Source organism: Lepisosteus platostomus, unplaced genomic scaffold (genome assembly GCF_059453375.1).
Source record: "Lepisosteus platostomus isolate fLepPlt1 unplaced genomic scaffold, fLepPlt1.hap1 Scaffold_112_H1, whole genome shotgun sequence".
In the NCBI taxonomy this organism is placed as follows: domain Eukaryota; kingdom Metazoa; phylum Chordata; class Actinopteri; order Semionotiformes; family Lepisosteidae; genus Lepisosteus; species Lepisosteus platostomus.
In genome coordinates, this window is record NW_028291493.1 from 1 (window position 1) to 58576 (window position 58576).

Consider the following 58576-nt stretch of genomic DNA (forward strand, 5'->3'; position numbering starts at 1 on the left):
CCCCATGTGGAGATAGATCCACAGCTGAAACTTTAGGTCAGTTCCTGTTACTCTGTCCGATTGAAAGAGCTGTATTAAAGGCACTCCCATCTCTGCAGGAAAGTTATTGCTGCTCTCAACACAATATACTGCAGCCAAATATAGCGATACTGTCACTGCCTGTGGGCCACGTGTTCCTGCTGGCAGTCTATTATGTCATGTTCATCCACACCCAGAAACATTACTTCATCGCTATTTTACTGTCCCCCATGTGGAGATGGATCCACAGCCGAAACTTTAGGTCAGTTCCTGTTACTCTGTCCGATTGAAAGAGCTGTATTAAAGGCACTCCCATCTCTGCAGGAAAGTTAATGCTGCTCTCAACACAATAGACTGCAGCCAAATATAGCGAAACTGTCACTGCCTGTGGGCCACGTGTTCCTGCTGTCAGTCTATAATGTCATGTTCATCCACACCCAGAAACATTACCGCTGTAGCACAAGAGTTATATAGGCGCAGTCCATAGAGCAAGAATCTCTTAATCACCACTTGATTCAGATTTTGATCTGAAATCATCAGCCGAACAAGAGTTTGTCTAAATCGAGGGAGATCTGCTCACAAGCAAGTATTAAACACTTCAGCATTTTCTGTTCGAATACCACACTTTGTCAAAACACTGCCGTTTCTTAAGCTAATAAGTAAGGGTTTTTGAGCACGCATTGTATTGTTAATGCTTATATTAAAAAAGCATAAATTCACATAGTGGAATTTGGACTGAACAAAGTAGTCCAGCCCTTTTACAACATTACATACCCACTGATTAAAGCTTTAAACTACAGTAGCAGGAGTAACAATAATGGCAACAACATGTTTGGAGCTCGGCATTTTATTTATTCTGCGGAAACGTATCGGAATGAAGTGCCCGAGATAAAAGAGTAATTGCGGCTTCAGATCGTTTTTTACAGAGCATTGCGTTGTTCTGTTCATGCTGACTACACGCATTACATTTGTCATTTACTGCAAGCGTTGCTTTTCCAGGTTTTTCTGAAATTCCTCGCATTTGAGCCAGCACTAAAATATTTCATTCCCGTCGCTGAATACATTGTGGAAACGGTATTTGGAACGGAATGCTGTCACTCATGAAACCTCTTTGTTATTCGGTTCTGAAGTTTGAAAATGAAAATAAAACGGGGGTCACTTCATAGGCTTGAAAGAAGTCCAAGCAGCATAAAAACCCGCGAATTCTCACAAAGGCTGCACCTATCTTCTGCTGCTGTTATAAATCAGCCTTAAACATTTGAATACATACCTTACTGCTGCTAATCACATTCACGTGTTTACGAAGCTCTTTTCTGTCCGTTATGTTTTTGCTAAGCAGTTTCTCCGTTTTCCTCGTACTGTGATTGTCAGCGAGCACAACAAGACTGAAACAGTGTAAAGGCAGGTAAAAAAGACAGGGTAAAACGCCTGATTCTCGGGAGTGGGATTTGAACCCGTGCCTCTATTTGGAGAGTGAAACACGAATCTGTGAATTTGCTGTTTTAAACCGCTCGACTATCCTGAAGAAATAGGTGCTGACTGCACCAGTCCCATCCGATTTTCCGTAATTTTAGGACGATTGATATGACTGGACTAACACAATTTGTGGCGTTTATTATGACATGGAAAACGGTACCGGAGCATTCGGGTCCGGACTACTAGACTCAGAAACAGTTTTTACCCCCGCAATATCAAACTATCAAACTCCCAGCCTCTCTCGCTCACTCCTCACCTCTCACCTATGATCTGAACCTCACAGTGCCTTCTTTCTTACCAAAAACCCAAACACACATTGAAAATCTACCTCTACCATACATGTCAAAAGCTCACTCCCCATCATTTCTATCCCTTTATTTCATTCTTTTGATGCGTGTTTTTGCACATAACCTGTTACCTTTTTGTTGTTTTGCACGCTGCCTGTTGTTTTTTGGACATCGGCTGTTGTCTCTGTCTTTCTTTTGTTATACAATTGTATTGTTGTTGTGTTTTTTTCTTTGTACTACTTATGTCCGAGAGCTAGCTAAATAGCATTTCGTTATACCATATACCTGTGTATGAGTATAATGACAATAAACTTGAACTTTAAACTTGAACTTGACATAGTCTTGCAGGCAGTATATTATTTCATCGTTTACTCGTTTAAAAAAAAAACACGGTCTTCTCGTTTCTAAGTCAGATTTTTTGTGCTTTCGAACGTTACTTCCAACCTGGACTGACAGCTCACCCGATCTGTTTGTGATCAGACCATGGAGTCGGGGGCTGTACCAAGCGCACGTTCCTTCCCAATGCTGAGGCGATCATTCGGAAGATGGGTGTGAAACAAGCTTTGTCGACTAAAAAACAATGCAGGATATGCAAGAATACTAATCGCTGGCGACAGTGATGTTCTCTTACTATTGAGATCCCTACATTGCGAGTTTTTTTAAGACTTTGAAACTAAAGGAAAGCGATGACAAGTGAAACTGGCACGGGTGGGGTTTGAACCCACGTTCTTCGGTTTACGAGACCAACGCCTTACCACTTGGCCACCGCGCCTTCAAGCAAGCATGGGAATAAGGTTGTCCAAATTATTTTTTTCTGAATCTGGTTTACATCGCCAAATGTAAACCGGAGGCAGCAACAACAATAAAAGGGATACTTGTCCTTAAACTCGGACGTGATGTTCTGCAGACATGTGCACAATGTCCTGTTTTCTTGCAGTGTAGACATTTTGCTGTTCACGCTCCGCATTCATCTGCTTTGTGCATTGTTAGTCCGCACCTGTAACATGTAATGTCAGCCGTCCCCTGTTCTTCTATTTCTCTAGCATGACTGCGTCCTGCTGCTCGGCTTTTGCTTGTAAAGTTTGAGCGAGCGCCCCGTTCAGTGTCACTTTGTCACTGTGGTCAGAAAGCATTCTTGATTCTGCTTGAGCTGCTTCATGAATTCTAGCGACTGTAAGAGCTCTTTTAAAGTCAGCCCTTCCTCCTGCAGCAATTTATAGTCTCTTATGTGCACATTTTTCCACAAGTTGATCTCTTAACATGTCAGTTTCCAATACTCCAAAGTCACAAGATTTAGCCAGTTCTCTTAGTGCAGTCACAAAAGCATCAACAGATTCGTCCTGAGACTAAGTTCTCTGCCTAAATTTATGCCGTTTCTCCGCGGTGTAAAGGAAGCGTCTAAAGCAGCTACAGTCTTTTTCTCCAGGGAGGTTGGCGAAAATCCGCTGCATGGGAGCCCCGATACAGTGCAGTAATGTAGCACGTCTCCCGGCATCCTGAGCTTCTGTAGATCCACCGGCTATTTAAAAAAAATATGTACGACTCCATCCATATCTTGTATTCCGTATACAAATCCGGGGCTCCGAGGTTCAGTAGAAGCGGTGGAAAAAGCTGGGCATAAGCAAAGCTTCTCGGCGCGGCTACCATATCTTCCACGGCGCAAGCTACACGAAAAGTCCGAAAATTCAGAAGTTCGTTTCTACCAGTAAGAGAACTAAAATCTGCACTGCACTCGCTTTGAGTCCGTCAAGCACTCATCTCTCGTCGCCTTCAATGTTGTGTATCTTAATAAAGAGACGTTTTTATATTATTTTAACTATTTTATTAACTACACAGATCACGCCCTTACACCATATATTCCTGCCTTCTACTCTCGCGTTCTGTTGTCTGGCGATGTCTACTCACTATACTACATTTAGCATGACTTCTTGTTGCAGTTGAGCTCAAAGCTGGAGATGATCTCCATATTCTACCGCACTATCTAGTCCGAAACGTAGTACACAGTACATACTTTTTTAAGTGAAGTCAGGTTGTTAAAAAATTAAACCAGCGCCCTGTCACAGAAACGTACACCCAGTCTCCCGCGCAACAAGCGGGGGTACTCAGCACTATACTAAAGAGGAGCGCTTGTCTGCAGCTGAGCGTCAGCTCTGTTTACTGTCAGCAGTCATTGCCTCATTTCCAAAGACTTTTTCACCTGCTCTCAGCTTTTAAAGACAGTCATAAACGCTCAAGAAGTAATTCATGTCAGTTGGAAGTCTGTTTCTGTTGTCTCAGCTCTTGATAAAGAAAAGCCGTGCGTAGGAGACTCCCTCTCTGAAGAAGTTTGCCGTCACCCTGCGAGGGAGAAGAGCCATCAATCACCGAGACAACCACTGAGACAGTTAACATTAAACACGTGAAATGCGAGATGTTGTGATTTTTTTCCCGCTTAAGGCTTCTATCGTTTCTACTCTAACGAGAAAGACCTCTTTATTAGAAGTGAGATTTTAACAAACGTCTCCAGGGTTAACTGCGACCTGAACGCAACGCCTAAGACCATAGCAGCGCTCAATAAAAATGATCAGAAACCGAAAGCGCTTCTTATCCGGATCAGTATATTCCGATACCACTGGTTCTACCGAAGAAATAAGAAAAGCCGAACTCAAAGCACTGTGTTGCCATTACGGGTACTCTGTCTGCAGCTGCTTTAAGATCTACTCACACCGTGTTGCCATTAAGGCTACCTAGTTAAAAAAAAACTTATCGTCACCTTTTTGAACGTGATTATTAGACACCCGTTAAATCTCCACCGAGGTTTCTTGAGAGATCGTTCAGCGAGCGAGTAATAAAAAACTACGTCGCTTCCAACCTCTGCTGTCACTGTAAACTCGGACGTGATGTTCTGCAGATGTGCAGTGTGCCTTTCCTCTTGTCGTATTCAAGAGTACTCACTGTGTGAGCTCCTCACTGCGTGTTCTGTACTCTACTGTGATTTAATTTAGATGATTACGTGGAGTAGAGTGACAAGATCTACTTGAACATTTTCGGTTTGTGAAATGAAACACTAAATACACTACTGTAAATACAAGTAATGGACATTTAAAATAACCACAGTACAGCTAGAAGAGTGAAAGATAAAAGACTATTTAGAATGACATTCCCAATAGACTTAAGAACTGCACAACCGCCCGAACAGGGACTTGAACCCTGGACCCTCAGATTAAAAGTCTGATGCTCTACCGACTGAGCTATCCGGGCTCTGAAAGAAAGTCGACACTGTCGGGATCCTCGAAAGTCACGTGTCTCTTGTTCCGAAGAGCAGTCATACCGGATCCGTCTGGAATGACCACTGACAGACTTTATCCAGAAGCGACGGCACTACTCCCAGTAGAATGAGTGAGAAATACAGCATGACATGGGTAGTTAAGGGGCTCCAACAATCCATCTTTCCTCACATTACTGATTTTTTTCAATAGCATTTTGACCTTTTTTCACATTCAGATTTTTTTTCACATTTAATAAAATCTTTTAATCAACAACATTAAAAAGAAAACAAATGGAACATTTTTTGGAACAATAATTAAAAAAAAACTTTCAATGCCTTGGTTGTATACGTGTGCACACCCTTTATAAAGGGAGTTGCAACAGTGCTGAAATGTAAAGACCATTTCTGTGGAGAAAACAGCATTTTTTCTGCCTTGATGTTAAGCTTAGGGAGCCTGTCTTTTAGAAATTCTATTTCTTAACACCTTGCACAGCCTCCCGGCAGACTAACGAATATTTTTGGGAGAAATTGGCTCACACACCAAAACACACTAACGTTTATTTACGTTAGAGTATGTGAATAACAGTTTAACCGAAAAAGTTTGTAATTGTGATTTTGTTAAAATTCAATAAATCGTCTATTATCAGTAAGTAATTATTAAGAAAGTGTTTTATTTCATAAACTATAAGACAATTTAGAGAGTTTATAGGTCATAAACGGTTGTGTACTTTCTCGAGTTGTGCCATGGATATTTTATACGATCAATACTTGTCATGCTCTTTTGCATTTTCATTAACAAACGGCAAAAGTTCAAAGTGTGTTTATGGCTGTGCTTCACATCTACACGACAGCACTTGTAACAGTACAGGACACGCAGTGAGGAGTTCGTGAAGCTTTCAGTTTAGTGCGGAGTTCAGAAGGAGGATTCGCTCGCTGAATCCTAGAGGTGTTTTCTGCAACAGCCACGGCAAGTGTGAAGTAATCTCTGGATTTCCTGAATTTGAACTAAATGATTAGTTCAAATAATTTAGGATTTAACAGAACTAAATGAGATACATTTTAAACAGCAGCGCAACTCTGCAGCACGTCGAGCGTGCCTGCATTTAGTTGTGTAAACCTGGCTCTCTCTGAACACAACCAAAGAGTTCTCACTCAACAGAAGATTGCGATGCGAGTACTGTAATATAAAGCACCTGGAGATGCCAGGGATTGAACCAGGGACCTCATACATGCGAAGCATGCGCTCTACCACTGAGCTACATCCCCGATGGAAACGGTAACGGAACAGACTTGTCCAGATGCTCACTGATCACAATCCACCACACGAAGAATGCCTGCAGTTTCCCACTTTCGCGTTTCCTCTACTACAGAGTAAATGCATTGGAATGAAGAAATAAGGAAGGAAAAATAATCGCATTGAAGCTTCAAGAGACTGGGCACAAATTAATCCATGATTTTTGTATCCAGTCACACGTGCGACGGTGGTTAATTCCCAGACGGGGGAGTGCTTTTTTTCTACCTCATTACTCGACTGTCTTTCAATTCTGTTTTATTTGAAAGCTTTTTGCATCTTTTAAGTGCTCTTGATTAAACTATGCATAGAAAAACAGCACTACTGATTATTTTCATGGACCGATGCACACTTGTTCTGTACAACTCGAGTGATAAAGCCCTGTCTGCAAATATTGTAGAAGAAAATAAAAGGGTGAAACAACGCCCCAACCACAGGAATGGTAACAAGCAGGATCGTGTTCTTATTTGATAAGTCCTTTTGAGATGTCTTGTCAATGCACACAGGCGTTAGAGCTGAATAATTTACTTTTAGTGGTGTTTTTAAACAAAGATGGAACATGTTATTTCTATACCAGGAAGAAAGGAGCAGACTTTAACTTTAAGAGGCAAAAACGACACCTTATCAAAGCTAATATTAATTAAAATGACATCACAACAAAAGAGTGGAGCCTTGAGTGAATAAGATTAGTTTTCATTGGACGTCTGTGTCTCCATAACTTTGTAGGTGAGAGAGAGGATTGTGACAATTTGCAGGTGCTTCTCGGAAGTGCGTTGGTGGTACAGGCGCCTTCCAAATAATTGAGTCGGGTTTGAATCCCAGCCAGTACAAACCCAAATCTTTTCAAGATAATTTGTGGTCCGCTAACACATCTTTTGAAACACTACAACAGGTAACACCCCGTGTGAAACATCATGAACATCTGTTAAAGCCTGAGTTTTACATACTCTAACGTAAATAAACGTTAGTGTCTTCCGGTGTGTGAGCCAATTTCTCCAAAAAAATATTCGTTAGTCTGCCGGGAGGCTGTGCAAGGTGTTAAGAAATAGAATTTCTAAAAGACAGGCTCCCTAAGCTTAACATCGAGGCAGAAAAAATGCTGTTTTCTCTACAGAAATGCTCTTTACATTTCAGCACTGTTGCAACTCCCTTTATAAAGGGTGTGCACACGTATACAACCAAGGCATTGAAATATTTTTTTTTAATTATTGTTCCAAAAAATGTTCCACTTGTTTTCTTTTTAATGTTGTTGATTAAAAGATTTTATTAAATGTGAAAAAAATCTGAATGTGAAAAAAGGTCAAAATGCTATTGAAAAAAATCAGTAATGTGAGGAAAGATGGATTGTGGGAGCCCCTTAACTACCCATGTCATGCTGTATTTCTCACTCATTCTACTGGGAGTAGTGCCGTCGCTTCTGGATAAAGTCTGTCAGTGGTCATTCCAGACGGGTCAGGTATGACTACTCGTCGGCACAAGAGACACATGACTTGCGAGGATCCCGACAGTGTCGGCGTTCTTCCAGAGCCCGGCTAGCTCATTCGGTGAAGCATCAGCCTTTTAATCTGAGGTCCCAGGGTTCAAGTCCCTGTTCGGGCGGCTGTGCCGTTTTTAATTCTATTGTGAATGTCATTCTAAATAGTCTTTTATCTTTCACTCTTCTAGCTGTACTGTGGTTATTTTAAATGTCCATTACTTGTATTTACAGTAGTGTATTTAGTGTTTCATTTCACAAACCGAAAATGTTCAAGTAGATCTTGTCACTCTACTCCACGTAATCATCTAAATTAAATCACAGTAGAGTACAGAACACGCAGTGAGGAGCTCACACAGTGAGACCTCTTGAATACGACAAGAGGAAAGGCACACTGCACATCATCACGTCCGAGTTTACAGTGACAGCAGAGGATGGAAGCGAAGTAGTTTTTTTATTACTCGCTCGCTGAACGATCTCTCAAGAAACCTCGGTTGAGATTTAATGGGTGTCTAATAATCACGTTCAAAAAGGTGACGATACGTTTTTTTAACTAGGTAGCCTTAATGGCAACACGGTGTGAGTAGATCTTAAAGCAGCAGCAGACAGAGTACCCGTAATGGCAACACAGTGCTTTGAGTTCGGCCTTTCTTATTTCTTCTGCAGAACCAGGGGTATCGGAATATACTGATCCGCATAAGAAGCGCTTTCGGGTTCTGATCATTTTTATTGAGCGCTGCTCTAAACTTTACATTTGCTCGGGCTAGTTTTCCCCATGAAAAAAAAAGCGTATCCCTAATTACATGATTTCACTTTTTTTTCTTATCAACGAGTAGAAAGAAATAAAATATATACTTCATTGTTAGTACCACAGGCAAGATGGCTGGTGGTCTTAGGTGTTGCGTTCAGGTCGCAGTTAACCCTGGAGACGTTTGTTAAAATCTCACTTCTAATAAAGAGGTCTTTCTCGTTAGAGTAGAAACGATAGAAGCCTTAAGCGGGAAAAAAATCACAACATCTCGCATTTCACGTGTTTAATGTTAACTGTCTCAGTGGTTGCCTCGGTGATTGATGGCTCTTCTCCCTCGCAGGGTGACGGCAAACTTCTTCAGAGAGGGAGTCTCCCACGCATGGCTTTTCTTTATCAAGAGCTGAGACTGTCTTTAAAAGCTGAGAGCAGGTGAAAAAGTCTTTTGAAATGAGGAAATGACTGCTGACAGTAAACAGAGCTGACGCTCAGCTGCAGACAAGCGCTCCTCGTTAGTATAGTGCTGAGTACCCCCGCTTGTTGCGCGGGAGACTGGGGTACGTTTCTGTGACAAGGCGCTGGTTTAAATTTTTTAACAACCTGACTTCACTTAAAAAGTGTGTACTGTGTACTACGTTTCGGACTAGTTAGTGCGGTAGAATATGGAGATCATCTCCAGCTTTGAGCTCAACTGCAACAAGAAGTCATGCTAAATGTAGTATAGTGAGTAGACATCGCGAGACAACAGATCGAGAGAGTAGAAGGCAGGTATATATGGTGTAAGGGCGTGATCTGTGTAGTTAATAAAATAGTTAAAATAATATAAAAACGTCTCTACATTTAGATACACAACATTTATGGCGACGAGAGATGAGTGGTTAACGGACTCAAAGCGAGCAGAACACTGCAGATTTTAGTTCTCTTGCTGGTAGAAACGAACTTCTGAATTTTCGGACTTTTCGTTTAGCTTGCCCATTGGAAGATATGGCAGCCGCGCCGAGAAGCTTTGCTTATGCCCGTCTTTTTCCACCGCTTCTACTGAACCTCGGAGCTCCGGATTTGTATACGGAATACAAGATATGGATGGAGTCGTACAGATGTTTTTTAAATAGCCGGTGGATCTACAGAAGCTCAGGATGCCGTGAGACGTGCTACATTACTGCACTGTATCGGGGCTTCCGTGCAGCGGATTTTTGCCCTGGAGAAAAAGACTGTAGCTGCCTTAGACGCTTCCTTTACACCGTGGCATAAAATTTAGGCAGAGAACTTAGTCTCAGGACGAATCTGTTGATGCTTTTGTGACTGCACCAAGAGAACTGGCTAAATCTTGTGACTTTGGAGTATTGGAAACTGACATGTTAAGAGATCAACTTGTGGAAAAATGTGCACATAAGAGACTATAAATTGCTGCAGGAGGAAGGGCTGACTTTAAAAAGAGCTCTTACAGTCGCTAGAATTCATGAAGCAGCTCAAGCAGAATCAAGAATGCTTTCTGACCACAGTGACAAAGTGACACTGAACGGGGCGCTCGCTCAAACTTTACAAACAAAAGCCGAGCAGCAGGACGCAGTCATGCTAGAGATATAGAAGAACAGGGGACGGCTGACATTACATGTTACAGGTGCGGACTTATAACGCACAAAGCAGATGAATGCGGAGCGTGAACAGCAAAATGTCTACACTGCAAGAAAACAGGACATTGTGCACATGTCTGCAGAACATCACGTCCGAGTTTAAGGACAAGTATCCCTTTTATTGTTGTTGCTGCCTCCGGTTTACATTTGGCGATGTAAACCAGATTCAGAAAAAAATAATTTGAACAACCTTATTCAAATGCTTACTTGAAGGCGCGGAGGCCAAGTGGTAAGGCGTCGGTCTCGTAAACCGAAGAGCGTGGGTTCAAGCCCCACCCGTGCCAGTTTCACTTGTCATCGCTTTCCTTTAGTTTCAAAGTCTTAAAAAAACTCGCAATGTAGGGATCTCAATAGTAAGAGAACATAACTGTCGCCAGTGATTAGTATTCTTGCATATCCTGCCTTGTTTTTTAGTCGACAAAGCTTGTTTCTCTTCACACCCATCTTCCGAATGATCGCCTTAGCATTGGGAAGGAACGTGCGCTTGGTACAGCCCCCGACTCCATGGTCTGATCACAAACAGATCGGGTGAGCTGTCAGTCCAAGTTGGAAGTAACGTTCGAAAGCACTAAAAATCTGACTTAGGAACGAGAAGACCGTGTTTTTTTAAACGAGTAAACGATAAAATAATATACTGCCTGCAAGACTATGTCAAGTTCAAGTCCAAGTTTATTGTCATTATACTCATACACAGGTATATGGTATAACGAAATGCTATTTAGCTAGCTCTCGGACATAAGTAGTACAAAGAAAAAAACACAACAACAATACAATTGTATAACAAAAGAAAGACAGAGACAACAGCCGATGTCCAAAAAACAACAGGCAGCGTGCAAAACAACAAAAAGGTAACAGGTTATGTGCAAAAATATGCATCAAAAGAATGAAATAAAGGGATAGAAATGATGGGGAGTGAGCTTTTGACATGTAAGGTAGAGGTAGATTTTCAATGTGTGTTTGGGTTTTTGGTAAGAAAGAAGGCACTGTGAGGTACAGATCATAGGTGAGAGGTGAGGAGAGAGTGAGAGAGGCTGGGAGTTTAATAGTTTGATAGTGCGGGGGTAAAAACTGTTTCTGAGTCTAGTAGTCCGGACCCGAATGCTCCGGTACCGTTTTCCATGTCATACTAAACGCCACAAATTGTGTTAGTCCAGTCGTATCAATCGTCCTAAAATTACGGAAAATCGGATGCGACTGCTGCAGTCAGCACCTATTTCTTCAGGATAGTCGAGCGGTTTAAAACAGCAAATTCACAGCTTCGTGTCTTTTAAGCTTTGTGTTTCACTCTCCAAATAGAGGCACGGGTTCAAATCCCACTCCCGACAATCAGGCGTTTTACCCTGTCTTTTTTACCTGCCTTTACACTGTTTCAGTCTTGTTGTGCTCGCTGACAATCACAGTACGAGGAAAACGGAGAAACTGCTTAGCAAGAACATAACGGACAGAAAAACAGGCACAACTAGGAGTATACGGCACAGTGCACGAAGTAAATTATTTTGGCAGTAATTAATGTATTATATTTACTATATTTATTATACACGTGTAAATTAATTACTGCCAAAATAATTTACTTCGTGCACTGTGCAGAGTGCCGTATACTCCTAGTTGCGGCACACACGATACATACAGTAAAAAGCCTCAGGCACTGTGTTAGATGTGTTTTCGACGTTATATATGCGTTTATTCATGTCGTCGATTTTACGGTTGCAATTCGACGTTGATTATACGTCGAGGCGACGTATATATACGTATAGACGTAATTTCGCCGTAAATATACGTATATTCGACGAATCAATGCCCACAGCTTGGCATACAAGGGTTTTGCTGAGGGGGTCTTGCCACCTGCCTGAAAAAAAACAGTAAAATGTTTGAGTGCCTATAAAGTTTCTATTTTTATTTTCTTGACAAAAGTTTATACCATTTCCTGGACACCCCGTCCCCCATCAGTGCGCGGTGCCCGGGGAAAAATCTGTAGGGGGGCGTCTGAAATTCTGAGGGGGGAGTGATATTTCGGTTGAAACGGAGCTGTACGGTGCAGCTACCCAAATGAAATCTCGCAGCTATGCCATTGATTAGTGCTTCATGATAGAAGATAACGACTAGCAATCTGGTATTTGCGATGAAGTTCAGTTTCACATTTTTCGTCACTCTCACGGTTTGTATTGCCTGGAGCGAAAAGTACCATAAGCGTTCATTTTTGCAGCTACATGGACGTTCTGAATCGTTAAGAAAAAAATGTTGTAAAACCAACAGAAAGCACAGACTGCTATAACTAGTCCTAGTTATATAACGATTTTAAGTATAATGATAAACTACTGCAAGGAATCGGTCCACCTGAGCAAACAGGATCGTAATGTTGACACTCAATAACGACACTGATATGTGAAGTTCCTGGACGGATAGCCCTCCTGCCCATCAAACAGACTGAGTGACTGTTCGTGTCATTTAGTGTTGTCTGACCATTGACAAAGTACAACTATTTTTTTAGGGCGCAAATTAAGTTAGGTAAATCTTTTTGCCCAAAACTGAAGGGGCGACATTCCCCCCTCCCCCCGTGATGCCAGGCCTGTCCCCATCCTATTCCATAATGTCATTATATATAATACCATACAACAGTGACCGATCCTTACTAACTGCATGCGTTAAAATTGCACATCAGCTCATAGCAGGGGGCACATAGCCGCGATGTATTATCAATGTTAAATTTCAACCATAATATCGACAACATTAATAAACGCATACGTTGAGAAAATATCGAACCCAGCATATTTTCCGGTTATATACCACAATGCATTGCTAGTATTCGTTGGTCACCATTTTGGACACGTTTTTCAAACGTAGAAGTATATCTGCAAATATCTCAGCAATCTTCTTTTGACGAGTATGAACAATAATAATACTATCTGAATACATACAGATCTTTCTTAATATTATTTTGATTAAAATATTACGTGAATAAGCAAAAAAATGGCACAGAAAATATTTTGAAAGGGGAAGATGACACAAAATCGTTTTGCCGTTTCTCTTATTCTTATTCTATGTTGTACTTTCAAACTTTGGGTAATTAGGACAGACTTTGTGGTGGCGGAGGGGAGTCCCCATTACCTGTAAAGCGCTTTGAGTAGAGTGTCCAGAAAAAGCGCTATATAAGTGTTAGCAATTATTATAATTATTATTATTATTATTATTACTTTATTGCTCAACTGCTATGATGCAAGCCAAATTTTATACATTTATTTCAGCTTTGAGCTTAGTAAACCGTTCATTTTTTAGATTATACTAAAGAAGATATTAATCATCATTTATTTGGGAAGTAATATTATATAATTTTCTCCTAGCTGCGGTGCTGAAGTCCCACCCTACATCAACAGAAAAAGAAATAAAGGAGCACGCAATGTGTTACTTGAAGAATGCATATGCAAGGCAGGGGGCCAGGAGATCTGGACACTGAAAATAATAGGTTTTTGGTTCTAACTGTTAGGACAATTAGACAGGGTTTGCAAATAGTGGACAAAAATCGTCTTAACTTCCATTGTAATATTTTTTTTCTTGGAAATATAGAAGTTGTACATTTTAAAATGTATATTTGAATCAAAATGTGGTTTTGAGTTAGTGTGTTAATGTAATTAGTTTTGTGTTTGTCATTACTATACTGTATATTGCCATGTTACCAGAATTTGTAGCTGAAGTTTAAGACTAGTTGTGTTTTTTATGATTATTGCCCATATGTTGATTGTTGATTGATTGTATACAATGTATAATTTGAAATACGTATGTTTCAGGTGTGAATGTGTATTTTCAGAATAAATTTCTAAACCTAATCATTGGCTTGGTTTACTTGTTTCTACACCTATAAAATCTATCTTTGATGTATAATAGACCTCTAATGTTATCCGTATAATAGACCTCTAACCATATACGTATAATAGACGTCTAAAGTTATCCGTATAATAGACCTCTAACCATATACGTATAATAGACGTCTAAAGTTATACGTATAATAGACCTCTAACCATATACGTATAATAGACGTCTAAAGTTATACGTATAATAGACCTCTAACCATATACGTATAATAGTCCTCTAAAGTTATCCGTATAATAGACCTCTAAAGTTATCCGGAACTCCAACCATATATGTATAATAGTCCTCTAAATTTATCCGTATAATAGAACTCCAACCATTTATGTATAATGAACGTCTAAACATAGACGTATAATTGACGTATAACTTTAGACGTATATTAGAATTTCATTCTAGACGAATTGTAGACCACATTTAGACGTCTAAGGTATACGTTTAATAGACGTATATTATACGTCTTTTGCCCACTGGGAATATTTTAGTGCTGGCTCAAATGCGAGGAATTTCAGAAAACCTGGAAAAGCAACACTTGCAGTAAATGACAAATGTAATGCGTGTAGTCAGCATGAACAGAACAACGCAATGCTCTGTAAAAACGATCTGAAGCCGCAATTACTCTTTTATCTCGGGCAGTTCATTCCGATACGTTTCCGCAGAATAAATGAAATGCCGAGCTCCAAACATGTTGTTGCCATTATTGTTACTCCTGCTGCTGTAGTTTTAAGCTTTAATCAGTGGGTATGTAATGTTGTAAAAGGGCTGGACTACTTTGTTCAGTCCAAATTTCACTATGTGAATTTATGCTTTTTTAATATAAGCATTAACAATACAATGCGTGCTCAAAAACCGTTACTTATTAGCTTAAGAAGCGGCAGTGTTTTGACAAAGTGTGGTATTCGAACAGAAAATGCTGAAGTGTTTAATACTTGCTTGTGAGCAGATCTCCCTCGATTTAGACAAACTCTTGTTCGGCTGATGATTTCAGATCAAAATCTGAATCAAGTGGAAAGAAAGCTGAATTACGCTGGGTACTGGGTATCACTGTTACGCCATCAGGTCATGCTAGGAGGATTGGGGGGATGAAATTGACACAGAGGGACCCAATGTGGGGGCTGAACCCACAGTTCTGAGATTAAGAGATTCTTGCTCTATGGACTGCGCCTATATAACTCTTGTGCTCCAGCAGTAATGTTTCTGGGTGTGGATGAACATGACATTATAGACTGACAGCAGGAACACGTGGCCCACAGGCAGTGACAGTTTCGCTATATTTGGCTGCAGTCTATTGTGTTGAGAGCAGCATTAACTTTCCTGCAGAGATGGGAGTGCCTTTAATACAGCTCTTTCAATCGGACAGAGTAACAGGAACTGACCTAAAGTTTCGGCTGTGGATCCATCTCCACATGGGGGACAGTAAAATAGCGATGAAGTAATGTTTCTGGGTGTGGATGAACATGACATAATAGACTGCCAGCAGGAACACGTGGCCCACAGGCAGTGACAGTATCGCTATATTTGGCTGCAGTATATTGTGTTGAGAGCAGCAATAACTTTCCTGCAGAGATGGGAGTGCCTTTAATACAGCTCTTTCAATCGGACAGAGTAACAGGAACTGACCTAAAGTTTCAGCTGTGGATCTATCTCCACATGGGGGAAAGAGTAAAATTGCGATGAAGAAACAGAAAGATTTGTGCTCGCTGCAAAGTAGGAAAGAGGTGGTCAGACACATGAAACAGCTTGGTGATAATTTACAGTGACAATTTTATGTTATTTAGTACACGGATTTCTCTTCATGTTCCTTAAGATGTGTAATTTGTATGTTGGTTGTATGAGAACAGTTTCTCCTAAAGTCCTGTCAATTGACAGTGGAGAGCTAGCTGGTGCACATCTTCAAGAAGACTCTCTTTAAGGCGATTACAAGTTTCTCGAACAAATCTGTGTCATATTTTTAAAATAGTTTAGCTAATGAGCAACGAGAGTACAAATAAATTCTCCCACCCTCCATTTGAAGATAAAACTCCATGTGCGAGTCAAAGTTTCCTTGAAGCTACTGATGTTCGTCATTATTGGACATTCCCGATGATATTGACTAAGAAGCTCAATTTTTACGTGTTGTAGTTCAACATGTGCAAAACATTCGTATCCCCTGCAAATATCGGCAAGGTCAGTGATATTCTCAACAATTTGTGCCATTGCAATTCGTGCGATTGGTGCCATACTTTTTCGAAATGTATACTGACATGCCAGGATCAGAGGGTCATATTTAAAAAACTGGTGCATTAAAATTTCTTGTACTTCAGGATTTTGATAGTCTGTTACATTGTCTTTCACACGGCGGTGTCAGAACTGTGAGACATTTTCATAATCGGGGGGAAGGCCGTAGCAATAAGCAGAAAGTGCAGTTACCTTTTCCCAGTGTAAGTCCGTGTTGTGGTGAGTTTTTAAAATTGGTTTGCGATTTTCTGAAATATATTCCATACAAAAATATAATTTGGACAGTCGCTATTTATTTGGATATTCCTTTTCAGTGAAGATGTCTACAGTATTCCAGCCGGATTAGTACTGATCGAAGAGAGCCATCTACAGGCGAAAGGCGACATAACATCACAGCAGCACCATTTAAGGTGGAACGAAAAACACGCATAAGAAGCTGGCGAATAAGAAGCCAACTTAAGCCTCGTAGCAGACCCTTGGAGGCACGCTCAAAATAATCATCTTTCCCAGTACTTAAGAGTCATATTTAGATCGCTTTACTGCAATTTTATTTGATTGATGGGAGATGTGAAGCCATCGAGCCTGTACTGCACTTTCACATTGAAACTGAAGCCATTTCTCATGCTTTCTCTCAGTTTCGGGGCTGCAATTAAGTGTAAAGGAGGCGACTTGAAATTGAAACGTGTAATCACCTTACAGAGGGTCTTCACGACGGGGTGCGTCAGCTAGTTCTCCATTATTGTCAGTTTACTGGACTTCTGAAGAAACCTATCTACAGCGAAGATACAAACTGCACAGTTTAAGGCACATGAAGAGAAATCTGTTTGCTGATTGACACAAAAAATGTCGATACAAATAATCTGCCAGGCTGATTTACTTGTCTGACCACCTCCCTCAGTTCCCCTTTGCTGTTAGCACAATTCTTTCAGTTTCTTTTCTTGTATTTTCCTTGCTATTTTAGTGTTCCCCATGTATAGATGGATCCACAACCGAAACCGTTTTCACCCTGTGTTTCTGCAGCGTCAGTCTGTATGAGGAGCACGACTTGCACAGCTCCAGTGGTGCAATCGGTCAGCGTGCGGTACTTATACAGCAGTGCACAGCGGAGTCATGCCGAGGTTGTGAGTTCAAGCCTCACCTGGAGCAGTGTCTTTAGCTACTGAGAGCAACTGTCGAGTTTAGATACTGTTAGGTATTTGATGGAGATAAATTAACATCAAACGAACAGGTAAAGATTTATTTCGAGTCACAATCAAAGAAGGCTCCACAGCTGAAACGTTGTGTTTACTTCCATTTTCAGCATGGAATAAACCTATACTTTTCCATTTGCAGCCCACGCATGCTGTGATGCAGCTCCCTACTTAAATTTCTATCAGCTGTGTACCTCCAGTTGACCTGTACACAAATATATGAGAGAGGTCTACTGAGACAAGAGGAGCACTGAAGACTTGATAAAGCTCTCGCATTAGATTCTGTGTTTATGTTGTTCCCCAGATTTGTTTTTAATGTTCTTTTTCTTTTGAAGTTGTTGCGTTTGGTTTTTTTTCTGATTGGTAGCTACAACGGGTCAGTTGCAACAAACTGGCTGCTGAAATTTGTCAGCAGCTCTGTAGCAAACCTGTTCTCAATTGCAACAAACCTAAAATAACAGCTGCTTCCCATTAGATGTTACTAAAGTAGGAGACTAAGCAGACGAAGTGGAACAATAGATTACATTGGAACTGTCCTGAATGTAGTGGAAATAATATCGTCATTAAGTAATGAACAATTGCTTTCCAGACTCTACAATTATTCACAAGGAATTTTATCAATACTTATTTTATTAATAAAAGTGTAATATCTTAATAATCAACTTTAATGTTATCTTTATTAGTAGCTGTATTACAGGTAATGCATGCACAGACTTTATTATACTATAATGAATTTTCAGATATCCCGGGGAGAGAACTGAAATGAAGGAAATACATATTTAAAAGGGGTGTAAGTCTTAAATGTGTTCTGTCACATAGGGGTGTTAATTGAATAGATTTGTTGTAATATTATTTGACTCTACACTTGTGTTTCTCAGGAGACAGCATTAATATTGGGGATTTGCGGATACAGATAATAAGTTGTACTATACAGGCAAATGTATGGTTACCTTAATGAAAAAAAACTCTTATCATTACCCTTTTCAACATTATTATTTAAGACAGTCTTTCAGAACAGTAATCTCGTATTAGTGGCTATAGTCTAATGATAATGGTGGTGAAACAGGCAAAATGTGCGGAAAGAATTGGAGATGGAACAGGAGACTCATCCAGTCGATAGAAAGCTTGGGTAGGACTGCACTAACACCGTGTCAGTGCTTAGTAGCGTCATTTAAAAATAATACGTGGTTTAACAATATCAACTGCTCTTCTGTGAGCTCAGCTCCACTACTAGTAATACATTGCCCAAATTTTCAAATTAGATACAAGTGTTTTCTACGTGTATGTAATAGGTACTTCTTTGTTTTAACTGATTTAAAATATAATCTTTATAAAACAGACAAAGGGTTTATGTGTCGCGCTGAAATTCACACACAAGTAAGGAAAGATATCGTGCTTAGGAAGAAATCCAGAGTGGAGACGCCGGCGATTGAAAACAACCACATACAGCCTGTATGTGCTCTACCACTGAACAAACTTCCGACAACTACTGTATCTTTATCTGCAGCACTTTCTTTTAGGAAGAGTGAGGAGTCTACAAGCCTAGAAAATAAGACAACTAAGTGAACGACAAATTTTAAAGAACATAAAAAACACCTTTCTTCCAGCCAAATTCAAACCAGAGAACAAAGAGTTCCCAGCTGTTTCCACTATATTCCTCCGCTCTTACAACTGAGTTATCGAAAACACAGGAAGCCCACCTTTTGTCTTACATAAAGCACAATGTAGTGCAGCGGTCCTATTTATTTAAAACCCAGTTCGAAATCAAATCTCATTCCCATAGTCCTGTTTAGTTTGAATTTAAGCAGTTGTAGCAGCAATGCTTGGTAATAAGACAGAATTAAGCATTGCTGTGCTTTCCTTAATGAGGCCCCATCTCACTCTCCATCTCTGTGGTTCAGCCACAGAGAAAGTATTCATGCAGGCTGATTTAAGATGTTTTCTTTTGATAAGGGACAGCTCCCAAATGGGGATGCACTTAGATAAGCCTGGCTATCATGATCAATGGTCATCCATTGGCGCCTATCTGTCTAGGGAGTGCCAAATGGACATCTGGACTGCATTCCTAAGTGTCAGGAGTATGTGACTCGTATCTCACCTTGATCAACCAATTAGAGACTGGCAGGGTGTGGTAACACCATGTGGGTCTCCAATGCCCGCCAAACTCTCAACCAATCAGAACACATCTGTGTCTTGGTCAAAAAGGGAGCGCAAGCTCAGATCAGGGCTCTCCTTGGCCATTTTCGCGCATCCTCAGAGACAATCACGTGACAAAGGCTGTTGTCTGCAAAGGGACTTGGACTTTATTCTAAGCGCGGGGCCGAGGATCCCGTACGTACTCAGAATTCTACCAACGTGAACGCTCCGCTTGATCAACGGCAGCCCACAGTTGGACCCTCGTCGACAACCTGAATAGCTTATTCAGAAGCAGCGCTGGACCGGGAACGAACCAGCTTCTTCCTGGGCAAAAGAGTGACTTGTGAGGACTAGCCGTCACACTGCATAGAGTGCATAGTGCATAGAGACTTTCTACTAGCCAGCCGGACTGCTGGTAGATCCCCTCGGAGCAACGACTGCCCTGCGCGCCACAGTCAGATTCCTCCGCCCGTCCTACTCCGAGCTGCACCTCGACTGGTTGGCCAGTAGCCAGAGGACGCCGGGACAACGCCCATTGGACAACCGCTGGGACCGAGGCTGCAACGGAGCCTGTCAGCTGGTTTGGTGTTCGTGCCAGGAAATTCCAAATCCATACACAGTGGATAAGTAAACCCCATGTTCTACATTGCGTCTCGAGAATTCAATTGTACCTCAACACAAGTTGTTATCAATTTAATTCATGAGTAATGTATTTACTTCCGAGTTTAGAGTAACAGTGGGTAATAACACTGATTAGCGATTTGGTAACCGAACGATATATATTGACATATATTCTCTGTTGTGTATCTCTTTTTGTTTGCATCTCTTCGAGATTATATACTTTGTATATTGATAACCCTCACAGTAATGTCTGCTGCTCGTATCCAGGCAGACTAGTATATGTTTGGTGCACAATTTATATGAATAAATGTATCTCGTGTATTGAACCCGTGTGTGTGCGTTGTTAGTTGTTCTGACGATTGATTTTCTAAAAACCACAACGAACAACCTCGTGATTACTGCTACAATTAATAATTGTCTCAGTAAACCCATCAAACCTCTACACTTGTATAGTATAATTTATTATCTGTACCCGCAAATCCCCAATATTACTGCTGTCTCCTGAGAAACACAAGTGTAGAGTCAAATCATATGAAATAATACAACAAATCTATTCAATTAACACCCAGATGTGACAGAACACTTTTAAGACTTTAAGACCCCTTTAAATAAGTATTTCTTTAATTTCAGTTCTCTTCCCTCCATGGGATACCTGAAAATTCACTATAGCATAATAAAGGCTGTGCATGCATTACCTGTAATACAGCTACTAATAAAGATAACATTAAAGTTGATTATTAAGAAATCACGCTTTTATTAATAAAATATGTTTTGATAAAAGAAGTCTTAATAGAACCTAGGTAAATCCCTGTAGTAGTCTAACACCTACAAAAAAGAAAAAAAAAACAAAACAACTTCAAAACAAAGAGAAAAAGAACATTAAAAACAAATCTGGGTAACAACAAAAACACAGAAAAGTGAGTGCTTTTTCAAGTCTTCGGTACTCCATCGTGCTCCTCTCGTTTCAGTAGACCTCTCTCATATATTTGTGTATAGGTCTGCTGGAGGTCCATTGCTGATGGTAATTTAAGTAGGGAGCTGTGTCAGCATGTGTGGACTGCATAGGAACAAGTAAAATTTTATTCCATGCTGAAAAGAGAAGCAAACAACGTTTGAGCTTTGGAGCCTTCTTCAGGTCTGACAAGGAACAAACCTTTACTTGTTCCTTTCATGTTAATTTAGACCTGATCTCCAGCAAATACTTAACAGGACCTAAACTGGTCAGTTAGTTTAAATAGTTGAAAATATAGGCCACACTGCTCCAGGTGAGGCTTGAACTCAATCTCAGCATGAGTTCGATCACACCACTGGAGCTGCAGAAGTCTTTTTTTACACAGACTAATGCAATTGCAATTAGTCACGAAACAAACGAGAACTGCAGCTGTACACTTGAGACAGGACGCTACTGTATTAATTTTGTTTAACACTCCAGTCGAACAAGCCGACATGTCACTATTGCTAAATCATTACAAAAGACGCCAACTAATGACCAGTTTTATTTTTAACAGAACTTTACTGAAAGTTAAACTTATAAAACTACCTGAGCAAATAAATACAACAATTATTGTTCCTCTGACCTTCTCAGTATTTCTTTTTTTAAATTAATACATTTATTTATTCACAGTGTGCCTTGTGCTTACTTTTCAGAACTCTCTCTCCTGTGTCAGCAGGAGCTTACATTTCAAGTTAAGTTCTTTAATCAGTTCCAATATCTTCCTTTCAAAGTAGGGAAGAGCAAGCTGGCATGTTGTTTTGCCTGTGGTTATTCTTTATGACTATATCTTCTGACACCTGTGCACAATCCTACAACATTACAAGAGAAGCACTGTAACAAGAGTCATAAAAATGCAAGAAGCCACTTTGAACAATCTTTCGGAATTGTAAAACAACTAACGCTTTGCTTGGCTGTCATTTGGTTTGTATACCAGTCCATCAAGAGCCAGCACCTTCATCATCAGGTCATGTGCAGTCCTACACAACCTTGCGATTGACTGGGATGAGCTATCTTTTCCATCTCCATGGCATGCAGCACACTCTGGCTGTTTCAACACAGTCATTATTGGACCACAGTGCACTGTCTCTTCTGTCCTGTGGCTATCATAATCACTTTTAAGAAGCCAAGTTTTTTTCTTTAACATGTGCTTGGGTGCCACCCATTTCTTTATTATCCCTGCTTTCCACTGATAACCACAAATACAGAGACCCATCACAATAAAATACTTAGCAAATCTATTCAGTTGACTCCCAAATTTTATAGAACATATTAAGGGCTCCCACTCCATTTATATAACCATTTGCTCTGTTCTGTTCTCTTCACTCCCTAGCATATCTTAAAACTCACAGCTACTAGTAATGATTGACATTAAACATAAATAGTAAATGACACTTCTGTAAATACACACATTAATAAACTTCATTATTAATAAATATGGTATGAGTGTAAAGCAATTTTAATTAATATTCCAATACATTTCCAAGCAACAGATTATTTCCACTATATTTGGGAGCCTTCTAATGCAATCCTGCGTTACACCGAGTACGGTACTAAGCCATATGAAGACATAATTTAAATTAGTCCGCTACTTTAGTTACTCTGGAGTGCTGCAGTTGTTACTTTGTTTTCATTGCAATTGAGAACAGGTTTAGCTCGGCACTGCGTACTAAGCACAGCAGCAAAGTTTGTTGCAATTGGACTTAAGGTGGAGCACAAGTTTAGACGGCATCTGCGTTCTAAGCACAGGTTGAACTCCTGTTAGTATGCTACTTTCAGTTCGATGCAATTGACCCATAGTGTTTGCCCTAATAAGGTCTGAATGAAGCTTAAGCAGAGCCAACCCATTGCTTTTATAACTTCCATTAATCTCCACCCATCTTCCCTCGCTCACTTTTGATCTTTCTAAGCCAAGCATTTAACTGGAGTTCAGCCCAATGATACTGCTGAGAACCAGAGAAAAAATATAAATATATTGTAACGCCCTCGCCTGGTGGTGAGGAGGAAGCGCCCCTAGGCGTGCATAGTACCGCTGGGCATGCTGGGAGTTGTAGCCGGGGAGAGTCTGAGGGTCAGCACGATGACCAGTGGCTGATCCTACCTGTGTAAATAATGTCCTAGTAGTTCTAGTGGCCTGTGTAGTCCTGTAAAAGTATAGTGTGTTGTTAGGTAATTACCACCCTAAAGATGTGTACGTGTTCTGTCAGTCTCCTCATGTGCATGTATATGCTGTGTTTGGTTTTGTGGTTGTTAAAGAATAAAGCTATTGCTTGGTTTGTTAAATGCGTCTCCACTGGTCCTTTGTTCTGAGAAAAACCTGTAAATGCTACATTGGTGTCAGAAGTGGGCAGGATGGACAAATCTTGGCAGACATTAGCCGATTCTGTCAAGTGCTGTCTGACTCTAAAAGAGACAGAACCCATCGGCAGCGCACATAGGGAGTCTGAGCAACTCCTGGGTGCGACAGGTGGCCACAGCCCTTACCAGGGCTATCCAGTAGTGGTCCTGCCGGTAGAATTGGGGCGACTGCCTGCTACTCCCGCCCAGTGGATGCCCCAAAGAGAAGATACCCTCCCTGCCGGAGCTGACCAGCGATTCCCACACCCATCAGCGCGGGTGCAAACCGGTCGCTACGACGGGGCAGCGCCTTGGGAAACCTACGAGGCGCAGTTCCAGCTCGCGGCCCGGACGAACAGCTGGTGCCGGGCGGAGGTGGCCGGCCACCTGGCGGCGGCGCTGGAAGGAGCGGCCTGCCAGGTGCTCCTGGATGTCCCGGAGGAGGACTGAGGCAAATACACGGCGCTGGCAGCAGCTCTCCAGCTGCGCTTCGGTGTGGAGGAGGCGCCGGACTTGATGCGGGAGAGGCTGGCCCTGCGGCGCCGCTGACCAGGAGAGCGACTGGGCCCGGTCGCCGCGGATGTCTTGTTCCTCGCCCGCCGAGGATACCCAACTTTTCCCCGGGAGGCGCAGCGGGAGATGGCTCTCCAGGCCTTTCTCAAGGCCCTCTCACACGAGGAGCTGCGGCGCCATGTGCAGCTGGATGCGCCGGTATTGCTGGAGCAGGCCTTTGCCCTTGCTACACGGGCTGAGGCCGTGTTCGGGGTGGCTGGAAGCACCAGCAGACGCAAAGCGCCCTGCCAGCAGACCGAGGCAGCGACGGAGGAGTCCAGCAAGGGGGAAGAGAAGCCAGCCCGTGCAGCAACCGCCACGGAACAGCCCCGCATGCTGTTTTGCGACCGCTGCGGGAAGAGGGGACACCGAGCCCGGTACTGCTGGGCACCCGAACCTCGCACTCCTCGATCGGCGTCGGGAAACTAGAACAAGGCGGCTCAGCGCGGGAATGGCTGCCCGCTCTTGAACACCTCAACCCCCACTCCGGAGAGCGCTGTTAAGACCGGCGCCCCTCACGCCACCGTGGGGCGAGTTGGCTGTAGCCAGGGCCTGTAGCTCCACTGCCAAATCGAGGACCAACCCTGCCTGGCCCTGCTCGACACCGGTTCATCGGTAACCCTACTCCGGCCGGGCGTCCTCCCCAACACCGAGGGCACCACCCCCCCAGGATGGGAGGCCTCCGGCCTGCGGCTAAGGACCGTGACGGGACAGTTTGCTGCAGTCAGGGGGAAACAGGTGCTTGCCTTCCGTCTAGGTTCAGTGACGGTGCGCCACCTCCCACCCATCCAGGAGGACTGCATCCTGGGGCTGGACCTACTGCAGTGAGTGGGGGCCAGTTTGGACTTGAGCCGGCAGGAGTTGGTGTGGCAGGGGGAGCGACTTCACCTGGTAGAGGGCAGGCCCGGCGAAGGCCGAGGGACGCGGGCTTGCTGGAGCCAGGAGAAAAAGAGGCAGTGGTGGCAGCTGCGGCGGCAGTCACTGGGGCGGATTGGGCCTGCGAGCTGGAGAGAGAGCGTGCCAGATCCTGCCCCTGAGTCACCCGGGGGGCCAGACAAGGCGGCAGTGGCGGGGGCCAAGCGTTGCGTGGAAGCTAGGCGCACCGTTGAGGACCTCTACCAGCGAAGATGCAAGGGCCTCGATTGGGACCAGCGGCAGTGGCTCCAGGCGCTACTCACCCAAAACGAGGATCTCTTTGCGGCGATAGATGAGGACTGCACCCGCAGCAAAAGTGACTGAGCCCTCCGTGAGCCTGTGGTCTGCGCCAGCTGTACTGGTCCGAAAAAAAGACAGCTCATGGAAGTTCTGCGTTAAGTACTGCAAGCAGAATGAGGTCACCCGGAAAGACTCCCACCCCTTGCCGAGGATAGACGATGCCTTGGACTACATCACTGGGTCGACCTGGTTCAGCTCCCTCTGGCTTCTTCTCCCCAGGGCCTCTGGCAGTTTACTGTCATGCCTTTTGGCCTGTGCAATGCCCCGGCGACTTTCGAGAGGCTGATGGAGAGGGTGCTGGCATCGGTCCCGTGGAACCAGTGTGTGCTGTATCTGGACGATTTGCTGGTTCCAGGCCTTGACGAACCTCCAGTTCCAGAACCGTGCTGGCCTGAGGCTCAACCCCCGCAAGTGCGAGCTCCTGCGGCGGGAGGTGACCTTCCTGGGACATGTTGTTGGACCGCGATGGGTGGCTACAGACCCAGGTAAGGTCGCTGCAGTGAGGGGTTGGCTGACTCCCCGCGACGTTGCAGAGCTGCGCAGCTTTCTGGGGTTGGCTTCGTATTACTGGAAGTTCGTCCGGGACTTTGCCAGCATCGCAAGGGCTGCCGTTTCGACTGGGACTCAGGCTGTGAGATAGCGTTCGGCTGGTTAGGTGAAGCTTACATGCTGGCCTACCCCGACTCGCGGTTACCGTATGTCCTAGATACTGACGCGAGTAACTCGGAGGTGGGTGCGGTGTTGGCGCAGGAGAGGCCAGATGGAGAGCTTGTAGTTGCCTACTATAGTCGGGCTTTGACTAGGGCTGAACGGAACTACTGCGTGACCCGTCACGAGCTGCTGGTGGTGATGGCAGCGGTCCGCCACTTCAGGCCGTACCTGTTCGGGACCCGGTTCCAGCTGAGGACCGACCATGCATCCCTCACTTGGCTGCTCCACTTTAAGGAGCCGGAGGGGCAGATGGTGCGATGGATAGAGGTCCTGCAGGAATATGACTTCACTGTTGTGAACCGTGCGGGGTCTCACCATCTCAATGCCGACGCTCTCTCGCGGCACCCCTGCGAGGCCGCGGAACGCCACCACTGCGCCCGGCAGGAGCAGCGTGAGGAGGCTGTCCGCACCGTGGCAGAGGCGAGCACCGCGGCCATTGCCCTGGAGGGGCCGCTGGGGGTGGGCCTGCCAGACCTGGCGCAGCGTCAGGCAGCTGAACCTGACGTGGGGCCGGTGCTCCGCTGGAAGGCAGCAGGAGTGCGGCCTATGCAAGAGGAGCTTGCCCCACACCCAAAGTCCGTCGAGTCCCTCTGCGCCCTGTGGGAGGCCTTGGAGGTAAAGGACGGGGTGCTGCGCCAGGGGTGGCGGGTACCCTCCAGTGGCGAGATACGGTGACAGCTGGTGGTGCCACAGTCGCTCCGCGCGGCTGTGCTCAGAGCGGTGCACGGCCAGCCGGGCGTGGGGCATTTCGGCTGTAAAAAAACAGTAGACGAGTAGCGTCTCCGAGGCCATTTTTATTGGGGTCTTTGCCACCGGGACGTGGAGCGGTGTGCATGGCGCAGAAAGGTCCCCTCTCCAACAACACCAGGTAGGGGCTCCTATGGGGCGGGTGTGGGTGGACGTTTTGGGCCGAGGCCAGAAACCGCTATGTCCTGGTAGCAATGGACTATTTCACGAAGTGGCCGGAGGCCTATGCCCTCCCGGACCAGATTGCCCCCACGGTGGCCGATGCACTACTGGAGGGGATGTTTGCCAGGCTGGGGGTGCCGGAGGAGTTACACAGTGACCAGGGGCGTATCTTCAAGTCCCAGGTCTTCGCCAGAGTGTGCCAGTGCCTGGGGATCTCTAAGACTCAGACCACCCCGCTGCATCCCCAGAGCAACGGGTTTGTGGAGCGGTTTAATCGGATGCTCGCCACCCAGCTGGCCTCCCTGGTGTCCTGGCATCAACGGGACTGGGACCGCCACCTCCCCCTCGAGCTCTAGGCTTATCCAGGAATCTACCGGGTGTACCCTGGCCTCACTCATGCTGGGCCGGGAAATGCAAACCCTGGTGGACCTGGTCTTCGGCCCGCCGCCCGGAGACGAGTCGGCACCACCAGCTGGACTGGACTACGAGTAGGACCTGCAGCAGAGGATGCGGCGGGTGCACAGCTTTACCCGGACCCATCTGACTCAGGCGGGAGTCCGGCAGAACTACGACCTGCGCTGCAGGGGGCCTGCCTTCCAGCCCTGGGACTTGGTTTGGGTGTACAGCCCGCTCCGCCGCAAAGGCCTCAGCCCTAAGCTGGCGCCTTTGTGGGAGGGGGCCGCTGAGGTCCTCGGGGTGGTAGGCAAGGTCTGCTACCGGGGGAGAGTGATGGTTCTGCACCGAGACCCCTACCGGGACCGGGAGGAGGAGCCCCGCGGGGAGGCTCCGGAGGAGCAGCCAGGGCCAGAGCCGGCCGACAATGGGTGTGACGGTGGGCCGCCGGCCACCACCGCTTCGTAACAGCTGCTCACGCAGAGTTCCACAGCCTTTAGCAGAGTATGAGTATAGCCTGAGGGGGTGTTCGATGTCGGCGGGACGCCAGACGCTTCAGGTGGGGACAGTGTAACCCCCCTGGCCCGGTGGTGAGGAGGAAGTGCACCTAGGCACTCATGGTACCATGTAGCCTTATAAGTGTATAGCCTGTTGTTAAGTAATTACCACCCTAACGATGTGAACGTGCTCCATCAGTCTCCTCATGTGTCTGTATGTCCTGTGTTTGGTTTTGTGTGGTTTCGATAAAAGAATAAAGCTGTCGCTTGGTTAACTATCACGTCGCCACTTGACCTTTTCCTGAGGGAACCTGAAAACAGTACAATATTAAAGCATGAACCCTTGACGATTTTCTTGATACGTTTTATGTGCTCGTTTGTATTGTATGTATTTTTGTTGTTCAAATTAAAAGTAAAAGACACAACTTTCCGGATGCGGCTGCTGTAAAAATAAAATGACATCAAGGGTGCTGTACGCAGAGGTCTGAAACCTGCTCCACAGAAGATCTTTATCCAGAGGTGTTAAAGAAATCGAGATCTCGCCATGAGAGGGGAAGCATCTCAGAAAAAGCAGGTGCAGTCAGTTCCACGGTCATAACGCCACTAAGTCGGGCGACAAGAGCAAAACCCACCCGGCTTCCTCCGGGCAAGTAATGAGACAAAGAGACAGCACACAGCAGGTAGTGTGGCCGTGCGGTCTAAGGCGCTGGATTAAGGCTCCAGTCTCTCTGGGGGCGTGGGTTCGAATCCCACCGCTGCCAGGTGCTTCTGTTGAGACCCCCTTTCAGCTGGCTTCAGACGAAAGGGAGGGAACTGCTTTTTGGCAGTCTCTCGAGAAACTAAGCAAAGTGTTTAAAGATACTTTCTCAGCTTGACATCAAGGCACAAAACAAAAACCTTCTTGCGTCCTCTCAACCCAAAAGCGCTTTGCCACTTTTTCCGTTATGCAGGGAACGACGTCTGCCCAGATCACTTTTGTGTCAATGCAAATCGTAGTGTGCCCTCCGTTTTAATGTTGGCTGTGCTGGCGTGCTGCTTCTGTCTGTGAAACTTGAATGTTCTGCTTCTTCACACCAAATCGTTGGCGGGGGTTGAGCTTGTTAAATCTTTGCGCATAGCGCTCCTTTGGAAGTACTTTGTCCAAGTTCAAAAGCGATCATGGGATTTACTTCATGCATGCAAAAAGCATGCCTCGCACAACACCTCTACATACCCGACCACCACTGCATCATACAGCTGCCAGGGCACCTCACCGTGTCAGGCCACCACTGTGTCACACATATTTCAGCGCGATATATTTTATGGATATTATGGAATATAATGGATGGATATCTTAGTTATCTTTCTAGTTCACAGGTTTGCATGCATAATTTAATTTTGAAAGCCACTGAGACATCAAGTACTACTGTTGTATTTATGAAAAAGAAACAAAACAAAAAACATACTAACAACTGTGCCATCCTACTCCTTAGTTAATACATTTTATTATTCATAAACAGTTAACATTGTTAGCAAAATATTTTGAATTATATTTAACCCTATTTTTTCTTTAGTTTTGTATTTAACTTATTATATGATAGTCAGACTTAATGTATATTGGAACAATGAAAATATATTTTTACAAGATTTTACATTAAGCACTTAAAATTAATATGGTTAATAATAGTAAACTGTAACATTCTGTAACAAGATCGGTTAAACTGCGAAGAAAATGCTTTCAGAGAAAATGTTTCAGGTGTGAAGAACATAGATCTCCAATGCAATTTCAACCAAACCTGTTCCCACACACCCTGCCCCCACTACCATTAGAATATACACAAACATTTTAGCGTTTCATTCTGAGCAGAAGACCCTCACACCTGAAGAGTGCTGGCTGTGACGAATTAAACCGGTTTTACAGGTTTCAATCACAGACCATGTGACATGGGAGTCAGGAAACTAACACACAGCGCCACCGGATTTGATAACGCTATAAAAACGCTATAAAATAATGTGACTTGGCACAGAACAAGTTTACAGCACAGTACAAAAATAAATGCTGACCATGACTTTAGAAGCATAAATTGCCTTACACTCAATTTAAACACAAGCTGTCTTTAGCCCTCTAAGCTGGTTCATACAGAAATGTAGAGATCCAGGCTCAGAACACACAGCTTCATTAGCGAATACATATGCAGGACAACTAGAGAAGACGTTTTACAGAGGATGGATTTTTAGAAACATCCCATCAGTGACATCACTGAAGTCAACTCCTAGGTACTGTAACTGTCGTGTGGATAGTTTCACAAGAATCAGACAAAGGTTTAAGCATCGCTTGTTCTAGATAAAACTGCAAAAAAAAACCAACAACCAATAATTAACTTCTTTGCGGCTCTGTTTGCCCAAATCATATATTCACAACGTGAAATCTAGAAAATAATATTACGTAACCAAAATCCGCAATATGGAAACAGAACCTGTGTAATTGTTGATAGATGATGTACACGTAACATTTTTTCAAGACAAAATACAACATTTAAAAAATGACTTGTATGTACTTGATATCTCTAATCAATCCACGGGTCCCAGCACAAAACGAAACTAAAACACATACCGTTTCGCGCTTCTTATTAGTTGCTCAAAAGTAATTTGACCGTATGAAATGCATAATATAAACCTAGAAACATATACGTGAACAGTACTTAAGCACTGTAGTATCGGTGTTAAGACATACCTTTCAAGTACTGTAAATCAAGTTAAAAATATCTCAAGACCGATTCTGGTCATAATGAAACCATGTTTCGTGTATGTTTTCTTTTTCATCTTGAAATAACTCATTTCTAAATACCTTTTTCACTGTTAACATCTTGCAGCAACTCTGCGACAAAATATACACTCTGACAGTTCATCCTGCTACCAACATTAAATAAAACAAATCTTAAGATTTCTATATTTATGTCTTTATTTAGTGGTTTCATTAGTGACAAAGGCTAAATTTTCTTGGAAAAATGTCTTTTATGTGTTGCGGAAAAAACTGACTTGCTTTAACAAAATATGTTTACAAATCCTTTCACCTGGCATTTTCGTAGTTAGAAATTATGGAACGCTCTGTTAAAAGCAAGGAAGTTTTTATGTCCGTTGCAGTTCTTTTGCAACATGAATTTAATTATATCGTTATTAATTTCTTGAGATACGCGATTCCATATTATATTCCCTTTTAATCAAATTCTAAAAGTATGCTTGTTGACTCCGGTATCACGTTAGTTAAAGACTTCGAAGCTTACAATGTTTAGGGAGAAATGGAATACTGGTGTGTATTTTTTTCTTTAAAGTACCGAGACCAGCCATATACTGTATGTTTATGTTCCAAAATTAATATAGTTTATGGCCTTCACACGCGTTACAGTATGCTCCTATTCTTTTTATGCTCAGCTACTAAGATTTCCCTTCAGTGGTAAAATTAGATATGAATATTCAATACTTAAACGGGCACAGTTAAGACATTAAATATACATATACATACTGTATACAGTACAGTTTGCATACGGTAATATGTTTATGTTACGCGATTAAAAAATAAATAAAAAAAAATAAATAAATAAAAATGCACCAGCTGGATTTGAACACACAACCTGCCAGGTGGTAGTCATGCACCTAGACCAGTAAGCTACAAGACAGCTCGCGTGAACAGGCAGGCGAAACAGCCCTACAGAGCCCTGTCGCAGTACATGGATATAATCATACCGTTATTAAATTCTTGAGATACGCGATTCCATATTATATTCCCTTTTAATCAAATTCTAAAAGTATGCTTGTTGACTCCGGTATCACGTTAGTTAAAGACTTCGAAGCTTACAATGTTTAGGGAGAAATGGAATACTGGTGTGTATTTTTTTCTTTAAAGTACCAAGACCAGCTATATACTGTATGTTTATGTTCCAAAATTAATATCGTTTATGGCCTTCACACGCGTTACAGTATGCTCCTATTCTTTTTATGCTCAGCTACTAAGATTTCCCTTCAGTGGTAAAATTCAATATCTACAACGGGCACAGTAAAGACGTTTACAGTAAGTCTTTCTACGACAGACCAACGGACCACGAGTGCCCCTGTCGGTCAACCAATCACGCACCGCGGTATTTTGCGTCATCGCGCGTCACGATGCACGAAGCCGTAGCCAATTACCTCCGGTATGTGTCTGTACCGCGCACTTTGAATGGCTGCATCTGTAAGGAGATTGGAAAATATAAGAAACGTCTGAAACGTATAAGTACAGTACAGGTGGACGTAAAAGTAGTTAGATAAACAGTTTTTGTATTTTTATACAATTAGTTGCAATAGTGGAAACAATTTGGATTTTTTCGAATGTCTCGAAACCAGACATGCTGAAACGCTGTAGGTTTAGAATCGAGACTGGGGAGAATAACATCTTGTGAGAAGATCTGTTTACCTAACGATTAGATCCTGTAAATCCCTTGTAGCCTCCCTAAGTCTGTCCCAGTCCAGTGGATAAAAATGTACTGTTAATGGAGTGTTGGTTTCTCTGTTAGGGGATACTGGAGCACTACTGTCATGCTTGTTTCACTCCTCTGTTCAACAGTGTGCTATAGAGTAATGTATATGGGGAGACGGCAGGAAGCCACAGGAGTATTGGGGCAGCAAGTGTTACTTGCCGAGTACCAGATTTTAATGGGTGGTTTTATCCCAGATCTATTGGGTTGGAATATTATGCATTACAAAGAATGACTATCCAGAACAGGGTATCACGTGGCTTCAACTGACTGTGATCACTCAGTATGTTGATGGTATTCTGAGTGCTTCCCCTGACGAGGAAACCCACAAGTCTGAGTTGCTTCAGCTTTAGAGTGTCTAATATTAAGCAGTTATAATAAGGCCCTTTTGTGTCGAGCATTGTGGAATTTTAACAGGGCCAGGGTGCAATGTTTTTACGGGGTGAGCACAACTTTTAACAGATCTGCTTAAGGGGGGAGTGCAGTACAAGGACAAGATTGCCTTGGTTCCAGCAGCAAAAGCCGCCTGTAATAATTTGAAACAAGCTCTCTTACAGGTGCTGAGACTGGGGTTTCCTCAGATGGATCAACCATTCCTTTATATGTAAGTGTGGACAAAGGGTTACTGTATATGTTTATAATGTATGTATTTGTTGCATGTAGGCCACAATTCTGGATGGCTATGGAGAAATAGGATTCTCTCACAACGGCAGGGACTCCAGTTAAGAATACTGGGCTTGTCTCTGAACTGATTTGTAGTTTTACAGCTGCCGACAGAAGCAGCTTGAGTAAGGTGTAAATAATACAATAAATAAAGAATTCCAGTAACTCAAGGTAACAACCATGCAGATGCAGATGCCTGTGAATCCTCTATTGGGGAAAAGGGAGAATTCAGGTTGAGGCCTTTAATAGATGTTTTGTAGTGGTTAGAACAAATGTGTAATGAATGTGGGGTTGTATGATGATGGGATTTGGGCTGTCATACCAAGTGTATGACAAAGATGATCCCGTGGTATGGACTGACCTGCCCCTTGGATACTGATCTAGGGGCATACTACACTGGGAAGGTGTGCCAGGCTGTAATTGCCTCACTAGTGGTAAGTTGGAAGTCACATTGCCCCCATCACCCACAGTCTAAAAGACAAACTAAGTTGACATATCAACTGAAGGAACACCATGGGTAGATGCTCTATCTGCAGTCCTGTGCGGTTTGCGGGCTGGAGCAAACAGAACTGTGAGACTGAGCCCATTTGAGATCATCACAGGCAGCCAAAGAAACTCCCTGGAGGCCAAGTTTGGCTAACGCACTGATGAATTAACTAACTCTCTATTAAAGTATTGTAGGTTTGTTAACTGAAGCGGTGCACAGGGCTCGTGAACAGGTGCCGGACGCTTGGGGACCTCCAGTAGAGGGGAAACACGACTGGATACCTGGCGAGTGGGTGTAGGTGAAGAAGAGATACCCTGCCAGACGTTGCAATCCTGCTGGGAGGGACCATATCAAGTGCCACCAACTACTGACTGTGCCATCTGAGTGACAGGATGAGATCGCTGGATCCGCGTATCGCACTTTCACCGACCCACGGCACCAGAGACTGAGTGAACAGAAAGAAGGATGTTGTTACCGTTTCTGTGTCTGATGTTTCCTAAGACCAACAGTGTGCTTGTTAGGCCTGAGGAGCATTACTGGGGATATGGTATCAATACATTCCGGGTGTTGGCATATCTATAAGCCAAAAAATTATAATCGGAGTTGGGTCAGTTTGCTGTTCCAAGATCCTGACGATAGATCTCCACATGGCTGAGGTCTGCGTTTGGGTCCTGGAGTAGGACTTTATGTATTTGTAGGATTAGGGTTGTTTTATATGTATAATTGTAACTATCACTTGTACAAAAACATCAATAACATCTTGTTGTAACTGTGGAACACACAATGTGATGGTAATGCATGCCTGTACATCTAAAAAGGAAAGATCTGCCCTGACATTGTATGTGTAAAAATAGGCAGTCCTGACGTATGCCATATTTTATAAGGGGGGAATGAAGTAAGAGATAAGATGTAAAAAGGGTTAACTTAAGTCAGTTCTGCCTGAAAATTAGACTTCTAAGCAACAGGGGTTTATGGCAGGAAAGGGGGTTAACTGATAAGGATGCGAACAAGGAACCCCCTGGGGGCATAATCTTAAACTGACCATTTGGCCAGGGCCTCTTAACTGGCCAAATACCATGACCCCCCCCCTTACCATAACATTGAATGACGTCTGAAGCAGCAAGCAAGGACTATATAACCTAAAAGTTTGTACCGGCACATCGAACAATACTTCGGTTTTGTTGTTTCTTGCGGGAAACAAGACGTCGGCTTTATTGTTCCTTGCATGCAATAAACTCATCTGTTTTACTTCATCTTGGGATCAAGAACCTTATTCCTTCTGTTACAACAGTACCAAACGCACGTTTCTTCTGTAACCGGAGCCGATCATTTGCAATTGGGCTGTGCCGACAGACCAGGACGAGCTCTGTCGGCTCAAAAGCAGCGCAGGACCTGCAAGTACAACAGAAAGATTAGCATCCAGCGGGGGCCTCTTAGTGAGCCCAAGATCTCATCAAGAATTGGCTCCAGCAACAGGGCTGGGCGCATTGTTCGATTCTCCGACCACTCTCGGTGTAAACAAGTCCCTCCTGGTCTCTGCTTGAATTGCACTTTCCTGCGTTTGCTTTGGTGTAACTGGCTTCCCCTGCATGGGCGAATGTGAAGAAGATCCTTAGTAAGTCATTGAAGAAACCCGAGAAGAGTTCAGAGTGGCCTCTGTCGTTCATCAACGATCCAGTTAGGCAGTACTCCTCTGTAAAACGCTGTTCGTTCACATCGATTGGCTTTTTTTTGCCTTCATTCGTGCAAGTAGTGAAAGCAGACGCCCCTGTTTTGCCGTGACCCGGATTCGAACCAGGGTTGTTGCGGCCACAACGCAAAGTACTGACCACTATACGATCACAGCAAGTTACCAATACACACATGGCAGGGCGGAAAAGGCTGTGCTCTCTTCGTGTGACATAATTCGGAAAAGTCCTGACGTTGCATTTCAACTGAGCCCCAGTATACATCGAACCTTCGACACTCTGAGTGACAACTCTCTTGCGTGTTTTCTCATATTTATGTAGTTTGCTTGCATGATGCCCGGAACAGCGGGGTTGTGCGTTCCCATATGGTCTAGCGGTTAGGATTCCTGGTTTTCACCCTGGTTTTACCTTCTGCTTTCCAAAAGATCAGCACCGTGTACGAAGGAGCCGCATTAAAACTACTTGAACGTGCAAAACGTGCGAGTAGAGGGGGCGCTTGTTTCCAGCTGAAACTTCTCGCGTGTGAGACGAGCTGATCATCGCTGCAGGAGGTGGGAGGGTTACTGTGGTAGACAGGGCTGACCTTCGGCTATAGGACTTATACTCTCCGAGATGATATTTGCACCTTCTGGAGAGGCGATTTTCTCTACTTCAGTAGCCCGATTTCGTCGATTGCGTGGAGAGGGCTGTAGAATGTGGCGCCGCCTTTCCTGCTCCGTCCATGACAGGCGTGCTGGTCTCTGGAGAGAGAGCACGGTCCATCAGCGCACTCCAATAAAAGCACTGGAAGCAGCTGAATCGCATTGGCGAAGCTCAGCACTGGGCCGCTGGGCACATCTTACCACCGTTTCCGTAGTGTAGTGGTTATCACGTTCGTCTCACATGAGAAAGGTCCCCGGTTCGAAACCGGCGGGAAAAACAACAGACTTCTTTTGTCTCCACGCATAAAAGGGGATTGGGGATTCGCCTAGCGCTGTGATCGAACAGACCCACTCACCTCTTAGTGTGGCGGGATCTGCACAGTGCATGTCGCAGCGCTTCCTGCTTTCACTTCAATGTGCTTCCTGATGTCGAGACGTGTGCCGTGTGGAGGCTCTGAAAGCGAGAGCAATGAAAAGGTTTACGACGCTGTGAAAGAAAACAGAGAAGTGAAAGGCAGTCCTTTCTCTAAGGAGGTAAAAGAAAAGCTACTACCCGTCGGGGAATCAAACCCCAGTCTCCCGCGTGACAGGCGGGGATACTTGCCACTGAAGAAAGATGTGAAGACGGGGGTTTGAATTTAATCCTTTCTGTATGAGGTTTAGACTTCTAAGTCACAAGCTGGGGTTTATGGTAGGAAAGGGGGTTAACTGATAAGGATTCCAGATGCAAGCTAGGAACCCCCCTGTGTGTAATCTTAAACTGACTATTTGGCCAGGACCTCGTAAACTGGCCAAATACCATGATTCCCCCTCTTTACCATCAGACCGAGTGACGTCAGAAACGGAGAAGAAGATACTATATAACCCAAAAGTTTGTACCGGTACGGGGAACAATACTTCGGTTTTGATGTTTCTTGCGGGAAACAAGACTTCGGCTTTATTGTTCCTTGCATGCAATAAACTCATCTGTTTTACTTCATCTCAGGATCAAGAACCTTATTCCTTCTTTTACAACACTTTCATTGATCTGGTAAGAGTCATTTTCCTGGTCAGTAATAAAATAGTGAAAATGACAGTAGAATCTTGCACAACAATGTATCAAGCTGAGATTTTTTTTCTCTCTAGCAATGATTTAGAATGACATTTTAGAGCACTACAGCTGTGAGCTTTTGAAAGGAAGTACATTGTGTTTCCACAACATACTTATACAAATAATGTTTCCATGGTGATGGAACTGTAGAAATAATGTGCAGGTCAGAGATCAGTGTCTTCACATCCCCTCTCCAGGGAGAAAATCCTGCTGCAGTGGTGTTGCGGTAGAGGGAGGGGATAGAAAAGAGGTGCGCAGTGCCCAGGGAGCTGTTATCAGCAGGGAAGCAGAAGTGCCAGATAAGAATTTGACCTCCACCTAAATTTATGTCTGAATAACATTATATACAGATGCAGCTTCTCAGAACACATGGTATTTCTTCTAGATATGGTAAAAGTTGTGCCGTGCCTTATGCATTTCACTGGCCAAAGACAATCAATAGGTTGCACTTAGATGTTATTAAAACGATTACTTCATTCAATCTGTTTCTCTAATGTGCATGTTTAAATCCATTTAATATTGAATATTAATATGACATTTTACAACTAAGGCTAAATTTTGGTAGCTAAAAATAAAAACAGAAGTACTGTATAGCACAATTGTGTTTTGATTTGAACCATTGTTTGCATCTCAATAATCCATTCGTCCTCGAAAGAAGCAAAGACAGAAATGTTTTGAGTCTCACAAAGATCCTGTTCTCAAACCAAAAGAAAGGTTTAATGTGATCCCGCTAGAAAAAAAGTCAAATTCCATCTGAAATGATGTCCCCTCAAACATTTTGTAATATCTCTGGAAGTTTGTACAGTAGAAGCCTGGTTAAATGCTTAAATTCAAACTAAACAAGACTATTGGAATGAGATTTGATGTCGAACTGGGATTGAAATAAATCGGAACACTGCACTTCATTGTGCTTTCTGTATGACAAAAGTTGTGCTCTCTGTGTTTTTGATAACTCAGCTGTTAGAGTGGAAGACCGTAGTAGAAACAGCTGGGAATGCTCAGGCCTCTGGTTTGAATCTGGCTGGAAGAAAGGTGCTTTTTATGTTCTTTAATCAAAAAGTGAAAATAGCAAATTTGTCATTCACTTAAACATTCATCAAAAGCTGAGTGAAGCACAGCCTCTTGTTCTGAATTCTCATCACGTCTAGTTTTGACCTTTAAAATGTCGACTGCTCACTCTTCCTAACACAAAGAGCTGCAGGTAACAGTACCTATCGGGAGTTTAGTTCAGTGGTAGAGCACATGCCTCGCATCACTGTAACGTGTGCAGCCCTTTCTATAGACTGGATGAGTCTCCTGTTCCATCTCCAATTCTTTCTGCACATATCGCCTGTTTCACCACCGTTATCATTAGACTATGGCCCCTAATATGAGAATACTGTTCCAAAAGACTGTCTTAAATAGTAACGCTGAAAAGGGTAATGATAACAGTTTTTTTTATTAAGGTAACCTTACATTTGCTTGTATAGTATAATTTATTATCTGTACCCGCAAATCCCCAATATTACTGCTGTCTCCTGAGAAACACAAGTGTAGAGTCAAATCATATGAAATAATACAACAAATCTATTCAATTAACACCCAGATGTGACAGAACACTTTTAAGACTTATACCCCTTTAAATAAGTATTTCCTTAATTTTAGTTCTCTTCCCTCCATGGGATACCTGAAAATTCACTATAGCATAATAAAGGCTGTGCATGCATTACCTGTAATACAGCTACTAATAAAGATAACATTAAAGTTGATTATTAAGAAATTACGCTTTTATTAATAAAATATGTTTTGATAAAAGAAGTCTTCATAGAACCTAGGTAAATCCCTGTAGTAGTCTAACAACTCCAAAAAAGAAAAAAAAAACAGAACAACTTCAAAACAAAGAGAAAAAGAACATTAAAAACAAATCTGGGGAACAACAAAAACACAGAATCTAATGCGAGAGCTTTTCAAGTCTTCAGTACTCCATCGTGCTCCTCTCGTATCAGTAGACCTCTCTCATATATTTGTGTATTGGTCAGCTGGAGGTCCATTGCTGATGGTAATTTAAGTAGGGAGCTGTGTCACCATGTGTGGACTACATAGGAACAAGTAAAATTTTATTCCATGCTGAAAAGAGAAGCAAACAACGTTTGAGCTTTGGAGCCTTCTTTAGGTCTGACAAGGAACAAACCTTTACTTGTTCCTTTGATGTTAATTTAGACCTGATCTCCAGCAAATACTTAACAGGACCTAAACTGGTCAGTTAGTTTAAATAGTTGAAGATACAGGCCACACTGCTCCAGGTGAGGCTTGAACTCAATCTCAGCATGAGTTCAATCACACCACTGGAGCTGCAGAAGTCTCTTTTTACACAGACTAATGCAATTGGAATTTGTCACGAAACAAATGAGAACTGCAGCTGTGCACTTGAGACAGGATGCCACCGTATTAATTTTAACACTCCAGTCAAATAAGCAGACATGTCACTATTGCTAAATCGTTACAAAAGACGCCAACTAATGACCAGTTTTATTTTTAACACAACTTTACTGAAAGTTAAACTTATAAAATTACCTGAGCAAATAAATACAACAATTATGACCTTCTCAGCATTTTTTTAAATTAATAAATTTATTTATCCACGGTGTGCCTTGTGCTTACTTTTCAGAACTTTGATTTTCTCTCTCTCCTGTGTCAGTAGGAACTTACATTTCAAATTAAGTTCTTTAATCAGTTCCAATATCTTCCTTTCAAAGTAGGGAGGAGCAAGCTGGCGTGTTGTTTTGCCTGTGGGTATTCTTTATGACTATATCTTCTGACACCTGTGCACAATCCTACAACATTACAAGAGAAGCGCTATAACAGGAGTCATAAAAGTGCAAGAGGCCACATTGAACAATAATTCGGAATTGTAAAACAACTAACGCTTTGCTTGGCTGTCATTTGGTTTGTATACCAGTCCATCAAGAGCCAGCACCATCATCATCAGGTCATGTGCAGTCCTACACAACCTTGCGATTGACTGGAATGAGCTAAATTTTCCATCTCTATGGCATGCAGCACACTCTGGCTGTTTCAACACAGTCATTATTGGACCACAGTGCACTGTCTCTTCTGTCCTGTGGCTATCATAATCACTTTTAAGAAGCCAAGTTTTTTTCTTTAACATGTGCTTGGGTGCCACCCATTTCCTTATTATCCCTGCTTTCCACTGATAACCACAAATACAGAGACCCATCATAATAAAATACTTAGCAAATCTATTCAGTTGACTCCCAAATTTTATAGAACATATTAAAGGCTCCCACTCCATTTATATAACCATTTGCTCTGTTCTGTTCTCTTCACTTCCTAGCATATCTTAAAACTCACAGCTACTAGTAATGATTGACATTAAACATAAATAGTAAATGACACTTCTGTAAATACACACATTAATAAACTTCATTATTAATAAATATGGTATGAGTGTAAAGCAATTTTAATTAATATTCCAATACATTTCCAAGCAACGGATTATTTCCACTATATTTGGGAGCCTTCTAATGCAATCCTGCGTTACACCGAGTACGGTACTAAGCCATATGAAGACATAGTTTAAATTAGTCCGCTACTTTAGTTACTCTGGAGTGCTGCAGTTGTTACTTTGTGTTCATTGCAATTGAGAACAGGTTAAGTTCGGCACTGCGGACTAAGCACAGCAGCAAAGTTCGTTGCAATTGGACTTAAGGTGGAGCACAAGTTTAGATGGCATCTGCATTCTAAGCACGGGTTGAACTCCTGTTAGTATGCTACTTTCAGTTCGATGCAATTGACCCATAGAGTTTGCCCTAATAAGGTCTGAATGAAGCTTAGGCAGAGCCAACCCATTGCTTTTGTAACTTCCATTAATCTCTACCCATCTTCCCTCGCTCACTTTTGATCTTTCTAAGACAAGCATTTAACTGGAGTTCAGCCCAATGATACTGCTGAGAACCAGAGAAAAAAAAATATATATTGTAACGCCCTCACCTGGTGGTTAGGAGGAAGCGCCCCTAGGAGCTCATAGTACAGCTTGGCATGCTGGGAGTTGTAGCCAGGGAGAGTCTGAGGGTCAGCACGGTGACCAGCGGCTGACCCTACCTGTGTAAATAATGTCCTAGTAGTTCTAGTGCCCTGTGTAGTCTTATAAGTGTATAGCGTGTTGTTAAGTAATTACCACCCTAAAGATGTGTATGTGTTCCGTCAGTCTTCTCATGTGCGTGTATATGCTGTGTTTGGTTTTGTGGTTGTTAAAGAATAAAGCTGTTGCTTGGTTTGTTAATCGCGTCTCCACTGGTCCTTTGTTCTGAGAAAAACCTGTAAACGCTACATTGGTGTCAGAAGCGGGCAGGATGGACAAATCTTGGCAGACATTAGCCGATTCTGTATGGGCAGCGCACATAGGGAGCCTGAGCAACTCCTGGGTGCGACAGGTGGCCACAGCCCTTACCAGGGCTATCCAGTAGTGGTCCTGCCGGTAGAATTGGGGCGACTGCCTGCTACTCCCGCCCAGTGGATGCCCCAAAGAGAAGATACCCTCCCTGCCGGAGCTGACCAGCGATTCCCACACCGACGGAGGAGTCCAGCAAGGGGGAAGAGAAGCCAGCCCGTGCAGCAACCCCCGCGGAACAGCCCCGCACGCTGTTTTGCGACCGCAGCGGGAAGAGACGACACCGAGCCCGGTTCTGCTAGGCACCCAAACCTCGCACTCCGCGATCAGTGTCGGGAAACGGGAACGGGTCGACTCAGCGCGGGGACGGCCGCCCTTGAACACCTCAACCCCCTCTCCGGAGAGCGCTGTGAAGACCGGCACCCCTCACACCACTGTGGGGCGAGTCGGCTATAGCCTGTACCTCCAGTGCCGAATCGAATCGAGGAACAACCCTGCCTGGCCCTACTGAAGGCTAAGGACTGTGATGGGACAGCTCGCCGCAGTGCGGGGGAAACAGGAGCTTGCCTTTCGTCTAGGTGCAGCGATGGTGCGCCACCCCTGCTACCTCGCACCCATCCAGGAGGACTGCATTCTGGGGCTGGACCTACTGCAGCGAGTGGGGGCCAGTTTGGACTTGGGCCGGCAGGAGTTGGTGTGGCAGGGGGAGCAACTTCACCTGGTGGAGGGCAGGCCCGGCGAAGGCCGAGGGACGCGGGCTTGCCGGAGCCGGGGGAAAAAGAGTCAGTGGCGGCGGCGGCAGACCGGGCCTGTGAGCCGGGGAGCGAGCGTGCCGGATCCTGCCCCCGAGTCGGCTGGGGGGCCAGACAAGGCGGCAGCGGTTGCGTGGAGGCGAGGCGCGGCGTTGAGGACCTCTACCAACACGACATCGAGACTGGTGACCCTCTGCCATCCGCATCCCACCTGGACGCATGGCTCACGCCAAGCGGACCGCCGCCGAGGAAAAGATCCTGGAGATGGCCGCAGCAGGAGTGATTAAGCCCTCCGCGAGCCCTCGGCGCCAGCTGTACTGGTCCAAAAAAAAGAAGGCTCGTGGAGGTTCTGCGTAAACTACCGCAAGCTGAACGAGGTCACCTGGAACGATTCCTACCCCCTGACGAGGATAGACGATGCCAAGGACTACATCACCGGGTCGACCTGGTTCAGCTCCCTTGACCTCTGCTGTGGCTACTGGCAGGTACCACTCGCTCGAAGCCTCTGGCAGTTTACTGCCTTTGGCCTGTGCAATGCCCCGGCGACTTTCAAGAGGCTGATGGAGAGGGTGCTGGCATCGGTCCCGTGGAACCAGTGTATGCTGTATCTGCTGCGCAGCTTTCTGGGGTTGGCTTCGTATTACCGGAGGTTTGTCCGGGACTTTGCCAGCATCGCTCCCCCGCTGCACCGCCTCACCGACAAGGGCCGCCGTTTCGACTTGAACTCGGGCAGCGAGACGGCTTTCAGCCGGTTACGTGAAGCTCTGGTGGGGGTCCCCGTGCTGGCCTACCCCGATCCGTGGTTACCGTATATCCTGGATACGGACGCGAGTGTCTCAGAGTTGGACACGGTGTTGGCGCAGGAGGGGCCAGATGGGGAGCGGGTAGTTGCCTACTACAGTCGGGTTTTGAATAAGGCTGAACGGAACTACTGCGTGACCCGTCGTGAGCTGCTGGCGGCGATGGTGGCGGTCCGCCACTTCAGGCCGTGCCTGTTCAGGGCCCGATTCCGGTTGAGGACCGACCATGTGTCCCTCACCTGGCTGCTCCACTTTAAGGAGCCAGAGGGGCAGATGGTGTGATAGATGGAGGTCCTGCACGAGGGCTGTGCTCCGAGTGGTGCACGGCCAGAAGGGCTTGGGGCATTTCGGCTGTAAAAAAAACTTCTTATTGGGTCTTATTGGGGTTCTTGCCACCGGGACATGGAGCGGTATTGCCGAACGTGTGCGGTGCGCGTGGCCCAGAAGGAGCCCCCCTCCAACAACACCAGGTGGGGACTCCTATGGAGCAGGTGGTGGTTGACGTTTTGGGCCAGTTTCCACGCACTGAGGCTGGAAACTGCTATGTCCTGGTGGTGGTGGACTATTTTACAAAATGGCCGGGGGCCTATGCCCTCCCGGACCATAGTGCCCCCACCGTGGCCGATGCACTGCTGGAGGGGATGTTTGCCAGGCTAGGGGTGCCGGAGGAGTTACACAGTGACCAGGGGCGTAACTTCGAATCCCAGGTCTTCGCCAGAGTGTGCCAGCGCCTGGGGATCTCTAAGACGCGGACCACCCCGCTGGATCCCCAGAACGACAGGTTGGTGGACCGGTTCAATCGGACTTTAATTGGTTTGAAGAGTTCTGCTGTGTTTTTGTGGTTAAGGCGATGGACTTGAAGTCCATCGGGGTCTCCCCGCGCAGGTTCAAGTCCTGCCGACTACGACAATCTCCTTATGTCATCGTGTGCCTGCATAAAAATGGAAATGCACTGCTCTACTTTTAAAGCGCAAAATTGCTTGAAACCGCTGCCTTGGAAACAAATTCTTCAGCGTCCACGAATGACATTTCGCAGCTGAAAGCAGATAAGGATGCTTTTAGTGTTCGTGTGTCTTGTGCCCTACTTCCAGCCCTTGAAAACCTAATTAGTAAAGCTGAAAGAACCGACTCCATGGGTGTTGGTCGTGCACAAGGAGGAGCTGTGACAATAGCAGAGCAGGAGTGAGGATGGCGCAGATGGAAACTCGTTTTCATGCGCTCCTCTGGAAGGAATGAAAATAAAAGTTGAAACCCAAAACAGTAGTAGCCATAAGAGTAAATGCCTCCTAACAGCTAGCAAGCGCTCCTAGTTAGTGTCATGGTGTGTATCCCTGCCTGTCATGCGGGAAACTGGGGTTTGATTACCGACGGGGAAACAGGTAGCTTTTTTACAATCAGATTCCAATCTCTAATGCTGTGTGTGAGAGTTTGCGTAACTTTCCTTTTCTCACATTTTCTGACGACTATTCCAAATGGGCGCCCTGTCAACTCCTAATACTTTTCAAAAACATGCCTGCATGTTTGATTATTTTTATTTTTAAAAAGTTCAATATTGATCATAACTAAAGAAATTAATGATCACGAACCAAAAAAAGGGCTGAAGATGCGAGTCACTCTTGAATTAGAGCTGGGTGACACGGGCTTCTGTTCTGATATGGTTGTACGAGAAGCAAGAGGAATCTCTTCTCTCCTATGGAGCATGAGCTGAATCAGGAGTGAGACATTTCGCGTGTTCGTGCATATGTCAACGCATTAACCTACATCGTAAAACTAAAACTAAATTAAAAACTAACGTTAAGTTATCAGAGACATTAAATTATATACAAACAAGAGACAGGCAAAGTAATAATTCTACATTAAGTGTCCTAACTAATTGAAATGACCAAACTAATTGAAATGGTCTGATTCAGAGCCTGTGCAGTTTGTGTGGAATGACACCAGTACTGAACCCTCAGCACCGTACTGAGCACAAGTTGAGCTGCTCTCCATCTTTGCTACCCACGGGATTTCATTCCAATGGAGCTCAGAGAAGGAGCTGATCTCCAGACAGTAGTGTTAAGTTGTCTGCAGCCTCATGCGAATTTCGACAATTTACCCAAAGTGTTTTCTATAGCTTTAAGGTGCAGTTAATTTATATAAAGGAAGGTAAATCGTTTTAACGCAACAAAAGCCAGGCAGGAGTCAAACATACATTTTCCTGATCTGAAGTCAGTTGCGTTATCCATTATGCCATTGGTCTTACATCGCTCAATTGCACCATAGTGACCTCAGTGCCACTAATAGTAATACATACTGTATTTCTGATTGAGCGCTGAGTGCAAAGGTTGAATAAGCTTTGCTCCTGCCATCGATTCTGCGTGAAAAAACACAGCATTAAAGTTTCACAGACAAATGCAGCATTCCGACAAAACCAATTTTAAAAACAACTACGGCACACTACAATTCGCACTGACTCTGAAAAGTGATCACGGCAGATGTTGTTCCCTGCATAACGCTGAAGGGACCAAAGAGCATTGCTGTCGGGAAGACAAAATGAGGCTTTTTTCTGCCTTGATGTTAAGCTAACAAAGACTATCTTGAAACACCTAATTCAGTCTCTCAACAGACTGTCAAGCAAAGTTTTTACCCATTGAGCTCGCAATAGAAGGATGGTCTTAACCCACAAACACTTAGCAGCAGCGAAATTCAAACCTACCCCTGCGAAGAAATTGGAGCACAAACCCAGCACCTTAGACCACCCAGCCACACTCCCAACACCTTACTTTTTTCAGAGGACGCCGGGTTCAGCTCTTGGTGTCCGACGCTTGAAAACGACAGCACCTTCGTTTTCCGAGATGTTTCCTATCACTTCTTTGTCAGCTCTGAATATAGTTCTTCTTTGGAGCAGGCTTCAGACCTTTTATTTAATGTATAAAGGAGGGCGCATTCCTAAACGTGTAATTCCTGTTTTAGAAATGTTTTGGGCGGTGTGTTTTATATAGTATTCTGATTATATTCAAAATAACAGTATTCTGATTGTATTCTGTAGACCTGTGTAGCAATCGTACTGGATGTGACATGGATTCTGAAATGTTTCTTGAAAAGGTATTTAGGGTTGCTTGAATCTATAACAAAAAAAGTGACCCGAAACTTCCTACAGATGCAGCCATTCAAAATGGGTGGGGTATTTCACGGTATAAATTTTGAGCTTTTAAATTTAAACTGTGTATTACAGCATGTTAATCATCAGTCATTAAAAATTTGGTATATTTTATGAAAGCAAGATTGCTCAGTTGGACAAAAGTACACAACCTACCTTTATCAGAAATATTTATGCATCAAAGCCTTTACCGAAGATATTACTAATAGTATTAATAATGAATGACTTTGGACAAGCTGTAAACTCAAAGTATAATTTCTTTACCAAATTTGTACAAGCACTTGGAATCTGTCCAAGCCCTACTTTGTCAGGCATTCTCTTTTACTGCAACGGACATAAAAACTCCCTTGCTTTTAACAGGGCGTTTCATAATTTCTAACTACGAAAATTATTTAAACTGCGACACTTATCATTCAACCAGAGCTCAAAATATTTAATAATGTAACATGCCACTGCATGAACAAGGTTATACTGCTATTTCCTTAGATACGCGATTAAAAAATAATTTTTATTAAATTTTTAATAAAATGTTTTTGTTCACTCATAATCTGACAATTTCAGGAAGACTAAGGAAGGACTAAGGGAATTGTCATCTGTTGTGAAAGCTCTGTGAGCTCTGTGACTTTGAGACCACTTGTTATCCCAGGTTGTTTGAATTGCCACAATTCAAATAGAGAAAAAGAGCTGACTGACAAGATTTAAGATGTGGCTGTCAATGTTGGATTAAAAAAAACACATTGCCCGACATTAGTTGCATTGCTTGAAAAATAATTTTATTTCGAGAGACTGGATAAGTAATTCAAGTGTTTTTTTTAACTTCCTGAAAAACAAATAATAATTTAACTATATGTGCAAATGTTTTATGATATGTCGCTGTTGTGAATGTCTGTGGAGTGTATCTTATTTGCCTGTCTGTCCTGGCTGTGCTCTCTCTCTTGCTCGCCCTCCCCTTCTCTCTCTCTCTCAATTCAAGGTGCTTTATTAATAATAATAATAATAATAATAGCTTACACTTATATAGCGCTTTTCTGGACACTCCACTCAAAGCGCTTTACAGGTAATGGGGACTCCCCTCCACCACCACCAATGTGCAGCATCCACCTGGATGATGCGACGGCAGCCATAGTGCGCCAGAACGCTCACCACACATCAGCTATCAGTGGGGAGGAGAGCAGAGTAATGTAGCCAATTCATAGAGGGGGATTATTAGGAGGCCATGATTAGTAAGGGCCAATTGGAAATTTGGCCAGGACACCGGGGTTACACCCCTACTCTTTTCGAGAAGCGCCCTGGGATTTTTAATGACCACAGAGAGTCAGGACCTCGGTATTAGCATGACAGATTGGTACAATCAGTGTTGGGTATTTACTTTGCTTTGAGATGCCACTTTTAAAGGTGATATATAAAATCAAGGCTTTAACTTGCTTTAACTACGCAAGTCTGAGTTCTCGTGTCTGTCCTATCCGAACCCGAAAGTATTACAATATGTATCTTTATAGCAGGTGGTGTACAACTTTTTAGTATAGATTACACTTTTCTAAAATGTATTTAAAAAAAAAAATGATTACAATCTAATCTTTCCATGTTTGATCCCAGGATCCCAAGAAAAATAAATCTAAACGGGGAGAATGCTATGCTGAAAGTTTATTAAGATACTTAGAAGACAAAGATATCAATTTATGTTGCATTTGTCTGATTGTGAATCAAAAAACACATATATTTAAACCTGCGTTTGCGATTTAAATCAAAACGCGATTTAAATCAATATAAATGTTTATATTGTAACACATAGGTGACTATTCATTGTTATTAAAATGACTTAAATTCGATCATGTTGTGATATTTAGAAATATAAATTTGTTTGGTGCGAGTGAGGTTTTATTTAATCTCTGACCCAGGGAAATGTTTTATTTTTTCAAAGAAATGTTTGTTGAAAAAAAAGTCATGACTCCAGCAGGATTCAAACACACAGCATGTGAGGTAGGAGTCAGGAGCCTAACCCACAGTGCCACCGGCAAGGTCACATGCAGAGTGCTGAAAAAGCACTACAGAAACATTATCAACAGACAATGTACAGCATGTACTATTCTTGTGTTGCGGTACATGAATATAATTATATCGTTATTAATTTCTTTAGATACGCAATTCCATATTATATTCCCTTTTAATCAAATTCTAAAAGTATGCTTGTTGACTCCAGTATCACATTAGTTAAAGACTTCGAAGCTTAAAATGTTTAGGGAGAAATGGAATACTGGTGTGTATTTTTTATTTAAAGTACAGAGACCAGCCATATACTGTATGTTTATGTTCCAAAATTAATATCGTTTATGGCCTTCACACGCGTTACAGTATGCTCCTATTCTTTTTATGCTCAGGTACTAAGATTTCCCTTCAGTGGTAAAATTCCATATGAATATTCAATGCTAAAATGGGCACAGTAAAGACATTTACTGTAAATCTTTCTACGACCGACCAACGGACTACGAGTGCCCCTGTCGGTCAACCAATCACGTACCGCGGTATTTTGCGTCATCGCGAGTCACAATGCGTGACGCCGTAGCCAATTACCTCCGGTACGTGTCTGTACCGCGCACTTTGAATGGCTGCATCTGTACCTTCCAATCACTGATGTCGCTCTCCCTAAACCTTAACGTGATGTTTTGCAGATGTGCAGTGTGCCTTTACTCCTGTATTAAAAACAACCTCTGTTGTCGGGCGGAGTTGAAGGAGAACTAACTGCACAGAAAAAGTATGTAACGATAAAATGTTTCTACACTTCAGAATGTCCCTTTAAATCCCTGCTCACACACGTCGGTGTGGGGAGCGGGCAGGTAGAGAGCTTTTCCAGAAACTCATGATGTTTCTCATGGGGTGTTACCTGCAGTAGTATCTCTCTCCACGCCTTTGGAAAGAAAAGAGTGGCTCCAGTGCAGGGTAAGGTCAGAACAGCTGGTCTGATTGTCTTAGAAAACAAGAAACTAAAATCAACAGGGAAATTGAACAATACAGAAATCAGCACAGTATACAATAGGAAGCAAGCAAACAAAATGCTCAGCAAAAATCGTAGTTGAGTAAATTGGTGTAAAAAAAAATATTTGTAAGCAAAGGAGAGCCGGTGCTGCGTGTGAAACACATCAATAGTTCAGCATTTCTGAAACGTTTAATTGAATTGAAGAAATCCTCTCCTTAAACTTCAAAAAAGGATTATCTGTGGAGCCAGCAGGCGTAACACTGCAGTTGCCCGTTTCTCACAGGTGTTTGAAGTTGTGGATAACATTTAGTTAAACCTAATAACTGGTTGGGCCACCCTTAGAAGCAACAACTGCAATCAAGCGTTTGCGATAACTGGCAATGAGTCTTTTACAAAGCTGTGGAGGAATTTTGGCCCACTCATCTTTGCAGAATTGTTGTAATTCAGCCACATTGGAGGGTTTTCGAGCCTTAACCGCTTTTTTAAGGTCATGCCACAACATCTCAATCGGATTCAGGTCAGGACTTTGACTAGGCCACTCCAAAGTCTTCATTTTGTTTTTCTTAAGCCATTCAGAGGTGGACTTGCTGGTGTGTTTTGAACTTGAACTTGAACTTTATTGCCATATGTAACCGGTACTGGTACAATGGAATTCTTACTTACAGAAAGTCTCTTGATTGTAAAACAAGTGTAAAAAACAAGACAAAGTGCAAACAGTGCATCAAGGCAATGTACAAACAAACAATAGACAACGTGCAAGTAAACATGTAGATAGTTTGAATGTAAACAATACAGACGTGTAAACAATGACTGGAGATGTGCAATAGATAAGAAATCATAAAGAGGTAGATGGTGATGGTGTAGGTGTGGTCCGAGGGGGATGGCTAAATGTGTTCGCCAGTCTCACTGCTTGAGGATAGAAGGTATTGAAGAATCTAGTGGTAAGTGTCCGTATGCTCTTATATCTCTTGCCTGAGGGCAGTGGGGTGAAGAGCTCATGCCCGGGGTGGTGACTGTCCTCTGTGATGGCCAGAATTCTACCATGGCAGCGGTCCTCATAGAGCTGTTTAATCTCGGTGAGACCGCAGCCGATGATCTTCTGGGCCATATTGACCATTCTCTGTAGTGCCTTTCTTTCTCGCGAAGAGGTGTTACCATACCACACAGTGATCCCGTTGGTGAGGACGCTCTCGATGGTGCAGCGGTAGAAGTTCACGAAATAAAGGTGCTGCTGAGCCTTCTTCATGATAGAGTCAGTGTTCACAGTCCAGGTTAGATCTTTAATATGAATTCCCAAAAACCTAAAGCTGGTGACTGTTTCCACTTCCGTTCCATCAATACTGAGTGGGCTGTGAGGGTATGGCCTGTGTCTCCGAAAATCCACTATTAGCTCTTTCATTTTCTTTATGTTCAAGTCCAGGTTATTGCTATGACACCACCTAAGCAGCTGTACAACTTCATCCCTGTAAGTAGACTTGTCATCATCACTGATCAGTCCTATTATAGTGGTGTCATCGGCAAACTTAATGATGCGGTTGTTGCTGTGTCTTGCTGTGCAGTCGTGAGTAAATAGGGAGTACAACCTTGGACTCAGACAGCAGCCTTTTGGGGTTCCAGTGCTCAGGGTGAGTGGTGTTGATGTTTTATTGCCTATCCGCACCACCTGTGGTCTCTCGATAAGAAAGTCCAGCAGCCAGTTGCAGACAGAGTTGCACAGACCTAATCCCCTGAGCTTTGTCACCAGTTGACTGGGTATGATGGAACTGAATGCTAAACTGTAGTCCACAAACAGCATTCTCACATACGAGTTCTTAGTGTCCAGTTGTTCCAAGGTTGTATGCAAAGCCAGGGAAACAGCATCATCCACTGATCTGTTGTTCTGGTAGGCGAACTGCAAGGGGTCCAGGGACTCTGTGATGGAGGAGTTGATGTGTGACAACACCAGCTTCTCCAGGCATTTCATCACCACAGATGTTAATGCTACTGGGCAGTAATCATTCAGGCATGTCACTTTTATCTTTTTGGGGGTTGGAACAATAGTGTTTTTTTTAAAGCAGATGGGGACCATGGACTGTGACAGGGAGGAGTTAAAGATGTCCGTAAACACTGTGGTCAGCTGGGCTGCACATGTCCTCAGGACGTGAGGTGGTATCCCATCAGGCCCTGCAGCCTTACGGATTTTCACCCTGCTCAGAGTCTTCTGCACGTCCTGCTCTGAGAGTTTCAGAACAAACTCGCCCTGCACACTTGCTGTCTTCTCAGCATTGCCCGTGTTCAGAGCATCAAAGCGGGCATAGAATTTGCCCACTTTGGATCATTGTCTTGCTGCAGAACCCAAGTGCACTTCAGCTTGAGGTCACGAACAGATGGCCGGACATTCTCCTTCAGGATTTTTTGGTAGACAGCAGAATTCATGGTTCCATTTACCACAGCAAGTCTTCCAGGTCCTGAAGCAGCAAAACAGCCCCAGACCATCACACTACCACCACCATATTTTACTGTTGGTATGATGTTCCTTTTCTGAAATGCTGTGTTACTTTTACGCCAGATGTAATGGGACACACCTTCCAAAAAGTTCAACTTTTGTCTTGTCAGTCCACAGAGTATTTTCCCAAAAGTCTTGGGGGTCATCAAGATGTTTTCTGGCTCATCAGTGGTTTTCGTCTTGGAATTCTGCCATGCAGGCCATTTTTGCCCAGTCTCTTTCTTATAGTGGAGTCATGAACACTGATCTTAACTGAGGCAAGTGAAGCCTGCAGTTCTTTGGATGTTGTTGTGGGGTTTTTTGTGACCTCTTGGATGAGTCGTCGCTGTGCTCTTGGGGTAATTTTGGTCTTTAGAAATGGCTTTATAAACTTTTCCAGACTGATAAATCTCAATCACTTTTTCACACAGGGCCATGTAGGTTTGGATTTTTTTTTCCCCTTAATAATAAAAACCTTCATTTAAAAACTGCATTTTGTGTTTACTTGTGTTATCTTTGTCTAATATTTCAATTTGTTTGATGATCTGAAACTTTCAGTGTGACAAACATGCAAAAAAATAAGAAATCAGGAAGGGGGCAAACACTTTTTCACACAGCTGGCTCTGTGGCGCAATGGAGAGCGCATTGGACTTCTAGGCCTTGATAGAATGAAGTCATTCAAAGGTTGTGGGTTCGAGTCCCACCAGAGTCATGTGTCATTTTTATTGAACCTTTCGAAATCCTCTAGGGATTGGTGTTGATCAAGTCAAATACAGGACTTCTTAAGAGTCCACAGTTGAAAATGAACCAGCAGCCACAAGAAAGAAATTAGCACTGGACTGTGATCACATCACTCCTGCCCTGGAGTCCTTGCACTGGCTTCCTGTCAACTTCAAAATCCTCAAGCTCACCTATAAGGCTCTCCATGGCTTAGCACCTCAGTACCTGTCTGGGTTATCGCCCTACTCCCCACCTCACAACCTCCGCTCTTCTAATTGTGTTTTCCTATCTGTCCCCCAGTCCATCTACATTCTATGGGTGACAGGGCCTTCTCGTGTTTTGCCCCAAAGCTCTGGATCTTTATCCCCAAGGATATCAGATAGTCACCTTCTCTAAACTCCTTCAAATCCAGACTCAAAACCCTCTTCTTTAGAAGAGCCTTTAATGAACTATTCTTTACCTCTCTGTTCCTACTGTATTTAATACCACCATCTATTGTCTCCTCTAACTGTGTATTCTCATCCTGCTTATCTAGTGTATTTTTTTAACTTTATTGTTGTCATTCTGTAAAGTGCTTTGAAAACCCACCTTTAAAGGCGCTATATAATGTAAAGATTATTATTATTATTATTAATAATGAACAGTGCATTTAACACTGAGCACATGCGGTCCTTCTTTGCAAAGGATTGCAAAGGTTGGGAATTAGCTTTTCACTTGTGTTGTTGAAGACCGTATCCTGGCTGTGTTGCAGGAAATGTCTGGATGCCATCACCATCACCGGATCAAGGAGAGGATCAGGGTTTTGGGAAGTCTTTTTGATGCCTGACACTGTGTGTTTCCTGGTTGTAACGGGTGTCATTCTGGACCTAAACAACAGAGAACACCATTGAAATCGCTGAACTGCCTAGCGGACACTTTGTTGCCTTCTTCTGACCTGTAATTCATGCGATTCTCTGAAAACATGGCACGTTGTATCTGTGCTACCTTTATGGAGGGTGACCACACTCATAAGGATCATAGATTCGATCACAAGCATCTAAAAACGAGAATGAGAAAATGACATCACGCTATAAGGCTGAATGGCATGAATTCTCCTGTTCCTTCTGCAGCAAATGTGAGTTTTTTTGCTTCTTAACACTGAGATAGTTGGAGATATTTGGCAGCTGTGGGATTCCAACTCAACCCTCAAAGAGACTGGAGCTTTAATCCAGCTCTAAACTAAAAACTGGGTGACTTGTAAGGGCTGGTAGGAGAGGAAAAGAATAAATGCTTCTTTTTTGGTCTTTAGCTACTAAAAGAAAGGAAAAAATTATTTTTTCACCAGTTGTTTTGATCAAATCATTGTAACGCAGTGCCATATTAAGGTATAATATGTACATGAACGTCATGTCTGAGTCGAAGATGGCAGCTGAGTATCGCTGGAGGACAGTTCATCATGAGTGGGTAAGCCTGCATAATGAGGGAGAAGAGATCAGCCTCTCTGACGCAGTGTCCAGTGACACTAACCTTCTGTCCTACTGTTCTCTGCTAATGTAGGGGGTGAATGTTTATTTAGGTGAATGTAAGGTTTCATTCTTGTAAAATATTTCCGAGCACTTTTTTTGTTGCTGAAAATTAATCTTGAATGTGCATTTGAATGAATTCCGATATTGTCACCTAATTCTATACATTGTTTCATCAGACTAGAACATTTAGAGGAGCTCAATTGCATTTATGAATTGCATAGTGATAGTATTTCTTTCCGTTTAAATACTTCAGTCAAAAATGTAGAGAAGGTGCTCCTGTTTTCACCATTATAAGAACTGTGATGCACCAGTAATATTTACTCTCACAAAAGTATTGTAATTGTATTGTTCTGTTCTGTAACAATCTTGAGTGACACAAACCTTCTGTTTTACTGCACTACACTTCTCCAGAGGCCAGTTCAGCACACAAGGATCCTCAGTCAAACAAACACTGCAATCGCTTGATAAAAGCCATTCCTCATCCTTTCTCTTAGTATTGGTGCAACTTTTGTATGCAAAGAAGGCGATTTGACAATGAAAGGTGCAATCATCTTAAAGAGAGTCTTCATGAAGGCATGCACAGCTTAAGGCACATGAAGCTGAATCCGTGAGCTGATTGACACAAAACAATGTCGCTTCGCATTATCTGCAAAGCTGTTTTGCTTGTCTGACCACCTCTTCGTACTTTACAGTGAGCGCATATATTTCAGTTTCTTCTTTTGTATTTTCCTTTCTATTTTACTGTCCCTTTCCCCCATGTGGAGATGTATCCACTGCCAAAACTGCTGTCTGATTATTTAAATTATCTGTAAAACTGTTACATGACTTCATCTAATTGTAAATTTATAAGACAGTCTGTGAGACATTTGTGAGAGTAGCTGAATCCCAGGGCTGGTGTGGAATCACACACAGACAGGTCTTCTGTCAGAGCTGTGTAGCTCTGTCCCACTGCTCAGAGCTACAGACTGGTCAAATGGTCACTATTGTAGACACGACCATCGGACCATCGGCTACAAATAATCAATATACTGATCATAGTGTCACTACTGGTGTTTATTACATAAATACTATATATAAATAATAAGATAATTCCACACAAATGTGTGTTATAAAACATTTATAAATTTTGGGAGGCTGACATACAGTAAAGAAAGTAATACTGAAGGGCTGGAAGTCCTGGAAAGGGTTAATAGAAACTTCTTGCTTCTGACCTGGAACAGAGCCCACAACTGCCAGATCAGTGACCCCTGAGCCCAGTTCACAGAGAGGAGAACCAGGAGCTCTTCTCTGTCTCTAAGAGGCTGTGAGGAAGGAGAAAAGGGGGAGATGTGACTTGAGTCTAGGCTGTTCTGATCTAATTCATGAAGCAGCACTGATTGTCTGAATATTTTCTGGTCCTGGATTGTGAAGATAGCGAGCAGTATGGAGTTGAGCTTCAGTCTGAGTGTTAGTCTACACTGTGAATCTGAATGAGAAGAGAATATTGATTTTTTATTCTGCCTAAGAGAATTTTTCTTCTTTGCCAGGTGGTGTTACATCCCCTTTAGATACTCTACACAGACTGCCAGAGAGAAGAGGAGAGAGAGAGATGGACAGATAAGAGCACACGCAGTGAGAGAGACATACGTCTTGATTTACTTTGAAGCAAATGTTCATTTCCTTTCTGGAACAAGTTGTTTCTGAACTTCAAGACATTCATACAACTTCTGAAAGATAAAATACAAATCTTGCTTATCAGGACAGAAGAAATACTGCAAAAAAATGTCAGTGATTTTTTCTCATTTTAACGAAATGTGCAGAAAAACAACAGCAGTGCATCTCCATCGTCTTGATTTAGCTTAATACAAGTATTCACTCCCTTTAATGAAAATAAAAACCTGTGAAAGATGAAATAAAGTTCTTGATTATTCTTCGTCAGTGCAGAAGAAGTACTGCCAGCTGGCAGGAAAATGCCAGTATTTTATTTTCTTAAACTGCAAACGTATGAATGGTGAAAATGTGTCTCTGTGCAGCTATTAAACAAAGAGCTGGTGGTTCAAGCACACTCAGGGACATGCTTCAGATTGTTATGATGTAACATAACCTTCGCTAAAAATTGATGGGCTTTCTTCCCAAACCCTCTTGAACTTCGCAGGAAATGTGCGTTTTACTTGTGTGGAACTACAAGTAAAGAATTAAGTACCTAAGTCAATGTCCAAGAAAACCATCTTCACATGGGGAATTTTTCTTCAACTGGCTGTTGGGAGAATTCATTTATACACCCGTTGTATCCTTAGCAAAAATATTTTAAAATTAGAACACAGATTTGTTGGAGAACTTGACAGTCCTCGACAATTATTATTAAATAAGTTTTATACAAATGTGCGTTGCTATTTTAAATATGTACCTTAATTGTAATATATATAAACATAATTGCTTTGATATGGATGTTCATTTGAAGAATTTGAGGAAACTATCAAGGATCGCAGAACAACCAAAGATACATTTGGGCATCTGCTATTGGTAAAGATTAAAGAGTACCATAAGTGTGAAGCTTGCATACACACGAGAGAAAAAAATAGTTTTAATGCACTTCATTAAACGGATGGTGTGCTTATCAATCGTGCATAAAATGGACATAGCAGAGGATGGTTTCAATCCATCGACCTCTGGGTTATGGGCCCAGCACACTTCCACTGCACCACTCTGCTGACAGTTATCTTAGTGTGATGCAACACAACTTTTCTATCTTTGCTTTCGAAAAGTGCGCCCAAGATGAAAAGTCTAAACGCTTAACGCAGACGTCACTTTGAGCACTTGGTCTTTTATAGTACGAATCATCACAAGCTGCTCTACATTGGCGTGTCTTCAAGATCGTTGTGAACCAAAGCTTCTACTTTCCTAGGCAACTGATTCTTTCGTCATTAATTCCCAAATCTTCACTGAGAATCAGTGAAACGAAAACCAAACACACTCACTTCCTAGCGCGAAAGAAAAATGATTGAAGCATTTGAGAAATAGCAAGAGTAGTCTGAACAGCTCCAGCCTATCAACTGCTCTACAAAGAGATCGCTCCCTCTATACCCATTTTATAACACTGAAAATGATTCAGGAAGCACAGCAAAGTTCTAAAAGCAGAGGTTGAAAAGCATCTGAAAAAAAATAAAATAAAAAAGAAATAAATAAAAATAATAATAAAAAAAGCGTCTGGATACGTAAAATGTCAATTTATCTAAGTAACATCTTCAGCTTTGAAAGATTGTAATCCATATATTTTTGTTTCACTCTTTTTTACATAACAGGCTTTCAATAAATAAACTGTATTGTAATGAAGGCTGCATTAGAAAATGTATATCTACTGTAGCATTGTTAAATAAAATCGGGACATGTGCCAGTCTCGAATTAATCACTCTTTGCAGGCACACTACGGAAACCTGCAGATGTTCGTTGGGAGAAGTGACTCCTGCAAAGAGTGTTAATCGTCGAGAAAAGCACTCCTCTTGGGAATATATTTCCAATTTCTGAAGAGCCGATTTTCACGATTTTTTCCCCGATATTTATTTTCCGGTGCGGTTATTGATCGCGTTCGAAAGATGATTTTCATAATGGACGTGTTACCTGCAAAGTCACAGTTAAACTGTTAATGGCGAAAAGATTCAGAATATTTTTTTTTAGAATACCCATTTAATTTTTTATCATTCTTACAAGCAAATTGTTTATGGAAACGCTAGTGTAAATTACAGTGTAAATAGACAGGAGCTATTACTATTTTAAACACTAGTTGTGATAGCTGTAGCTCTTATCTGCATCTGAGTTCCCGGTATGAATACTATAGGTTATAATTTATCTGCTCGGGCTAGGATACGTTCCTGTTTCTCAGTTTGATCAAATATGTATATTGTTAAACCCTGCGAATTGAAAAAAACGGTGTCGGTGGCTCTGCACTTTAATCATTTAGCGCTATCTATACAGCTTGCGAAAGATGAAACACAAATCTTGCTTATCAGTGAAGAAGAGGTACTCCCAGCAGGCCAGCTAATACAGCAAAGTTTTTTTTCACCCTGACCCAGAGAATGGAGAAAAGAGAGGCGCCTGTGGCTCTGCAGTTTAATCAATTTGTGAGTTCGGCGGTTAACTGAAAGAATGGTAAACGGAGCTCGCCCCAGCCAATCCTTATTCTTTTAAAGAGGAGAAAAATTAACTTTGCCGGCATTTTTACAAGCTATAAAAGATAGCACAGAAAAAAAACACACTACAGATTATTTTTTGGAGCCGAAGCAGCGATGTCCTTTCCGATTCAATTGATAAACCTCACCCAGTGAATACTGTTAACAGAATGTGAAAGCATGGTCAACTTTGTAACTGCAACCACAGGAAAAACAGCAAGAAGCAGACTCCATTCTCCATTTAAATCTGTCGTGAGAGGTATGTTTTTTGAATGCATGAAGTCAATCCCACGATCGCTTTTGAACTTGGACAAAGTACTTCCAAAGGAGCGCTGTATGCAAAGATTTAACAAGCTCAACCCCCGCCAATGATTCGGTGTGAAGAAGCAGAACATTCAAGTTTCACAGACAGAAGCAGCACGCCACCATAACCAACATTAAAACGAAGGGCACACTACGATTTGCATTGACACAAAAGTGATCTCGGCAGATGTCGTTCCCTGCATAACGCAAAAAGTGGCAAAGCGCATTTGGGTTGAGAGGACGCAAGTAGGTTTTTGTTTTCTGCCTTGATGTCAAGCTGACAAAGTATCTTTAAACACTTTGCTTACTTTCTCGAGAGACTGCTGAACAGCGTAGGATCTACACACACATGAGGAGACTGATGGAACACGTACACATCTTTAGGGTGGTAATTACTTAACAACAGGCTATACACTTATAAGGCTACACAGGACACTAAAACTACTACGACACTATTTATATATGGAGGGTCAGCTGCTGGTCATCGAGCTGACCCTCAGACTCTCCCCAGCTACAACTC

General features: G+C 43.2%; 7 non-coding genes and 1 pseudogene across 7 annotated transcripts; 4 read left to right on the forward strand and 4 right to left on the reverse strand.

Moving 5' to 3' along the window:
• Nucleotides 1–2481: 2481 nt before the first annotated feature.
• trnat-cgu (transfer RNA threonine (anticodon CGU)) lies at nucleotides 2482–2553 on the reverse strand. The gene has a single exon. It is a non-coding gene; the product is annotated as a tRNA-Thr (tRNA).
• Nucleotides 2554–4948: 2395 nt separating this feature from the next.
• trnak-uuu (transfer RNA lysine (anticodon UUU)) lies at nucleotides 4949–5021 on the reverse strand. The gene has a single exon. It is a non-coding gene; the product is annotated as a tRNA-Lys (tRNA).
• A 1201-nt stretch (nucleotides 5022–6222) lies between these two features.
• Nucleotides 6223–6294, reverse strand: trnaa-cgc (transfer RNA alanine (anticodon CGC)). The gene has a single exon. It is a non-coding gene; the product is annotated as a tRNA-Ala (tRNA).
• Nucleotides 6295–10387: 4093 nt separating this feature from the next.
• On the forward strand, nucleotides 10388–10459 carry trnat-cgu (transfer RNA threonine (anticodon CGU)). Its single transcript has one exon. It is a non-coding gene; the product is annotated as a tRNA-Thr (tRNA).
• A 6846-nt stretch (nucleotides 10460–17305) lies between these two features.
• On the forward strand, nucleotides 17306–17399 carry trnai-uau (transfer RNA isoleucine (anticodon UAU)). Its single transcript has 2 exons — nucleotides 17306–17343; nucleotides 17364–17399. It is a non-coding gene; the product is annotated as a tRNA-Ile (tRNA).
• An 8586-nt stretch (nucleotides 17400–25985) lies between these two features.
• Nucleotides 25986–26798, reverse strand: LOC148637634 (uncharacterized; annotated as a pseudogene).
• A 1686-nt stretch (nucleotides 26799–28484) lies between these two features.
• trnal-aag (transfer RNA leucine (anticodon AAG)) lies at nucleotides 28485–28566 on the forward strand. The gene has a single exon. It is a non-coding gene; the product is annotated as a tRNA-Leu (tRNA).
• Nucleotides 28567–52002: 23436 nt separating this feature from the next.
• trnar-ucu (transfer RNA arginine (anticodon UCU)) lies at nucleotides 52003–52095 on the forward strand. Its single transcript has 2 exons — nucleotides 52003–52039; nucleotides 52060–52095. It is a non-coding gene; the product is annotated as a tRNA-Arg (tRNA).
• The last annotated feature ends 6481 nt before the right edge of the window (nucleotides 52096–58576 follow it).